Here is a 68,497-nt window from a genome sequence, read left to right as displayed (position 1 = left end):
AGTGCAATTTTCTCCAAAAAAAACAAAAGTGAAAAAAGCTGCATTTCTGCTATTTATGGATTTAAAAACACCAACTATGAAAAACTACCACCAAAATAATCGTAATGGGCCAGATCAGAAGGCTGGCATTTAATAGCGACTCATCTGCAACTATTCCAGAAATTTGGAAGCATGGAGCTGGTTTCTATCATTGAATTTTGGAAAGGAAAAAAAAATGCTCAAAGGATTATGGAAATACATTAGTGAGAGTCCTTAAAACTCTAAAATTTTATCTCCCAATTAAACATGATGGTTTTTTAAAAAAAATTTGGATGTTTTCTAACTTATGGAAATGTGGGTGAAATCAAAAAATTAGAATTACAATTATTAATAAATGGCCATTCATTAAGAAGTCATATATCGTAAGATGAAATTTAAAATTAGCTTTCAAGAGGTAAATGCAAATTGTTTTCAAATTTGGATATTTCGTATAAATTCTCTTTGATTCTTTGCTCATTCCTTTCAGTTGTCCAGTGTTTTGCAGAAAAAGAAGTCAAGCTACATAACACTCCTGCTGGGCTGAAAGTTTTATTTCAATTGCCAAATCACCAATAAGCCAAAGTACCAGTCACAGAGATACTTTGTCAATTAAAAAGTTAAGAAGGAAGTTTTACTAGGTTTTATAACTAGTTTGTGTAACAAAGACTTTATTAAGGTAGACCTAGAAAACAGGAACTAACTCCTTTGTAAGTAAAGCTGTTTTCATAGAGTCCACAGAAAACCACGAGTCTTTTATTCAGGAAGAATATTGTATGATTAGATGTAATTATACCTAATTATAATAAATTAATTTATTATATCATTTTTTTCCTTACCCCTAGTAAAGCTGGCTTGACTTTCAAATTAGATTGCGCACCTGATTAAATATCTTTTATTTTTCTAAGTAATAAACAAATAACACTATTTTATCCAGTCTCCTCTCCTGCATTTTTCACTATCTTTCAAATGAAGAACCACAAGTACAGGAATACTCCTAACACACTACTCCTAACACACATATTACCTGCCTAATCATTTGCAAGATTGCCTTCCAGATCAGAAGCAGAATCCTTCCTTTAGCATTCAGAGTGCTCCACAAAAATTCCCCCAGGATTTTTCCACTACCATCCGGATTTTGATAACTTTGGACTGGACCCTCAACTCCCCTCAAATAATACTTCACTTTTCCCAACACTACACTTTCCTTTTGGGGATAACCTGCTCCATGATGTTACTTTTACTAGACAAAATTGTGAGGCCAATTTTTATTTTATTTTTTTAAATTAGCACAACAAATAGGCATTCTTTTACTCATTCATTCATTCATTGATTTTGGTCACACCTGCAGCAGGTGTTTTCAGGCCAGGGATCAAATTCACACTTGACAACACTAGATCCTTAACCATTAGGCTACCAGGGAATACCCGTGGGACCAAATATTAGACATTTTGTTAGCCCCATGGAATTTCCTGATACCATTTATAAACGGCCAGGAAAAAATACAGTGAGAATGGTAAGTATATTTTACACTGATTCACAATGATTTTTATAAAGCATAAAAGAACATCTGATTCAATTTGGACAATGTAGTTGGCAAAAATTTCAAGTTCACAACTTCCAAAAACTTGGTTAATATATATGATACACTCGTGCAATTCATCTTCATAAAGAAGGATGAAAAATGTCAATTGTGAAAAAAATGATAATTAATTTAATGATATACTTTTGTTTGAAAAAGATACCACCTAACTCATCTCTTTTTCTTTCTTTCCCATCTCACTGTTACAGGAATGACTTCTTATTTTGTTAAAGGGGAATAGGGACTTACACAAGAAGCTAAACATTGGGAGTTCCCATTGTGGCTCAGCAGGGTAAGAACTTGACTAGTATCCATGAGGATGCAAGTTAGATCCCGGGCTTCATTCAGTGGGTTAAGAATTAGGCATTGCCACAAGCTTCAGTGTAGGTCTCAGATCCAGCTCAGATCTGGTGTTGCTGTGGATGTGTGTAGGCTAGAAGCTGTGGCTCTGATTCAACTCCTAGTCTGGGAATTTACATATGCCGCAGGTGTGGCCATAAAAATGAAAAAAAAAAAAGAAGTGAAACATTAAATATTTTCTTCTATATTATTGATTACTAAGAGAACTCCATAGACATACCAATGTAAAATAATCATTTTATCTGTCATATTAAAACTGCTGAATATTAAGACTTTCTGAAATTGCTACTTTGTCAGCATCTATGAGAAAATTGTGTCTTCAATCCTGAGCAAACAATGCATCATAACATGATAGATATTGCATAACACCTTAAAAGCCAACAACATTAAATTTTATACATGGAGACCTTTTTTTCAACATTTAAAAAAATTAAAGTGTAGTTGATTTGCAAAGTTATGCCAATTTCTGCTGTACAGCAAAGTGACTCAGTAACACATACATACATTTTTTAATATTATTTTCCATCATGGTCTATCTCAGAAGATTGGATATAGTTCCCTGTACTATACAGTAGGACCTTGTTTATCTTTTCTAAATGTAATAGTTTTCGTCTAATAACCCCCAACTCCTAGTCTATCCCACTCCCTCCTCAGTCTTCTTCCCTGTGGCAATCACAAGTCTGCTCTCTATGTCTGTGAGTCTGTTTCTGTTCTGTAGATAGGTTCATTTGACATTTTGGATTCTACATATAAGTGATATCATGTGGTATTTGTCTTTCTCTTTCTGATTTCACTTAGTATGATAATCTCTAGTTGCATCCATGTTAGTGCAAATGGCGTTATTTGTTTCTTTTTATGGCGAATAGTATTCCATGGTATATAAATCCCACATCTTCTTAATCCATTAATCTGTCGATGGACATTTAGGCTGCTTCCATGTCTTGGCTATTGGGAATAGTGCTGCTATGAACATAGGGGTGCATGTATCTTTTTAAATTACATTTTTTTTCTGGATAGATGGCCAGGAGTGGGATTACTTGATCATATGGTAGTTCTAGATTTAGTTTTCTGAGGAACCTCACCACTGTTTTCCATCATGGTTGTACCAATTAACATTCCCACCAAGAGAGAAGGAGAGTTCCCTTTTCTCCACACCACTCCAGCATTTGTTATTTGTAGACTTATGATGGCCATTCTGACCAGTGTGACATGGTACCTCATTGTAGCTTTGATCTGCGTTTCTCTAATAATTAGTGATGCTGAGCATCTTTCATGTGCCTACTGGCCATCTGTATGTCTTCTTTGGATAAATGTCTATCTAGGTCTTCTGTCCATTTTTAAATTGGGTTCTTTGTTTTTATGTTGTTGAGTTGTATGAGGTGTTTGTATATTTTGGAGATTAAGCCCTTGTTGGCTGCATCATTTGCAACTATTTTTTCCTGTTTCATAAGTTGTCTTGCTGCTTTATGGTTTTCTTTGCTGTGAAAAATCTTCTAAGTTTCCCATTTGTTTATTGTTTTTATTTCTACTGCCTTGGGAGACCAACCTAATAAAACAGTTGTATGGTTGATGTCAGAGAATGTTTTGCCGATGTTCTCTTCTAGAAGTTTTATGGTGTTGTCTTATGTTTAAGTCTTTAAGCCATTTTGAGTTTATTTTTGTGCATGGTAAGAGGGAGTGTTCTAGTTTCATTGATTTACATGCAGCTGACCAATTTTCCCAACACCACTTGCTGAAGATACTTTCTCCCATTTTATATTCTTAGCTCCTTTGCTGAAGATTAGTTGACAGTAGATGTGTGGGTTTATTTCTGGGCTTTCTATTCTGTTCCAGCAATCTGTATGTCTGTATTTGTACCATAACCCCACTGTTTTGATTACTGTAGCTTTGTAGTGTTGTCTGAAGTCTGGGAGAGCTATGCCTCCTGCATAATCTAGCAGACAAATGGGATTACAATCTCTGGATCCTCAATCACCTTCACCTACTAAGTGGGGAAGGGGTGCATAATTTACCACCTGGCAGAAATGAAATTTCCAGCTCTTAGCTGAATTTGTCTGAGCCTGGCAGGTGGGTTGTGGGCCCTCATTAGAGTATTATGGAAGTGGATATCTAGACACCTCAGGCAACCTACTGGCAGAGATGGGAGTGGGGCCACAATTTTTCTGTGTTGTTTTTTTTTTTTTTTTTTTGGTTGGTGGTGGGGTTTTTTGTTTGTTTGTTTGGGGGTTTGGGTTTTTTTTGTTTGTTTGTCTGTTTGTTTGTTTGTTTTTGTTAGAGTTGAGTGGTTATTATCTAAAAGTCTTCTTCCTAGGTTTATCATTTCCTGTCCTATGACTAGAGAGAGGGGGTTCTTGTTGGAGCTTCTTTTTGTTGTTTGTTTGCACCTGTTGGTGGGTCTGGATTGCCAATTTCTTTATCTCCAAGTCTGGGATATATGAGGCTAAAAGAAAACCCAGAGAATGCACCCCTGTTTTAATACTTGGGTTCCAAGCTTCCAGGCTAGTCTTCTTTCTTAGCTCTACCTTTTAGAATTTGTTTTGTATACAATGGTTGTGGTTTTTAGTTGCTCTTAGAAAGAGAAATAGGCAAAAGTATGTCTATTCTTTTTTCCCAAAAGCAAAGTCTTTTGATGTAATTTTTAAATGATGCTGTCTCAAAGGCATAAGTAGAAAAATTCACATTATCAGTGATTTTACAACATTCCATTACCCCCAAGCTGAAACTACCATTGGAGAGCAATCATGAGGAATAGAAAATACCATTAAAGAGTATTCTTCTGATTAAAGGCATACTAGCATATAGAGTAATCCCATATGTTAGTGCATTTCCAATTACTTCAGATTTACTTGAAGAACAGAACATTGTTGGCAGACTACTCCAAAACGATAATTCTCTCTCATCTTTTTGTTGGGAAAGGGGAAAACCATATAACATAAGAAATGCCTTTGCATCATCGGCCTGAACTGAGTGACTTTTCCCACAATTTGCTCCATTTGTGAATATCATTATCATCTGACTATGTCAACCCGGTTATCAAGGTGAAAGTCATCTAGAAAATTACCCTTGAGGAACAAAGATGCTGAGCAGAGCACTGAGGCTCATAAAGAATGACTTGCATCCCAGATGAGAAAATACTTTTAATCCACATTATTTTCACTTAGGAGGCTATCACACCATAAAAACAATAGATGTGGAAAACTAAATGAGAATTGGCCACAAGAATACAAATGCTCTCAACGGTGAGAAGAGCAGTTCATTGCAGAGGCTCTAGTATTTAGTGTAAGTCTGAAAATGCATAATCTGTCTGAAAGTCATGTTTTGTGTTATATTTACGTGGAGCCAAGATTCTGAATGAAAATAACTATACAATCAATTACGAATTTGTTTCTAATCACTACAATTTTGACTCTAAGCATGGTCTTGAGTTTAACATCAATTTTGGTATGCAATACACCACACATAAAAATACACACTAAAGAGGAAACTAAGAATGGGAAGGTATAATATTAAAAGGGCACAAATATTTTCTAAAAATAGACTTAGAATCTAACATATGATGAATTTTGTATATGCTTTGGAACACATAGTTTCAACTGTTAACAGGGCCTTTCACATGCTTTTTCACCATCTATTTTCAGTCACAAATTCAATTGTAAGAAAAATTCCACTCTTATGACATCTTTGTATTAATTAGTTTTGTGGCCATTTTGTAGTAGTTTCACATTTCAGGGTCACTAAGAGGAGTAATTTAATCAAGATGTAGGTTTCTTTCTTTCTAGATACAAAGAAGTAGTAATGATTATTTTTTTGGTAATGTTGACATCCTACAAATCTATACAAACACGAAGGTCCTCAGTTTACATACTAACACATTTAGAAACTGTCCCGCCTAATAACTTAATTAGCTTAATAATTACCATTACCCAATTTCTTTTACTAATGGCTTATTGTAGACTCTTCCCCCAAATGTGTTGATGCCTTAATAGCATCAAATGCTACCTCCATTCCTGAGCCTATGGTTTCTCCAGGGATAAAAAGAGAGCTCAGGGAACATCCAGACTTCTCAGAGTTGCAGGACACCTCCTGGGAGGCCCACTTGGGATCATGGGGAATCTGCAGGGCTCAGCTACCAGGGATCAGAGAGATGGAGAAGGAGAAGAGGGTGTGACTCATTGCCACCAGTGCTCATATCTTGGGAGGCCTCCTCACTGTTGTGGCTGTGGCTGAACAGAGACCCCAGTCAGTGGCTTTGCCCATCTAGAGAGCTAAGCCATTGACCACATCTAGCTAGGGACCTCAATAAGCAGTTCTGCCTGATTTGGATTCACAGCCTATAGACTGTACCAACCAGGGAGCCCATTCTATGGCCATACTCACTCAGGGAAGCAACCCTGAAGCCCCACAAACCAATTTCAAAAGCATATTAAAAGAATAACATTACATGATCAAATGAATTTCATCTCTGGGATGCAAGGATGGTTTAACCCATGGCTCAATAATTGTGATACCCCATATTAACAGAATGAAAGATAAAAATCATATAATCATCATCTCAATAGATGCAGAAAAAAAGTGTTTGACAAAATTCAACATCCTTTCATAATAAAAACTGTCAACAAATTGGGCTTAAAAGCAATGTACCTCAGGATAATAAAGGCCAAATATGAAAAGTCCACAGCTAAGATCATATTCAATGGCAAAGAGCTGAAAGCTTTTCCTTTAAGTTTAGGAACAAAACAAGATGCCCATTCTCACCACTCCTATTCAACACAGTACTAGAAGTCCTAGTCAGAGCAATCAGGGAAAGAATAAAAGGCATCTAAATATAAAAGGAAGAAGTAAAATTGTCACTGTTTGCACATGACATGACTATTTATATATATATATATATATATATATATATATATATATATATATATATATATCTAATGACCTAAAAAAAAATAAACTGTTAGAAGTAATAAATTCAGTAAATTTTTGCAGGATCCAAAATCGATATACAAAAATCAGTTGTATTTCTACACATTAATAATAAATTAACAAAAAGAGAAATTAAGAAAACAATCCCATGTATAATGCATCAAAAAGAACAGAATACCTAGGAACATGTTAAACCAAGATAGTGAAAGAACTGTATCCTGAAAATTATAAGGACATTGTTGAAAAATGCTGAAGAAGACACACACATGTACCAGCTCTTTTTTTTTTTTTTTTAATATTGAACTCATCTCCTTATAGATCCTAGGACATATTTATATTTACCACCAAGGCTGAATTTCTCAGGCTTCATGATCCCAGAAATCAAGTGTTTTCTTAACTCGTTAGGTTGGGCTCCTTTCTCAAGTTGGCGCTACAACACTTTTCCATTTATAGTCAAAAGTGGGCAAAGAAATGACTATCAAAGATGCCCTAGTAGATGACCTAGGTGTCAAAAACAGTCTTTTTCTGCCCACATGGTCTAACACCAACTTTAACTCCTCTGGGGAAAAAGGGTCTGTTGCCCTAGCCAAGATGGTGATTCCTCTCCTTCCTGCTTATCTCTGGCATGAGAAATCCCCAAATCTCCAAGAAATAGTCATTACATAGTTAAATCCTTGGGCTTATAATTAAGTTTGTTTTTAACTTCTCTTTGGATGCAGGAGGTGAAGTTTCTTTATTGCAGCCAGGAGACCCTCTGACCCTCTGATTTTCACACTTCAGTTTCAAATGCTGATTAATTGAAACAGAAGTGTAAATTGGTTCAGTTTTTCACTTTCTTTCTCCAGTCTGTCCATGATACTCAAGAGAAGCCATTCAATTCCATTGTTCTTATAATCACTACTTGCCGCAATGTTCTACCTATAGTATCTCTGTTATATACTCCAGAGCTTTCCTTTCTATTCATGTCCTGTTACAGTTCACCAGGAATGAAAGTCTCCATAATCACAGTGCTACAATAGCCTGGGGCAATTTGGATTCCACCTAATAACTGGATGGAGTACTCATCGCCTGCAACTAGTTCATGGTGAGTATTGGAGTTCCAAATCTCATCTTAGAATCTGCCCCTTCTACTAGAGTGCTGGAGTTGGCTACACATAGTGCAAGAAACATACATCCCTTCCCACCTCTGCTTTTGGTAGATTTTCCAAAGTGGCTGTATTTACACCATGGAAATTGGCAAGTGCCATAAATCAAGGCATGTTTTTTCCCAAAGAGCCAGTGGTTTAACATTTACCACCACACCACTGGTTTCCTCTTCAGCCTCCTTTTGCCATCAACTGTCTTAGGTTCTTTTTTTGGAACACAGATTTTTATATGAAGATTTGTCTGCAGGAAGTTTACTGTGCTATTAAGAACAATACCTATAAGGAAGTCAAGGAAACAGGACAGACCATAGGGAGAAGTTAAAATACAATACAGTCTTGTAAAAGTTCTCTGACAATCCCATGAGGAGCTCGAGTTGGGATTCCCCAACAGAGTGGCCCAGAATTGAAACAGGGAGCTGGACCTTTGTATGTCTGCATTGATGAGTCAGAGGATGCTGGCTGTCCCCAACACAGTATGTGACCTTAGGGAGCCAGTTCCCTTCAGCTGAAGGCAATTCACAGGGGGAACTCAGGTGGAGCCACCAGTGGCCAAAAAGCATTCCTGAAACATCTGGGGGATTGAGTGTTTTGGTCCTAAAAGTGGATGTTGAACAACTGTGAGCATCCTTCTCTACCAATAAATATTAATTTCACTTTATTTCTAAAGAACATCATTTACTAAGCAAACCCATTTTCACTATTAAAAGATTCTTTAGAGAACTTTCTTACAAATATTTAGATACATTGATATTTATTTTAATAGAAAATTCCTAAGAAATATGGTTTTTGAGTGGATTGTGTTAATTTATGGTTCCATCAGTCAAGAGTGCCCATTTCCTTGCAGTTTCATCAACAGTAGTTATAATTACTTGCAAATAAAACAGCTGAAGAATGCATTTAATTTTTGGTTAAACTGACAATTTTTTATTGCTAATGAAACAGTATATATCATAGTCTTAATTACCATATTATTTCTAAAACTGTAAAATATCTTCTCATGTTCTACTCCCTTTTTCAACTCTTAGTATTTTTTATTAGTGATTTGAAAGGTCTTTTAAAAATATCATTAGGATTCTAGATCTTTTCCAGTGTTACATATGGAGCATTTTCACCAATTGCCTTATTAATTTTTGTTTTGCTATTGGAAGTTGTTTTTATTGCATACATAATCAAAATTTTCAATATTTTTTTCTAATAGGTTTTCATCTTGTTACACTTAAAAATATACCCTCTTTTTTGAGCAGCAAGTATAGTGATAAACAAAGAGGAGACTTTCAACAAATATCACCAGTTGATGGATGTATGGAAAAGGACCATAAGAAAGAGAAGCATACTGAATTACAAAAAATTGGGCATAAAATTAAATCATCATGAAAGCAGAGATAATAAATTGATGGGAAAAAGTCTATAAAACTTCATCCTTAAAATATTTGATTGTTATCTTTATTAAAGATCACCTCTTAAAGCATCACTAATTGGCTCACTAATTAATTTTTTTTTTTGTCTTTTTGCCTTTTTCTGGGGCCACTTCCATGGCATATGGAAGTTCCCAGGCTAGAGGTCTAATCAGAGCTGCAGCCGCTGGCCTACACCAGAGCCACAGCAACACGGGATCTGAGCCACGTCTGCAACCTACACCACAGCTCACGGCAATGCAGTGATCCTCAACCCACCGAGCAAGGCCAGGGATCGAACCCACAACCCCATGGTTCCCAGTCAGATTCGTTAACCACTGAGCCACGATGGGAACTCCTCACTAATTAATTTTAAGTATTAAACATTTCATTGCAATTAACTAGCATATATTCATTTTAAAAGTGTATTATTATCAAATTGAAATGAATAAATGAATGCTGTATTGAAGAATGATTCCTTGAACCTGATGTAATATCAATCTCCTTGGAATTTTCCTAATTAATTTTCTTATCTTTATACTATTGTCATTTATTTACTTGTCTTATCCACTATAAACTCATTGGAGGCAAGAATTAGATCTTATTTAGCTTTCTATATCCACTGAGTTATTTAACCAAGTTATTTATCTTCTTGTCCATTACTATTATTATCACTATCAGTATGGCTAATGTATTGAATAAGGTAGGCAGTATTTCAAATGCTTTCAATTATTAATTCGCATAATCTTTACAATAACCTAGTGAAGCAATGTGCTATTATTCACATTTTATCATACAAAGAAACTGGAAAAGTAAAAGTAATTTGCCAAAGTTCATGCAAATGTGATTGACAAAGCCAATAATTTGACCCAGGTAGTCTAACTCATAAGCCTGCATCCAGAATAAATTATATATGTAAATTATCACTAAAAATCTCACATCAGATGCACCTAATGGGCTAAGCTGCACCACTGCTATATTGCAGTGATTAATGTTAGAATTTAATATAATTGGACTAAAGCTTATTTTCATGATAAAATTATAATGCGAAGGTTTTCAGTTGGAATTTCAGGATATTTTACTTTTCTACTCTAATTTATCTATGTTTTCCAGATATTTTAGAATATTCTTGAATTATTTGGTAATGGAAAAGGAATAAAACAAAATTTGATTTGGAGTGAAAAATGGGAAAATATAGCATTCACCAAGCAACCAGTCTTTAACATCTAAATCAACTCAAATTTTGGACAGTAAAGGAATAAAAAAAGGGTTTTGTTTTGTTTTCCCTAGCCCCGTTGTTGTTTCTTTCTTTACAGAAAAGCTTAAAAGAGCACACGGATTTGTGGCATTTATGAAAAAAAGTATTTCACAAACTCATGTTAATAATAATTCCAATGATGTTACCACTTTAGTTAGACCGACTGAATCCTCAAATAATTTATATTTGTTTTGTGTGTTACCTTGATCACTTCTTAATTATATGATTAAATCACTGAAATTTGGGTGTTAGGAAAGTTTAGTTGAGTTACAATGTGGGGTTCATTTACAAAATGAGCAGGGCATTATTATTGAGAGAAATAACAACTTCAGTGACTGCCAAATCATAGCTCCTTATTTCAGGCCTGAAAGCAACTGAGTCCTGCACGTTCCACATTTCTGAGGAATCTTCTTTTGCCTAATCACGTAATCTTTTGAGTGGGCAGCAGTACAGCTTTTAAATTTTTGCTCATTTCTTTTTCATATGCACTCAAATCTAGTTGTAATGCATGTCACTGAAGAGAAGCAATCATCTTTCAGAAACTTCCATTATCTTTGCAAGACTTATTTGATGATTAGTTGCCCATCCCGTGTCAGGAGGACTCTCTGTGCTTTGTATTGGATGTCACGTTGCCCTCACACTCTTCGGAAGTAACCAGACGTTTCTATTTTTCTGCAGATGACACCATGCCAGGCACATATTCTAAAAGAACATCTCAACAGGCTTTAAGCCTCTTCCACCATTCTCTGAAGTAACTCCATGTGGTGGTTTCTTTAGCCTCAGAACAATTCCAAGGCAGACAATCTCAGGCCTGATGTTGATATTATAAATGACCTTCCCTAGGTTTTCTATGTGACAGTGCCATAGGGGATGATGCAGTGGTCACTTTAGCCATTTGAGAGGGCTTGGAAGATCCCTGGGGAGCTGTTAGAACAATCAGCCCCTCCTTCAGGAAATGAGAGGAAGTGCCAACCCAGTGGAAATTTATGTATTACCTGTTTGAAGGCTGCTGAAATAACAAAACATCCTTAACAAGCAAACCAGGGCTGTACAAAGAAACAGAATAGTCTCACGCGGGGCAGTGAACGTCATTCAGGCCAGTGAGTGGAGTATTTTGTTAAGGGCACTCCCAAAGAAGGAAGACGGCAACGTGGTCATATAAAGTAAATTAAGCATCAATGAAAAAACTTTCCTTGACCCAAGTTGTTGCAGGAAATCTGCCTGAAGCAGACCTTGAGGCCAAACAGGTCAAAAGCTCCTGCGTCAGAGCCAATGTGTTGTCACAATTCCACTGGGCTGGGAAACCCCTACACTTGGGTTCAAGGAGTTAAAGCCACACCTGCCCCAAGACCAGATATGTCCCACATCTGGAGCGATGGCTTCATTTCTCAAGATTGCAGTGACCCTCGGGATTGAACATCTACATCATTCCCTCTCCTCTCACAAAGCAGAGCTCTGCATTCTAGAGCCCCTTCGTGTGCAAGCCTGGGACAGAAAAAGGCCAGCCCTTACTTACACTATGCTTTCAGAGCCAGGTCAAGTGGCGGCCCTTGTCTCTTTGATCTTTCTGAGTTACACTGTGGGTGATTCCTCTGAATCATAAACCTCTTTCAGTCCCTGAAAAAGAGGTTCTTTTTCCCCCAACTTACTCTACCTACACTTTCTTGTATTCATGTGCATTCTTCGTCCTCTTTTGGAAGTCTGCTTCCTTTTCAGTATATGGAAGTAAAATTATACATGAACAAACAGGAAGAAGAAATTCAACCTCAAAGAGTATAACACAGAAATCCTGCCTGAGTTGCCATCCTGCCTGGCCTGCCCCACAGATTTCAGACTCAAGGTTATAAAACCAACTCTTACCTAAATTTCCAGCCTGTCCACCTGCCCTATGGACTTCAGACTTACCAGCCCTCACAATCCTCCTTGATCCCACACCATGGGCTGAGGGTTCCCTGTAAGGTTGTAACAAACCTTGGGCTCTGCAGGCCCCTCCCAGCAGCTCTGCTGGTCCAGGTACTTTTCCACCTCGGACTCTGCGTGTACACCCTGCCATCTGGCTGCTGGAATGCCCTGGAAGAGGACCATCCTCGCCTGGCTGTGGAACCTCCTCTCCAGCTGGGCAGACCATATCCTTTCCTGGGAGGCCTTTCCTGGCAGCAGAAGGCAATTCAGTGTGACCAGGAAACACCCCCAGTGCAGGCTCGCAACTAGAGATGCTAGTAAGCTGTGTTCCTTTCAGAGGAGAAAGTGGAGAGGGTGACCCCTGTTCTACCACTCGGAGGCCTTTCTCTGACCCAGAAGAGAACACAGGAGGACAGAGTCCTAGGAGAAGAGACTGGGCAGAGAGTCCCAGGTGGTGTGCAAGGGGGTTCTGGGTCTGAATCTGGGATTCCAAGAAATGAAAGTTGGCAAATTTAGGCCAAAGAAGGACCCACTCTCTCTGCAGAGGCACAATGAGATAACTCAGTGGACTGAGACCACCCCCAGGGCCACCATGGGAGGAAGGCACGTGCTAAAGACAGCGGAGCCACAGGAAGGAGGGGGCCTGAGTCCTTGAGTCATCCCCAGCAGGTGTCACCCCAACCAGGAACATTGGTATCAAAGGGGACAGACCAGCTCCACAGAAAATCCGAAATGTTAAGACCTCGCCAGAGTGAACTGATTTCACCTGAATTCTTATGGTGTACTCCAAGATTCTTAGCCTAATGACACCCTTCAGTCCTCTGACCTTGCCTGCCTGAGTGACCTACACAAAGGAAAGCAGGTTCCTTCAGGGAAGGGAGAGTCCGGTGACCTTTGCAGGTAGAAGGAGGCCCCCCCACTTCAGGAAGAAACTTTAAATCATTAGAGGGACTGAGATTTGTCCAGGGACCTGGAATCCTGAGTCCTCAGAGCAGCCGCTCCATTTTGCCCAGACCTGCCAGTCTGCAGGAAGCCAACTGGCACCACTCTGCTTTCATCCCCCAGGTTTGCTGCAGGGCCCAGGGGCAGGGGTGGGGCAGAGTGGCCCAGGTTCCAGGCAGGTCCCTGGCTGCAATCAGACCTTTCCACATCCTTAATGCACATCAATACCATTCTCTTTGTGAGCACCCAGCAGCAAAATGACAGCACTGTTTTGTAGAACCTGGCTGCCTCCCCTCCGCCAGCTCAAGCAATGATCCATGATCCATCCTGCTGGCCAGGCACTTGTTTTCTTGAGAGACAGAACATTCTCCAGGGCTCTGCACAGACAGCTGTGCCCCACAGGATGCTGGCTGGCAGAGAACCATGGTCCCCTCTGGAGCCAAGAAAGGCCTGTTGACCTCAAAACACACTTCCCCAGCCAGTCCCAGAGCAGATGGGTGGTGGGTGGGAGCAGCGGGGGGAGGGGGCTCTGCAGTACTGTCCAAGTGTTTGAGACAAGGCAAGCTCTCTTTGGGGTCCCCAGGAGATCCTGGTTGTGTATTGTCTTGTAACACCACGGTTGTTATCACAGTAAAAAGCCAAGATGCTTTACAGAGGGGGAAAGAACCAGCCAGAAGAATATCACAGAGCTGATGACAGCCCCAGAAATGCTCAGGTTGCCAGGGGTGAAAGCCAGTCCTCTCCAGTGACACATTTGGTATCTGGCAGCACGTAATAAAAACCTGGACTGGGTCTTCACCTGAAGACACAGTGCCTGCTCTCAAAAGAGAATGGAAAAGGGAACTCTCCACCTCCTCCCAGCAGATGCAGTCACCACCTCCACAGGCCACCATAAACCTCCCCGGGCCATAACCTGGGCTTCTGCCCAGAGAGTTTGAGTGATGTAAACATGTCCCATGTGACACCACCTGGCAGTTGCAAGGAAAAGATGCTGTCCACCCTGACCGACTGGGGCCCGCTGCAGCCACCCCCGTGGCCTTGGACTCAGACCTGAAGAATTGCCCCAAGCAGGCCCAGGTGACAGAGGTCCCATGTATTCCAAGTCTCTGGCTGCCCCACCCCCAATCCAGGACTTGCTGCCTCCAAAGCCAAGGGGCTGGTGCGAGCGGGGACCAGGTGAGCCCAGTGAAGAGGGAAGTCAGGTACCCCTTGTCCAAAAAGTCCCTGGTTCTCTAAGACGGCCACTCAAGGCACATCTAGGTAGGTGGGTGCCCCATTCAGGTCTACTTGGCCCCAGCCTCCCTGCCTGCAGAGGGCAGATGAGTTCTTGGGGCAATTGCGTGTGCTCTGCTGTCTTGAATGCAAGAAGCAGGCATGCGGGCAGTGCTAAACACTGCTGGCCAGCAAGCAGCATGGGACCACAACCACCAGGGTACCCCGATCCCCACCTTCTATCTGGAGGGGGAGGCAATGTGCATGCTACTAGCAGACACATGGCTGGCAGGGGATGCTGGGCATCAGATGCTGGACAGAGACAGCCCATGTCCATGCTGGGCAGGGCCTTCCCAGGGGCCTTCCAAACCCTATACCCCTACCTCGCCCCAGAATCTGCCACTGTCCTAAGATTCACTTGTATCAGAATTAAGCCAGATACTCTGCTTGGTCAAAAAAAAAAAAAAAAAAAAAAAGAAGAAGAAAGAATTTATGGGCTGATTGGAGTTCCCATTGTGGTGCAGTGGTTAACGAATCCGACTAGGAACCATGAGGTTGTGGGTTCAATCCCTGCCCTTGCTCAGTGGGTTAAGGATCTGGCATTGCCGTGAGCTGTGGTGTAGGTCACAGACGTGGCTCGGATCCCGCGTTGCTCTGGCTCTGGTGTAGGCCAGCGGTTACAGCTCCAATTAGACCCCTAGCCTGGGAACCTCCATATGCCGCAGGATCGGCTCAAGAAAAGGGAAAAAGCCAAAAAAAAAAAAAAAAAAAAAAGAATTTATGGGCTGATGATGTCACCCTTAGGAATAGACAGCAACTCCAAGAGTTATCAACACTCTTCTAATCCCCAGTGATTAATGCAAAAACCGGCTTAGCATCTCAGAAGGATGCAGAATAACTTCAGAAGGACATAATGAATGATTTGAATGAAAACACTCCTCTTCAGGAACATCTAACACTGCCTGCCTAAGAAACTGCAGCATAAAAGCAAAGAGTACCTGCAAGCTAAAGCACATACGCTTGAAAACTCACACACACACAAATGCAACAGGTGGTAAAGGAGAAAGCCGCAAGTTAAAATCTCCAACTGAAACTGTCCTGAAGGTTGTAAACTTGCCTGATCTCTTTAGAGAAGCATCCAGGGATGACAGCATCCTGGAATTAGAGAGAAAAAGTGAATTAGACAAGGGAAGTCAACTAGTCTGCCTATCTGAAGTTGATTGGAAAAAACTCATTGATGCTGTTAATGTAAGATGTTTCTTTCAAAATGTTTGAAAGAGAAAAATAAGAAATATTCAAAAAATTATTTGAGGACAAGACAATCAAATGAATGAAGAATTTATAGGACAAGTAAAAAAATCTTCAAATGGCGTGAGCATTTTTGCAGACTGAAAATTGAGAGCTTGGAAGAGATTCAGAAGCTTCAGCTGAAACTTCAAATACTGCCTAAATTATGTCAAGAACATGTAATACAACTTCATAGAACATCACCAGAGGAAATGTGCTGCTTAGAAACAGAGAATATGCTTCCCAACATATATAGAACCATAAACCAAGCATATGAGAACTCACACTCCAGAGTTCCCGTCGTGGCTCAGTGGAAATGAATCTGACTAGCATCCATGAGGATGCAGGTTTGATCCCTGGCCTTGCTCAGTGAGTTAAGGATCCAGAGTTGTCATGAGCTGTGGTGTAGGTCTCAGATGTAGCTTGGATTTAGCATTGCTGTGGCTGTGGTGTAGGCCGGCAGTTATAGCTCCAATTCGAACCCTAGCCTGAGATGCGGCCCTAAAAAGACAAAAAACTATAACGAACACAACAAAAACTCACACTCTGCAGGGAAAAGGTAAAGATGTAGACAAAGAATTGGAAAAAACCACTTTTTTCTATCAAAACCAGATTCTCCTCTATGGGAAAGAGCTTATGAAAACTGAATGGCAGCTCTGTCAAAGTAGAGAAAGCCCTACAAGCTAAGAAACAACAGCAACAACAACAAAAAAATAGTGGCTAAAATCCAGTTCAAATTCCAGCTTTCCCTGCAGGATCTCTTTGGTTCCTGCTGTTCCACCTGTGGCCACAAAGGCCTGAAAGTTTCAGGGGGTCCCCCTGGATCATAAGATCCCGAGAGAAGGAGGAGGCTTAGGCTGGGAGGGCTCAGAAATTCAGAGTCACATGCAGGCTTGATTCCGCTTTCACAGGAGCAAACTGCTGAAGATATACAACCACTGCACAATAGCTGCCAGGGTTTTCTCTTTAAAAGTAATTTTAACTGATCTCTTTTTAGTTCAACTATTGTTATTGAACTGATGCTACAACTGCTTCTATTGAAGTTTGTCAGTGTCATAACTTTTAGGATAGTATTGTTCAAATATGAATTTATTTACCTTAATTCTTGAGTATATGTTTCCACTTCATTGGATCCTTTAAGAATATGCATAATATATTGTACTTTGATTTTTAATTAAAAGCCCCTATTACTTAAATCATCTTTGAAGTTTGATATGAATAGAGATATTTGAAACTATGAAGAAAATTTCTGTGTGCTAAAAAATATAGTATGCATTTTACACAAAATGTGGTTGAAATCTCAGCACATCTCTTCTACTTCTACCTTCAAAAATATTCTAAACTTCTGAGCTTTTAGTCCACAACACTTAACTGAATTTTATTTTTAGAAAAGGAGAGGAATTATTAGAGTTTTTTTCTGCTGAAAGAGAGATTCAAATGAAGAAGGAAAAAGAAGAAAGCTCTTTTTATTCTGAAGCAGGTAGTAATTGTTGTTAACCTGTCCACTTGTTCCACATACACTGGCTGGACATCTCTGGGCCATCAAGACACTCTCTGCCTAGTAACAAACTTACCTCACAAGGCAAAAGACCTGTACTCTGAAAACTATAAGATACTGATGAAAGAAATCAAAGATGACACAAACAGAAAGATATATCATGATCTTAGACTGGAAGAATCAATATTGTCAAAATGATATACTACCCAAGGTACTCTACAAATTAAATGGCGTTTAATTATCAATTATCAAATCATCGATGGTTTTTTTCACATAACTAGAATAAAACGTTTTTAAATTTGTATGGAAACACAAAAGACCCCAAATAACAAAAGCAATCCTGAGAAAGAAAAACAGCTGGAGGAATCAGGCCCCCTGACTTCAGACTCTACTACAAAGCTATAATAATCAGGCTGGCTGCTCTTCAGAATGCAAGCCTAGCATTAAAAACTGGCAGCAAGCAGACCAGTCAAGAGGTTGCTTTCTGACCTACCAGGTAGGGAAAGATGGATAACTTTGGGACACATCTAAAAGGTGGAACATAGGATGCAGACTATACAGGAGGGAGAGGGAGATGTAGTAATAGAAGAGTGTAAAGTTGTTTTGTATGGTTTTGTTTTGTTAAGATTTTTCAAAGAGGGATGGCTTTAACTTTGTAAGATACACAAAGATAGAGACAAGTGGGTCAGGAAAAACAAATTACCTTTCTAGAATTCAAGTTTGAACAACATATTCAAAGAATTTCTTACCCTCTGCTTTTTTTTCACATTTCTCTGGAAACTGGGACTTTTCCTCTCTCTCCTAACAGAGTATCTAGTACTCAGCTCCTTCACTCATTCAACATACATGCTGAGTCAGAATTATGAGCCATGTATTCTACTAGAGCCCAGAGATATAATGCTAAAAAAATAGAAAATTACTCTTAAGAATTTTGCATCATGGTACATTACAAAGATTGCAACAAGGTGGTGGCCTTTGTCTCTAATCCATTCTGGGCAGCATGTGAGTGAAAATATCCTCTGGAAGAAATGAAATTACAATTACGTGAAGGTGAGGTTTGAATGGGGACCAGCAGTGACCCAGAGACAATGCATTTCTTGTTGATGCTTCTCTTTCTCCTGCCACCACCCTCATCCTGGACACAACAGCCCCACACCCACCCCCTACCCCCACTGACCACTGCACTACCCAGTGGGCCTTCCCACTTCCATCCTGCCCAGATTAATCAGTTCTTTTCTCAGTAGCCTGGAACATTTTTTAAAAACATGACTTGAGTCATGTTAATCCACCATTTAAAATCCTTTCACAACTCCATGTTTATCTAGAGTTAATTCTCCTCACTATGGTCCCCAGACCCCCTCCCAACCTCCCCACTACCTTCTTTGTGGCTTCACTTCCTGCTGGTTCTATTGAGTCTACAATGACTCAGCTAGAACCCTTCCTTTCAATTTCCCCAGCATGGTGACAACCCTATTCTGGGTTTTCATGAGGCTCTCTGTCTGGAATTCCCCTCCTCTTTTTTTTTTTATGACTAAAACTTCCTCATCTCTCAGAGCTCAGCTTAGCTGACATCTTCCTCAGAAGATGTCTTCCTTGGAAGAACAGAACTTCTAAAAATCATAAATTTGGTTTGCTTTATTCTGTATTATTTCTCTCCCCTACCAGACCATAATCTCCTCAAGATTATGCTAAGAATGGTAAGAACCATTTTTCCTCTTATATACTAGAGTATTAGCATAATGCCTGGTAGGTATATAATAGACCCGAACTGCATCTTTGCTGAATAAAGCTATGTATGGTGTTAGACAGGGTTTTTTGGTCTTTTTTTTTTTTTTGGTCAAATTATATCTTTGTTAGAAAGATTAATTCCATAGGCAAGAAACAAATTAATTGGAAAAAATTAAATAATACTAAATGAAAACTCTGTTCAGTTCTACATTATATTATTCATGGCTCTCCAGAGAAATAGACTCAATTTGTGTGTGTGTGTGTGTATTGGCTCATGCAGTTATGCATGCAGTTATCCAAGGTCTTCAAGTTGAGTCGGCAAGCTGGAGACCCAAGAGAGCTGATGGTTTAGTCCTAATTCAAGTCCAAAGGCCATGACCCTGGAGGGTCAATGGTATAGCTCCAGTCTGAAGATCAGCAGACCCCAAGCCCCAGGAAGAGCCAATGCTTCAGTTTGAGTTCAAAAGAAAGAAAAACTCAATGTTCCAGTTTCAAGGTAGTCAGGCAGAAGGAATTCCCCCTTAGAGTCCTTTATGTTCTATTCAAGCCTTCAACTGATTGGGATAAGGTCCACTCACCTTAGGGTGGGCAATCTGCTTTACTCAATCTACTGAGTCAAAATTTTTATCTCGCCCAGAAACACTCACAGACACATCCAGAATAATCAGTGGTCAAATGTCTGAGATCCCCATGGCCCAGTCAACCTAACACATAAAATTAGAAAATAAGCCATCACAATTTCCCATTAACATCACAATTGTATTTCCTCAGCATATTGTTGACCTTCAAGGTAGTCAATGGAGCTCAAGTTCATGTGCAGGGGGCTCCAGGACATACTATGTTGATTCTGAGACAGAGGACCTAATGACTCCTGTCTGCTGCTAGGCCAGTTGTCCTTCTTATGCTAGAATTCTATACTACAAATGAGTACCAGTAGATGTAACCAGAGGCGAAACAAAACCCCCAAACTGCAAAATCATCATTACCATTAAGTGACAGAAGAAGAGAAATAGAATTCATACTGCTTATTTATAATAAAAAAGAATACTCGTCACTATTACTAAGCACCATTTACTTAACACATGCCAAATACTGTATAAGCACTTTACATAGAATAACAGTTAATCATCATAACAGCCCTAGTTATTACTATTACTCCTTTGATACAGGAAAGGAAACTGTAGCACAGAGAAGTTAGGTCACTTGTCTAAGGACAGATATAATAAGAGGCAGACCCAGGATACACATCCAGGCATTTCTGCTCTAGAATCTACACTCTTAGCTAGTGCACTTGACTGCCCCTCAGAGACATAACTGTGCAGGTAGGTGTTTACTTGTTACCTCTTTAACCCTAACATTAACTCTGCAAGTTAAAATTATTACATGAGGGAAATGGGAAAACAAAGACTGATGTTCAGTAAAGAAACTGAGGCTAATTGATGAAGTGACAGGCCCCCAAACTGCAATACAAGTTAGTGGAAGAAACAATTTTTCAGGCTGTATCTGTTTGACCCTCAAACCAAGTCTCTTTCCAATATTCTTCAGCCCCCTCCTCTCTATGGGTTGAATCCAAGTGAGACCATTCATCTCCATAGCAAAGTTTTCATTCACACATGAAACAATCTCTTATTTGGAGCATAATCATGATCGTGGAACTTTAGTCAGGTCACATTTTTCTCTATGAAAATTGCACACATGCAATGAAGCTGAGTTAAGTATCACTTTTATGTAAAAATCATTTTATATTTGACTTCCCTTTGCTTTGATTATTTTTGATGGCAAAAATTCATCAGTTGGAACAACTAACGCCTGCCACTTAATTCTAGTTCAGAACACTTACATGGTGATTTGGTAAATACGAAATACACCTAACCCAATTATATAGGGTAGCAAACAGTGAAAGAGGACCTAGCCACAGATTGAGATTCCAGCTTTAATGTGGTAAAGACTGAGGAGTCACCTAGGCTGCTTGACAAGATTTGTCATTAGCTAAAATTCATTCCACTGTTCTCTGTACTTCCAGAGATTTGCTTTTTGTTGTTGTTGTTGTTGTTGTTATTGTTGTTTGTCTTTTTGTCTTTTTAGGGCCACACCTGCAACATATGGAGGTTCCCAGGCTAGGAATCTAACCAGAGCTGTTGCGGCTGGCCTACACCAGAGCCACAGCAATGCCAGATCCAAGCCACATTTGTGACCTACACCACAGCTCATGGCAATGCCAGATCCTCAACCCACTGAGTGAAGCCAGGGATCAAACCCATAACCTCATGGTTCCTCGTCAGATTCATCTCTGCTGCACCATAACGGAAACTCCAGAAATTTGCTTTTCATGAGCCTGGATAAGCAATCAGGAATTCTGAGTCCACCCATACATGTCCTTAAGGCCACTTGATTAACACAGCCCCTGCTGTCTCAAGTACTGTGGGAACCTGGGCTTGACCCATTTGGATTAGCAAAATGAAGCAGGTGCCAATATTCCTTTCAGCCAAGCCACATGTTTTGAGCAGAACACCTACAAACACTGTCCCTATCCATATGCGCCTACCATTTTCATTGTGTATAAAGCCTCCTAGAATTAACTCATATTCTGTAGGTTGCTTAAATAATAATTCTAAATATCCCAACCCACTGTTCAAATGTTCATGGGTATATATTCACTCCATTGTTTTTAAATAATTACTGAGAATAACTGTTTACTTTAAAAATATTTCTACCATAATTACATATAATTATGATTCTGGGCTTCTGTTCAGGCATTATCTGTTCAAATAATATTCAATACATTAAAAACAACATTACAAATAATCCATATTAACTAAATGGACAGGTGTGAAGTGTATTCCTCAGAAGACATTTTGTAAGAGCCTAGAATCCCATCTTCCCAGCATGGTTGCCTAGAAGCTGCCTAGATGACTAGACGTAATACGACAAAAAACAACTTTTTCCCCTTAAGCATATTTATTCTGTTTTAAATACACATAAACAGTATACTATGATAAACTGATGTTCTCAATTTTTTGCTTTCTTGAACAGAGTAAAAGTTGAGCCAGCTATGGCAAGTAAAAGCAATGCTGATTTTCTAAAATGTGAGCTTTCACTTAAAGACCTCAGATAAGTTGAGGTTTGGTCTGCAAATATCTGAGGCACTATCTCTGGAGAGGCTCCCGTTATCTCCCTGCTGATGACACATAGACTAAAACTCTGTATAACCAATTTAGAAGTAACCAGCCCACATCCTAGGATGAGCCATAGAGTCTGACAGTGACACTAGATGCACATTGGAAATATCCTTGAGGGACAAGTCTTGACTGCTGGCACAACCCATAGTCCATTAGCCACCAAAAGAAAAGGTCAGGCAGTGTTTTTTACATCCACAATTCACTGTTGTGTTCGTGTGGGATGCTAATATGAGTTGACTGACCAGTACTATGAGATCTTTCTACTAAGATCTACTTTCATCTTCAGTCCCACCATATTTTTTTCAATGGCTCTATAAAAAGATACAACACAGTATGCCAAAGAACATAGCTCAATGACTATAACACCAGAAGGCATTTGCTCCATTTCCCTATGGAATGTTCTGCAGATCTTTCCCTCCCTTAAGAAACTGATGGAGCTGTACCTTTCAAGAGCAACATGCTGCTAGGCTTGGCATTTCCCCAAGTTGTGCTAGTAAGACCTTGAACTTGACTTTGTTATCTTAGCTTGAAATATTTCAACCCCACTGTGAAAGGAGTCAGACCAGCCAAAGGAGTAGGGAGAGGAATATATATATATATATGTTTTGGAAGAGGAAATGGTGTCTTATCTTCTGCAATGTATCACTGGCTAAGCTTTTTAACTTAAATGTACAAGTTCAAGTTCACACCAGACTTAACTTCTTAAAATTATGACTTACCGAGGTATAGAAAATGCAGATAGCTTATAAAAATAAAATTTCTTTTTTTAGCTATCCCATGGGTCTTATAGTTAGATATATCATGTTTCCAAATTCCCCCATCCCATGTGTTATTAAACTATGCCTACATCTGTTCCCAAATCATTAAAAGAAGTATATTATAAAAATGAGGAGTTCCCGTTGTGGCGCAGTGGTTAACGAATCCGACTAGCAACCATGAGGTTGCGGGTTGGATCCCTGGCCTTGCTCAGTGGGTTAAGGATCCGGTGTTGCCGTGAGCTGTGGTGTAGGTTGCAGACGCGGCTCAGATCCCACTTTGCTGTGGCTCTGGTGTAGGCCGGCGGCTACAGCTCCGATTGGACCCCTAGCCTGGGAACCTCCATATGCTGTGGGAGCGGCCCAAGAAATGGCAAAAAGACAAAAAAAAAAAAAAAATGAAAGTCAACTCCCTCATTACACAATAAAGGCATGTTTTCAATGTTTTCTCAACTTAATTCTGAATGTAGGAGTTGTATTTATAGGAAAATACTTATCTCAAATGACTGCTGAAAGAGTTGCTTCCCACTGCGTGGAAGAGTTCATGATAGTTACCTGTTCCTGGAGCGCCATTTAAAGGTGTATTCATTGTAAGCAAAATCACAACTACATACCAATTTCTAACACACTTTAATTGGCAGAACCTCAGCTGAGAGCATTGGGGAGCGAAGGCACAGCAAGCTGAAAATTAACAAAGTGAAATTCACTTAAATTCTGTGAGCCAACTGACACTTGGTAGGTCAGCAAATATTAAAATATAATAGTATGAATGAAGGATTAAAATAGATAGTTTGGGGAAGTTCTGAAGGGCGTTTAGCACAGGATGAATTAAAATCAAGAAGTACAAGCAATGATTAGGTTTAGAACATCAAGACAACTCCATGAAAGTTATTTCAAATCTAAGTGTCATTGTATATTCAAATTTATTTTAAACTTAGATTTTCAAATGGCAAATTATCTTCATGCTTTGCAGCAAACTGAACTTTGATACTAATTAGAGTCTGGTTGGGTAGTTTTCAGTCACCATCTGTTCCTCCTTCCTTAAATAAATTTGGATTCCACATGGCACTTACATAAGAGATTTTGTTCTCTGTCAAGTAATGTATGGACTTTCTGGATATTTTACAGCATGCCTAAATTTTATATTTTGGCAATAAAATACATAGATGCATATAGGTATACACACATTATCCCCTTAAAATATATACTTAAAAATTAAAGCTGTTTTGTTATTTTAAAGTATTGAGGTCTTATGAAACTACATTCACAAAGTAGTATCATTCACATTTGAAAAGTATCATTCACATTTTACACCATTTTTCACTCCCAAGTTACTGTTTCTAGCATTGGAGCATTCTAGCATTGGAAAAAGGTCTGCCACCATTGTTTTGGATGAATGTTGCTCAGAATCAGCTTTACCATCGTGTCCCTTCACATCTTATAGAAACTAAAAACAACAGAAGACACTGGGTTGTTAGTCATCTTCAAAATAGCCATACAATGGCCACACACAATGGCCAGACAGAGGAAGATGGCTTTCTGATGATGGGCACCTGCTTCCTCATGCTTCACTGCTACTCAAGTTAAGCAGGGTCTGGATAATGCTTTTTCTGTGCCCTCATTCTCAGCACCCTCACAAATAAAGGGTGGTACTCTGAAGGGAGGAGCTTGAGGCTGCTGTCAGGACAATGGATGTAATAAGACATCAACCCCTAAACCCACAAAGATGACAGGGAATAAGGCAAATTGAGGAAGTTGGGGTGAGTCAGGCCAAAACCTATATCATCTTTGAATTCAGGTCAAGTTGACTTCTAATTCATACATGGGTATTGCACTATCCCCAGCTTTTTATGTTCTCACACCATGCTTCTTTCTACCCCTTTCTTCTTCTCTACATAAAACCTCTGTAGGTACCAATTTAATTGAATTGCCAATACAAGATTTGATCACTCTGAATAAACTGCTCATTCTTGGAGTCTACTGAAGAACCGAAATGTGTACTGAGCTAATGCTCTTTTAGTGCATCATGTGCCCATATGGTGAGCTGTTGTAGTCACTCTTCATAACAACACAGTGAGACATGGCCCATGACCCGATTTTCCCAATAATTAAATAGAAGATAAGAAAGATTAAGCACCAGGCCCAAAGAGAACCATCAACTCCCAAAGAGTGTGGCTCTAAATCTCATTCTTTCTTCTCCTCTTTTCATTGTGGAACTTCAGAAAGAATGCCGAGGGAAACTTAATCTCATCTGAATTTCTGTTTGCATTTACTGGTGTCAAATTTGTCATTCCTCAAGTCTGCTAAGATCACAGAATGACAATGTGTGAATTCTGTGGTATATACACATATGGGAAGTAGTCACAATAACTAAAACTAGAGAAAAAACACATCAAAATATTAATTGCTGGCTCCTCTTGAAAAAACCCCATACCCACTCATAGCCTATAAGTTAAGCCCCTATTGGAAATCTACATATCTGAGGACAGACTCCATATAACAGTAGGTTGTGAATATGGAATCAAACTACTTAAAAATATGGAGTTGCCCAAAGGAGAAATATACTAACTAAACAAATGCTCCCAGTTTTCCTTGCCCATTGCTACATTTTTCACCATGTGTCCACTATAAACAGGGAACACAAATCTGATTATTCACTGAATGTGAGTCAAACTGAAGTGGGCTATGATGTACTTCATCTTCACCTGACAGTTACAACCTGAACTGTCAGGTGTTGCTAAGCATTTGTGCTTAGGACACTCTTTAGAGGCTCTGTGTAACAGCTTTCATTACTTCTTCTGACCTGGCAAGAAAATCCACCCGAGTCTCAAAGGTCTTTTCTACCCAAGATCTATGAGCAAAGATCTCTGCTTTTTACTGAGACAAAATGCCCACTGAGCACTCCCCCACTCAGCAGAAGCTTTGAAATAGAATTCCCTGGTTCCCCAAACATCGAAATGCTAGAATTACTTGATGATTAAGAACCTCATCTCTGTGTCAAAGGGAGGTTCATTTCCCATAGGTAAACTCTTGGTGGGCAGGAGGGTATTCATTTATAATCCTATATTTAAACACAAAAAATCGAATAGCTGTTTTGCGAGTTTCTGTTTAACTAAAAATAAAGATGTTTCCTTTAATCTGATAAGTGTTAGGAGTTTTCTATAAACCCTGCCTCTGATTCCTCCTCCTTTCCCTTGTTTATTTCTGTCTTATATGTTTCACATCCTGAACCTCTGCCTTTCCTCAAGAAACTTTCCCATTACATTTCACAAAGTTCACGCTTCCTTCAATAGGATGTTCTCTTCTGGTGCCCAGATATCATTATTTGTCCTCTTCCATTTGGTTATCAGAAGCAGCATTCTGTCCCATGTAAGAGCACTGGGTCTGACACAAGCAGAGCTGGGATCATTTACTCTTAGATGCATGAATGGGATATACAGCTGTAATATATCTGAGATTCCTGAATCTGTAAAATGGGAATAGCACTTAGCTCAGGTGTTTCTTGTGAAAATCAAATGAGACAACACATAGAAACCACATACCATGGTGCCTGGCAACTGGCGCTCAGTAAATTTTCTTTGTAGAACTATTTCTTTGTTGACTTCTCTGATTTGAGTTGTTGAGGAAAAAGATAAAAACTATGTTTGCTACTTGTCTTACACCAAAAATGTTCTCTTTCCCCACCTGTACACAATAATGTTAAAAACACACTTCAAGAAAAAGCACAAATTTTGGAACATGGTATTTAGCCTTGTGAAATGTTTCTGCCTTTTTCCCCAACCTGTAAATGATTTTAAAAGTAAGACTGAAATTGAGGCTTACCTTGAAGACTTTAAGAATTCAAATTAAATAAAATATTTTATGGACTAACATTTATTTGATTTTTTTTCAGTTTATTAATAAAGCCTATGAAAGTCCATATTTGAGAAAATATCTAAAAAAGAAAAAAGAAGTTAACATTACATGCTCTATGAATAACCGAACCAAATGAGAAGAAAATGACTTATAAACAACCCTCTGAGGATCATAATTTCCAGAAGTGGAAGGTAAAGGTGAAGAGGTTAAGTAACATGCCTGAGGCTATGCAATTCGCAGTCTGTCAAACAAAGTAAGCAGTTGAGGCAGCTTTCGAATCCACTTCTGTCTGGCTCATAGGTAAGCTAATGTTCTTTCTATTATACCATATTGTTCAGTATTTCCCACTGGATTTTCAAGGCCCTCTTCTTCAACATCACGAAGCTGAAATTTGAAGCAAATGCACAAATACAGTTATTCTTAGTACACTGCAAATACTTTCAGACATATATATATATTTTTAAATATCAATATTCTAGGGCAGTGGTTCTCAACTAAAGACAATTTTGCTCCAAGGAGATACTTGACAATGTCTGGAGACATTTTGTTTCTCATGACTAAAGATAGGGGGAGTGTTGCTTCTGACATCTAGCAGAATAAAACACAGGACAGTGCCCTCCAGAAAAGAAATATCCACCACACAATGCCAAAAGAACTGAGACTGAAAAGCTTTGGTCGGGGGGCTTCTGTTCAAAATAAGTGAAATAGCTTGACTCAACCTCTGACTGGGGACAAATTTTATGAATCAATGGTTAATATTTTTTAAAACACTGAAAAGAGAGTGAAGAATTATGAGATCAAAACCTGAACAAAGGTCATTATCTGGAGAGATAAGTCTAGCACACAAAATGGGTTTTGCCCTGATGGCCCTGACTCATCAGAAGAAACAGCTACCAAGCCCAGCTCTGGTTTGGGTGGATTTTTAGGAAGAAAAGAACAAATTCCAAGGTCCATTCACCATGGAGACTCAATTTGCATCTTCTTCCAATAGAATCTGGGAATCAAGGGCTACACACACCAAGGGTTGCTCTAAACTTCTTAGCCTTTATACAGACTTGCAGCCTCAATTTTCATCTTCTTAAGCTTTAATTTTTATTTACTACTAGACAGGTAGTGCCCAGAGATGCTTGGCAGAGCTAACGAAAATTCTCTTTGTGGTATGGTACATTTGTATTAGTCCTCAGAGTTTCTCAGAAATAATATTCCAACTATAATGACCATCACACGGTCAAAAATAACCTGGTAGCTAAGTAAAGAAATCCCATTAGAGCAAGCTCTCAGAATAACAGAGAAGAGACACTCAGCATGTTAGGATAACTAGAGGGAGACTATAAAATAACTTTGCTCATTGTGGGTGGTGGGCATTTCTACAGCTCATCAGTATCTGGCTCTGCCCTGCTTCCAGCACATAAGAGGGGTTACACTTTCTCAACTTTTGAAGCTAAGAATGACCCCGGGGCCATTCTGTCACATCTCTTGATGATGTAATTTTCGCTGTAGTTGTCGCCAAAAAATAACAGGCTTAATTCCATTTCATCTCAAAAACTACTATAGCTGCCTGAAATAATTCTACTTCTACATTAATGTGCAACAGACACGGGGTGACCAGATCGTAAAGCAGATTGATTCTACAGATATGAAGGACTCTTGTTCTCAGACTGCCAGAATGTCTACTTCCTGGAAAGAACTCTTAGCCTCAGACTAGTTTATCTTCATGCACACAGTCCTCTTCCTCGCTGGCTTTCTAAACAAGCCTGATGGCAGCAGAATCACCAGAAAGGGTGGAGTCCAGATACCAGGTAAATATGCCAATTGGATATTTATGTTTGTTTCTTATCTCCCCAAACAGCCTGTAACTCCTTGACGGTGGAATTTACCGCTGGTCCAGGCAGTATCTTATAATTCTTGACCTGGGCCACATCACATAGTAGGCAATATACATTAAGGATGAGGTTTAGGGATGAGGGAATAAACTACAAATGAAGGTATCACACAATGTTCCCAGCAGTGAGAGTAATTTGCCCTTTGGATAAATATTTATAAGGTGTTCCCTTATAACTGAAACCAAAAATACAGGTTTAGGACCTCAAATATGCACAGGTGAGAGGTTAAGGAATGCATACTTATGTAAGCTCAGATAATTTTGGTCCTCTGTTGTTTAGTAGAAGGTCTTTTCCACTAAAGACATAATGTAGATGGTACTGTTCTCGAAGAAGTAGCTTAACCCAGGCCTGGCTTAGTTCCCTATAGAAAAGAGAATTCCATAAACAGAGCTGGAAACGATCTCTGCTTTGTGTGAGCAGATGTGTTCAGGGACATAGTTACTCTGTATAGTGGGAAGAGACTACAGCACCGTTTAGGGAGAGAAAACAAATGTTATTCCTTGAAATCCTTCATTGTGATTGTCCACTTCAGAAATGTTAGCTCAGTTGTGAATCTTTCCTTTTAAAATATACATTATTTTATTAAGACTTTGTATCTGATCTCTTTAGTGGGGACATCATTTTTCTTATTTAATGATGATTTATTAGCACCTGAATTCACTAAATGCATTAATTAGATGAGATTTAATTGAAGGCCACTATGCTTGAGTAATTGATGCTTCCCAGCAAATATTATGGGATTATCTCATATTGTATGTAATTAATGTCTAGAAACACAGATATTGTTAAGTAGAGGAAATGTTTGACTCATTTTTTCCTTTAACAAACAGGAAAATGCCTCACCATTTGCAGGAAGGAGATCTTTCTTTCAGGATGTATGTGAGGATGAAGCTTAAATCTGGCTCCAGGGAAGAAGAGCTCCTTGCTGAGAGCAGCCTCAAGGGCCACCTGCTCCCAAATCTGCCTGTACAGAGAGCAGCTGGGCAAGGCAGTGTATCATCATGTTACCTGCTCTCTTGCTTCCTCTTTTCCAGGAGGAATATATTTCTGGAATGATGTAAAAGTCCAAGCCATACTTGGATTCCTAAGGTCCTGGAACAATGGAGGTTTGGGAAAGGTCAATAGTGTCTCTATTTTACTTAAATTCACCTAAAACACACTTATATTCACTTCCTCTGACTTCTATAACACAGCACCACAAACTGGGAGGCTTAAAACAATAAAAAATAAATTATTTTCCCACTGTTCTGGAGATGCAAAGGCCAAAGTCAAGGTGCTGGGCCTCTCCATCTGATGTCTGCAAGGGAATCCTTCTTTGTCTCTGCCTGGCCTCTGGTGGACCCTGTGCTCCTGGACTGACGGTGTCCTCATTCCAGCCTGTGCCTTCTTTTCATGTGGAATTCTCTCTTTGTCCTGGTCAAAGTTTCATTCTTCGTATAAGAGCACCAGTCAAACTGAATTAAGTACCTAATTTAACTAACTACATCATCTGCAAAGATTCATTCATATATAGACTCACATTCTACAGGACCACAGGTTAGGATTTCAGCATATCTTCCAGTGACCTGATTCAACCCTTAACAATGCCCCATTAGGAACAGGGCAGGCTCAGGCTGAACCACTTGGGATCTTGCTCTTGTTCTTTGCATTAGCTGGACATCAAGGAGGCCCTCTTTGGTTTTCTCATAGAACTGGCTCATGCCCAGCTACCACCAGAAAAGGATGTACAATTCAGTGGAAGCACCCATGCCAACAGGAGAGTTCTGTCCTCTTTTAACTTCAGTGGGGAGGTTTTCTGCAGAGGACAGCTGCCTGAAAGAAAAACAGGAGAGAGAAACCCCACAGATGATGGCAGCTCCATTTTGAGAGACCATACACAGATGGAGCTCTACCATGCAAGCAAGGCCATTTCCTCTCAGTCCTGAGTGTTCCACAAGAAAACTCACACCTCCACACACCTTTCTTGATGCCCAGGACCCAGATCTAGATCATCTGGTGCTTCCTCTGGGATTACAGGGCTAGAAGCTGCTCAAAGGCTCAGCATTAATAGGGTTGCCTATGCATAACATGGAAGGAAAGAGGAGATGCAGTGATGGTAGAACTGGTGGAGGTGATCTTCCAGAAAAAAGCTAAGCAAGGATCAGAGAGATTAAAAGGGAAGTGCCTTCACCAAGGCTAAATTCCCAGGTTACATTCCATCATCTAATCCTCTCAGTAAGGATGTTTGCTTTCAGGTTATATAGTCTGAGTCATGGAACGGCCCTGGGACATACTGCAACATCCAGAACTATTATCCACATATTTGTGACCATTCTTTCTCCACTGAAGCACAGTGGAGGGTGAGTGCCATAGAAGGCGTATTGCACTCAATAACCCTGCTTCATTAAAAAGGATCTAGGACACTGGTTCCAGAGATGTCCCAAAGCCGAGAGAAAAATCCTTTGCTACTTGGACCAGAGAGGTGGAAAATGTGTGATTACTTTCTTTTAGCATTCACACAGGTAATGTGCAAACTTTTATGGCTCTTTTTTCAAATGAGCTTTCTGTAGTTCTTTTAAACTTCATTTGTAGCTTTCTCTCGATCTATTTCTCTCCCTCCCTCTCTTTTTTTTTTTTTTTTGAAAATGCTGTTGCCTTTTCTTTACTGGAGAATCATTTCAAATCCTATCCTCTAACTCCATTTTTGACAATTTATGTGGAATTTTCCTCCTCAAAGCCATGTACAAAGTATGTTTGTGCTATTCGAGTTCTGAAGAGAAAATGCATCTACTGTCTTTTTCTAGAATAAAAAAGCATAGGAAAAAATGAGCAAGTGCAGTAAAGTGTATTTTAACTTATCATGAATGAGAAATGTTGCAAATACTTTTAAGTTAAAGAGCACGGAGTGAACATGTTACTTGCCAGGTCACATTTAAACAGTTAGTTCATACCTGGGGGATTATCCAAGTTCTCACTGACCTTGGCAATGAAGCAAGAGCAACATTTTTTAAAGGATAAATTGTTCTCAAAAAACATCCCAGAGGAATCTGATGTGGCCTAGTTTTGCTTTCATCACTATCCATGTTTCTCGGCCTATTTCTCTTCCTTAGCCAAGAAAAGAGGGAGTCTTTGAAAATAAAGGTAGGAAAAATGTCATTTCTGACTCTGATTCTATGTCTTGGAATACTGCTGGTACTTAATAGAGTCATCATGGAAATAATCTTCTGAGACCGTGCAAAGATTTTACTTCTCTCAAGGCTGAATGGCAGCAAAAAACCATAAATTGAGAACAGAGCAAGCCACAACATTCTGAGCGGAATCCACTGGGAGCAATTTGTCTTGTTTATTTATGTTTGTTTATTGTAATGTCAGTAATCCCACAGACAAGTTCTTGTTCACAAGAAAGGATTTCATGGAATGAAGTGAATGAGTGAAGGGTTGAATCCATTAATCAATGAATAAGTAAATAAGAGTATATAAAATAAAAATGTTTGTAATGCTATAATTTTTCCCTTGTGTGTATATCATGTCCTAAGTTTTAGGGGTTGAAATGTAATTTTTTTTTTTTTTTTTTTTTTTTTTTTTGGTCTTTTTGCCGTTTCTTGGGCCGCTCCTTCGGCATATGGAGGTTCCCAGGCTAGAGGTCCAATCAGAGCCATAGCCGCCGGCCTACGCCAGGGCCACAGCAATGCGGGATCTGAGCCGCGTTTGCAACCTACACTACAGCTCATGGCAATGCCAGATCCTTAACCCACTGAGCAAGGCCAGGGATCTAACCCGCAACTTCATGGTTCCCAGTCGGATTTGTTAACCACTGAGCCACGATGGGAACTCCTGAAATGTAATATTTTAAATGAATTCATGGCAAGCTTAGATGGTAGTAGCATCCTAAAATACTATTTCCTAGCAAAAATAAAAATGTAGACATTTTATGGTCCCCATAGATTTTTTAAGGTGAAAATACATTTTTGAAATTTAGAAAATCACATAACTCTCATCAGTGAATCAATTTCTCTGTAACTTTGCTGAAATAGCCACTTTCATTAAAAATTTTTTACAAAATTTCCCTCATGCTTTGCTTGAGCAAGAGGTTTTGTAGCTAATAAAAAAGCAGACTGATACCACCAAATTGGTAGCTGCCTTAAGATCCAGTCAGTTATTCAAAATAAATAATTTCCAAAAAGGTGCTTACTTGATTAAATGAAGCCAGTAGATTGAAAGGAAAAGGACTTTGGTTAATAATAATGCATCAAAAAATAATTTAAATTGCTTTAAGATCAATAACATATTTTAAAAAATTGTCAAAAAAAGAGAATGAAATGGAGTTATCTGTGTTATTGAGAGACCCCTAGGATCATAATAAAATGAGAGAATTTACCTCATTATTGCCATTGAGGAATGGTGAGTGAAAAAGGGAATAGCTTATGAAAATCAATTTTGAGTTTTTTTCAATAAACAAGGACAAAATCTTTAGGTTAAATGCATCTTCTAAGTGTCTCAGAATAATTTTGTTACAAAAATTTATTCAATGACTATTTATTGAGTTCTTATTATGTGTAAGGTAGGCGGTACAAGGAGCTAAGGATCAGGAGTGAACAGGGAGTGATTTTATGCAGCTTATACTCTAGTGAGTAGAAACAGCCTAGCGTCTCACCTAGCCTAGTGAAATTGCAGCATGCCACAGATAAAGATCCTAGAAGATTCCAAAGAGAACACAAATTTTACAAAAGAGCAATGCTCACATAGGCTTCCAAAGTCCAACAACCTAGAGTATTTGAAGCTATTGGAGAAAAGGTTTCAACTTCTGAGGAAAAATATTTGGAACTGAGAGTTCTGTACCCTTACTAAAAGAGCGACAATTAAGCTTTGCATTGCAGAAGACAAAATACTCTTCTTTCCTGCTGCCTTTCACATTCAACCTGAAGGCTTTCCTGGGCTTGCCCAACAAAGTGATTGAAAGAGATACTATTGTTCTTTACTGCCTTTAACATATAAAAGAACAGCCTCCTTTTTAGGTATTGAAACTTTCCTGTCTCATAGTCTTGTTTCAAACCTAGAGCCATTTCTCTTCCACATCTTACTCCCTCGGGGCCCTTTCCTGATGACACACACACAGTTCAGGTCTGACTCAGGTGTGCAGTTGGGAAGCAGGTTGGGGGACAATGTCCTTTGTTCCTCTCTCTTCATTCTTCCTCTGGCCTCAGACTCTTCTGCTCTTTCTGAAAACTCCACATTGGGTAAAGGCAACCTAAATAGGGTATATTGCCTGGTAAGAATAGATGTTGCTGCCTGTACCTGTAAACTGTTCTCTGTTCACATTAGTTAACATAACCACGTTCATAAGTGCTTTTATGAAGAGAACCTAAAAATTAATTTTGTTTGGTGAACTTAACTCATTTACCCCCGAAACAGGTCAGAACATCACCAAATTCTGGTGTTCGGTTTGCGGTTTAAAAGGACCTTTACATTTGGACCCTAATTTGGACCTCACACCCCTGTGAAGAGAGCGGACTGGATATTTTTATTTTTACGTTACAGAATAGACACAAGAGTTTTCAGTTGGCTCTGTGACTAGTCCAAGGCCATAGGTAAACAGTACCTGAAATTTAGCTCTGCACTTTGGGGCTACAAATCGTTCTTTCCATTTCCCCAAATTCTGTCTTTTCATCTCACAGACTCAGTATCATTTCAGTATTTCCTTCACATGCATGGATTAGTGAATCTCTAAGGGTGTTACTGGTTACATTCAAATCCAAGAGAAGATGAAGCATCAATATCTGCTCTCTCCCTTCTTTCCTGGTTTGAAGAAATTCCTGAGAAGGTCTTACAGATGCATTGGAACTTGGCATGTTCATCTAAGCACCAGATCTGCTTTTTGTGGCATGTAAACCGTCCCCAGACTGTAATTGATCTTTCACCCAAATGTTAGCAGTAGGAATTACATGTCTTTACTTTCTTATTCAGAGTATTTGGGGATAATAATGTTTATTATATGCACAAAGCACGGAGTACTTTACCTGACTGACTCACTTAATCGTCACAATAACCCCATGGGGTACTATAATCACTCTCACTGGATAGATACAGGAATGAAGGTGGATAGAAGTGTAACTTTCCCCAGGTCACACAGTTGGTATATGACAGAGCCATCACCTCACTGGAACCAGGTAGCCTCGCCCAATAGCCTGCAGTCTATTCCATGTAGTCAGTGCTCAGCTTATGACTTGCTAAGACTGTGTCCACATACTATCTTGGACAGTTATGAGAATTATCTCATTCATCTGAGTTGCTGAAGGATTATTAAGGGACCTTGTGAAATCACCCAGTGAAGTTGGTCTTTGGAATGTCCTTAGATCACCAGCCTCCTCACATCACTGCCACTTTTTCCTATTTGTAACGAATTCCAAAAAGGCACAGAAAGTCCCTATGAGTCAAAAAGAATCCAAGACCTTATTCAGCCCAACATCATTGTACCATAGGGATTTTTTTTTTTTACATTAAAAAAAAAAAATGTTATTAACATATAGCTGAAGGAGGTCCTGTTGTGGCGCAGTGGAAATGAATCCGACTAGTATCCATGAGGATGTGGGTTTGATCCCTGGCCTCGCTTAGTGGGTTAAGAATCCAGTGTGGCCGTGAGCTGTGGTATGGGTTGCAGACACGGCTCAAACCCCACATTGCTGTGGTTGTGGCATAGGCCAGCAGCTATAGCTCTGATTTGATCCCTAGCCTGGGAACTTCCATATGCCATGGGTACAGCCCTAAAAAGCAAAATAAATAAATAAACAAAGTATAGTTGATTTGTAGCAACATGGATGCAACTAGAGATTACCACAGTGAAATAAGTCAGAAAGAGAAAGACAAATACCATATGATATCACTTATATGTGAAATCTAAAATACAGCACAGATGAACCTATCTATAGAACATTGTAGGAATCCTTATCACATACTTCCTGTAACAATTGGCAGTTTCTGTAGGAGTCTGGAAGCCAGAGGGATCCATCAGTGTAGAGGTGGCTCACTTCATGGCTAGAGCACACTCATTACTGAAAAAAATGTCCTTATAATGAGTCGCAATTTTCTTCTAGGTAACTTCCACTTTTCTTCCTAGTTCTAGACTCTGAAAACGTGAAAATAAATGTACTCTTTCCTTTTTTTCCCAAACTACCAGTTCTACAGATGGAAACATAGGATGGCCTGGCTACCAGATCAGTTTGATTTCCTTTCAATGTACCCAGTGTGATCTTCACGCCTAGACCACAATGATTGAGGGCTGCAATGGGTACATTCAAAGGAAATTGAATAACTCTGGAATCCATATTAAGTTGAATTACTTATTTTGGTGGCTACAATCCACCACTGACTACTGTTGATCTCCAAGGGTGGTTTTGAGGATGAAATGACTTAATGACTTCTAAGGAACTATCACAGTGCCTAACAAACAGGAAGTAATCAATAACAAATAATTGATTTTTTTATGACCTAATTTTCCTAACTTGGAATTTCACCATGCCAGTCCTTCACCCTGCTGATCCTGCAGCATACTCATTCTTCCTTAAACTGTCACTCTCAAAGGTTATAAGTATACCTTATCCATATAAGAAGATAATGACATCTGAAGAGACAATGACGATGTTGACTATATCAGGGCCGATAACAAAGCGTGAAGGCCTGTTTTCTGGGAAGATTCTCATAGCCTCACACATATTTTGTTTTTGTTTTTGTTTTTAAGAAAAACTTTGTTAGGCCCTATTTGTCTTTTTATCTGTCTAAATGAGAGAGAAACAGCATCCTGTAAAAAGAGAGACTCAGATGCCATGGCAGTAGGGCTCAGCTTGGTGGGGGCTTTCCAGGGGTGCTTACTCTCTCCACACTTCTCTGTTCCTAATGAGGCACTAATGACTGATTGGAATCACTGATGATAGCCATGGCTTCAGGGACATGCAGGGCAGACTGGGTCATGTCTATGCAGCACCAGAGCCAGCTGTGACAGGGGCTGATCTCAAGTACGCCACCAGGATAGTCAGCCTCACTGTATTTTCTAACTCCCACATTTTGGGCCAGACAACTGCAGCTAACAATATAACCTCAGGGAAAAGAACAATGGCTGGGGAAGAGGAAACTAGAGATTCCCTGAGGAACAGAATATTACCTGAAAAGGCACGAATGGAAGAAGTTAAGGCTTAGATTTCAAGGCCCAGACTCTTTGCCCCAAGGGTACCTCCAATCCCCATTCCTAACTCAAAGGTACAAGCAAAAGGGGATTCTTATATTTACTCCTTTGCCCAGCAGCTTCGCTAGTAATTCCCAAAGGAACTGAGTTTATAGCAAACAAAATGTAACTACTGAGGTCTAAAGCATAAAAGAAAGTCAACAAATCAAAATACCTCTTCTGGAAGAAGTCATTTTCATACTCCTGAAAAACAAGACATTTAAATACGTATAATAAATATTCTCATACTTACGAGAAGCTATTAGAACTATGGCACAAGAATCTGAGAAAAAAATCAGTGGAAAATATCAGGTATGGAAAATATAATTGCAGAAATGAGATTCAAGGCATGGGTTCAAGTGCAGACTATGCAGAGATAAACAAAGGGAGAATCAAATACAGGACCTCAGAACAGAATGTTTCACGGAATGTTGAAAAGACAGTTGATTTGGGGAAATTCTGGAAAGTTTTTGCGTTACCTTTGACATCAGAATTTCAACAGCTACATGAGAGAAGGCAGTGAAGTAAACTTTTCAAAGTGTTGAGGGAAAAAATTTGAACACAAAATTTTAGATTCAGCAAAAAAATGGCATTTCAATATGAAAGTGATTAAAAATATTATTAGGCATGAATTACTACAGAATTTCAGCATGAGAAAATGGACTTTAATATAAGACTTCAATGACAGTACACCAGTAAGGAGAGGCCAGAAAGGAGCAACAAGATACAAGAGGTATGAATCAGTAAACAAGTAAAATGTACTGTCTTCCACATAACAATGAAACCTTCCCTACAGAGCAAATCCCTGGAAATCTGAAAGTAAATGTAATAAGGTGGTGGAGAGAACAGATTAGGAGGAAAGTACACTGAATTACTCACTTTGCCTGGAGAGAAGACAGAGGTATTTACAAGCCCTAAAACACATATAAACATAAATCTTAGGTAGAGTAATCTCTGGAAGAATAAAGATAGAAATCATAACGTTCAAAGCAACAACAATAACAAATTAAACCTAGATGAGAGAAGGTAGAGAAGGATGAAAAAGTCATGATTAAAAGAAAACGCAAAAGACAAAATGGCAGAATGACATCTGAATACAATGATAAATGTGAGGGATGTATAAAATCATCCACCTAAAGACAAGACTCTCAGTTTGAGTTTTTAAATTATTTTTGAGCCATGTATGGCCTTTAAAAGACATATTTAAAATGAAAGAATACATAAAGTAAAAAAATAAAGGGCTGAAAGACATATGCCAGGTAAATTTAAATACTGCCACTTTTAAAAAGTACATGGGGATTTAAATAATGAAAAAAGACAAATTAAAACCCATGAAAAGAACTGAGGAGAAAAATTACATGCTAGTGAAAAAGAACTAAATAACTATATACCAAGCAGATACAGCTAAGTAAATACAAATACATCAATTTTAAATCAAATTATATAAAGAAATAATTATAAAAGTTCAAGAATAATTAAGTTAAAGTTAGAGATATTAAATATTCTTCCAAAGAATTCCTCTCGTGGTTCAGCAGTAACCCGACTAGTATCCATGAGGATATGGATTTGATCCCTGGCCTTGCTCAGTGGGTTAAGGATCTAGCGTTGCTGCAAGCTGTGGTATAGGTTGCAGATGTAGCTCAGATCCATGTTGACGTGGCTGGATGTGGGCTAGCCACTTTAGCTCCAATTTGACCCCTAGCCTGAGAACTTTGATATGCTGCAGGTACAGCCCTAAAAAGACAAAAAAAAAAAAAAAAAAAATTCTTCCAAAATCTAAAGATTAAAATATTAAAATGGGCAAAGCTATGAAGGATTTGACAAATACAATAAATAAACTAATATTCCTATACACAGCTTTATAACTTTATATTTAACAAAGATATGATATACACTCTTTGGAGCTATAAAAGGCAAATTTATACCAGGTCACAAAGGAAGCCTCTGTGAAAATTCCAAAGAATCAACATAATACAACCTATGATGCTAAGCATAATGCTACAAAATTAGAAATCAATGATGAAAGGATCACTAAAATAGTCCCATATGTTTTCAATGTAAAAAGCAGACTAGTATATTACCCTGGGTTAAAAAGGCACTTGCAATATAAATTATAAGAAACACAAAGTTGAATGACAATAAGACCACCACATATTAAATTTTATATAAAAAAACTAAAGTAACACTTAAGGAAAATTTAAGGCTTTGAATATGTGGGTTGCATGTGTGTATGTATTCACATATCAGAAAGAAAAATATTGAAAACAAATAAGCAAAAGTTCATTTCAAGAAGTTAGACTATGAGCACAGAATAAACAAAAAGAAAAAAGGAAACAGTAAAGAGAAAGAAAGCAATGAAATTAAGTAAGAAAAATTATAAAACTGAATCTTGGTTTTCTGGAAATAACATACTAAATCTAAAAAAAAATAGATTAAGAGATAACTGCAAAATTCAAAAAATAGTAGATAAAGACAAGGATATAGGGAGTTCCTGTCGTGGCGCAGTGGTTAACGAATCCAACTAGGAACCATGAGGTTGCGGGTTCGATCCCTGGCCTTGCTCAGTGGGTTAAGGATCCGGCGTTGCCATGAGCTGTGGTGTAGGTTGCAGACGCGGCTCAGATCCCACTTTGCTGAGGCTGTGGCGTAGGTCAGCAGCTACAGCTCCGATTTGACCCCTAGCCTGGGGACCTCCATATGCCCCGGGAGTGACCTTAGAAAAAAGACAAAAGACAAAAAAAAGACAAGGATATAACTAAAGATAAAACAAATATTGAAATAATACTATGCACAATTATACTCTAATAAATAGAATATATAAGGTAAACTTTTAGTGCAATTGACAAAATTAATTGGCAAAGCTGGCTAATAAAAAAATAGAAAATTTTGGTAGACAATAACTTTTAAAGAATCAAAAAGAGTAATTAATATTTCCCCTAAACAGTCGCAAGGGCAGATGACTTAAAATATAACTTCTAACAAACTTCAAAGAAACAGGTTATTTTCCAAGAGAAAAAATTTTTTTGTCTTTTTTTTAGGGCTGCACTCACAACATATGGAAGTTCCCAGGCTAGGGGTCAAATTGGAGCTGTAGCTGCCGGCCTACACCACAGCCACTGCAATACCAAATCAGAACTACATCTGCAACCTATACCACAGCTCACAGCAATGCTGGATCACTTAACCCACTGAGCGAGGCCAGGGATTGAACCTACATCCTCATGGATACTAGTCAGGTTTATTACTGCTGAGCTATGAAGAGAACGCTCCAGAAAAAAAAAAATTTTAATGTAGAAAACTTGTGAAAGTAATTATTTATGTCTGTATATATGTATTTATCTTTTAATTCAACACCTGGTAAGACTATAAAATAAGAAATTTTTAATTTTGCCTCCAAATCAAAATGTTGTTTTATATTGTTAAAAAATTGGATATTATTTAATATTATATGAACCTCAATTAAAACATTGGCTAATTTAATTCAACTATGTATTAGAAATATAATACATCATGATCAACTAAGATTTATCTTAGTTACAAAATTATTTTACCTAAGAAAATAAATCATCATAGGTCTTAAAGAAAATTTTTTTTCTTTTTTTGATCTTTTGTCTTTTTAGGGCCGCATCCACGGCATATGGAGGTTCCCAGGCTGGGGGTCGAATCGGAGCTGTAGCTGCCAGCCTACACCACAGCCAGAGCAACTCGGGTTCCACCTACACCACAGCGCATGGCAACACCGGATCCTTAACCAACTGAGCAAGGTCCAGATTGAACCCATGTATTCATGGATACTAGTCAGGTTCGTTAACCACTAAGCCATGACGGGAACTCCTGGAAAATTATTGATCATTTCATTAGATGCAGAAAATTACTTTCAAGTAAAATCTCTTCCAGAGCTTAAAAAAACAAGCAGGTCTTTACATAGCCTATGTAATAAAACATTCACCACCATTATACTCAGTGATAAACATTTAATGTATTCCTTTTTAGTTCTGGGCCAGAGTAATATGCCTACAATCTTTTGATCCATAGTCAAATGCATTATTCATTGCACCCGTCTCCACAAATAAGTCCAATGGCAGGTATGTAAAATATAAATATGACTAGTAAGCACATATATTTCCAATAGACTACTGGAAATTCTGGCTAATAGAGTAAGAAGAGAAAGTAGTGAAAATCATGTGCATTAACTAAAAGAAAAAAATAGTCATTATTTGTTAAGTAATCATTCTGTGAGAATCAGCACCTATAGAATTAATGAGACTTTAGACATTTGCAAAGTACATGATCAAAATAGAAGTCCCTCCTTCTGGGTCTCTTTTGACAATTCCTCCTTTTCTCCTGGATATTGGAGCATGTTAAGAATAAATTCTTGTTTCTTTCTTCTCTAAACACTCTGGGAATCTCATATAGTCTCATGGTTGAAGATACTATCTCTGTGTTGATATTTTCCAAATTGAACTCCACCCATCCCTATCTCTCAAAGACCAGATTTGTATTTCCAACTACCAACTCTACATTTCCACTTTATGTTTATGAGTTATCCCAAACTTAAGATATCCAAAACTTAATTCTGCCCTAAATCTGCCAAGCCAGCAACTTTCCCCATCTTGGTTAGTGGCAATGGCATCCCTGAAGTTGCCCAGGTAAAAGTCATTGTCACTGTCTCCTCTTTCTCTCACACCCTACATTCAATATCCTATTATTTCATCTTTAAATGTATCTTTAAAATAAATTCAGAATCTGATCACATTGAGCCACCTCCACCACCAAGATCCCGACCCTGGTAACACCATATTTCCCTGGAATTAATGAAATAGCTTCCAAACAGTCTTTCCTCTTATCAATTCACAGTGTATTCTCAACATGACATCAGTGATAATTTATCCTTATAAACTGCAGGTCAGATCATGTTACTCATTCACTCAAAACCCTGTACTGCTTTCCCTTGTACTTGGAAGAAAAGTCAAAGTTATTACAGGGGTCTACAGGCCTTATGTGATGGGGACCCAAAACCCCTTTTTTTCCTACTGATCTTTGTCCCCACCACTCCAGTCCATTCCTACTGGTCTTTTTGCTGGCTCTGTGTACACTCCTGCACTGAGGTCCTTGCTTGAGCTGTTCCCTTGGCTGCCAGTGCTCTTTTCTTCCAGACACCAGTTTTCTTCCTCAAGTCTCTATTTGAGCCTCACTGCTTTGGTGAGGTTTATCATGACCACCCCTATTTAATTCTGCAAATTCTCCCCTCCCAGCATCCCTGACTCCTCCTACTATACTCTACTTTTTCTTTTGTCCATAGACTTTATCATTACATACAAAATTAAACTGGTGTGCAAACTACAGCAGGATTTTTAGAAGGAATTTAACAAATTCTAAAGAGGATATTGAAGAATAATATCTAAAAAGACCTAAGGAGTTCCCATCGTGGCTCAGTGGTTAACGAACCTGACCAGTATCTATGGGGATGCAGATTCGATCCCTGGCCTCACTCAGTGCTGTGGCTGTGGTGCAGGCCAGAGGCTACAGCTCCAATTTAACCCCTAGCCTGGGAACTTCCATATGCTGCAGGTGTAGTGCTAAAAAGACAACAGACTAAATAAATAAATAAATAAAATGAAAATAAAAATAAAACAGCCCTAAAAAGACAAAAGACAAAATAAATAAAATTAAAATTAAAATTAAAAGACCTAAGAAATTATCAGATTGTAAGAACAAAGTAACCAAAGTGGGTATAGAGAGAACATACCTTAACATAATAAAAGCCATTTATGACAAACCCACAGCAAATATAATACTCAATGGAGAAATGCTGAAAGCCTTCTCACTAAAATCTGGAGCAACACAAGGATGCCCACTCTCACCACTTTTATTCAACATAGTATTGGAAGTCCTAGCCACAGTCATCAGACAAACAAAAGAAATAAAGGGTATCCAAATTGAAAGAGAAGCGTTAAAATTGTCACTGTATGCAGATGACATGATACTGTACATAGAAAACCCTAAGGACTCCACACAAAAACCTCGAATCAAATACCTGGGAATAAACCTGACCAAGGAGGTAAAAGACATATGCTAAGAACTATAAAGCATTAATTAAGGAAATTAAAGAGGATTCAAAGAAATGGAAAGATACTCCATGCTCCTGGGTTAGAAAAATCAATATTGTAAAAACATCCATACTACCCAAAGCAATCTACAGATTCAATGCAATCTCTATCAAATTATCCATGACATTTTTCACAAAACTGGAACAAACAATCCAAAAATTTATATGGCGCCATAAAAGACCCAGAATTGCCAAAGCAATCCTAAGGAACAAAAACCAAGCAGGATACCTAACTCTCCCAGACTTCAGGCAATATTACAGAACCACAGTCATCAAGACAATGTGGTACTGGTACTAAAACAGACATACAGACCAATGGAACAGAATAGAAAACCTGGAAATAAACCCAGACATCTACAGTCAATTAATCTTCGATAATGGAGGCAGGAATATAAAGTGGGAAAAAGACAATCTTTTCAGTAAGTGGTGCTGGGAAAACTGGACATCTGCCTATAAATCAGTGAAACTAGAACACACCCTCACACCATGCACCAAAATAAACTCAAAATGGCTTAAAGACTTAAACATAAGACAAGACACCATCAAACTCCTGGAAGAGAACATAGGCAAAACATTCTCTGACATCAACCTTTCAAATGTTTTCTTAGGTCAGTCTCCCCAGCAACAAAAATAAAAGCAAAAGTAAACCAATAGGACCTATTCAAACTGACAAGCTATTGAACAGCAAAGGAAACCATTAAAAAAAAAAAAAAAAAAAAACCTACAGAATGGGAGAAAATAGTTTTAAATGATGCAACTGACAAGGGCTTAATCTCTAAAATATACAAACAACTTAAACAACTCAACAGTGAAAAAGCCAACAACCCAATGGCAAAATAGGCAAAAGACCTGAATAGACATTTCTCCAAAGAAGATATACAGATTGCCAACAAGCACACACACACAAAAATGCTCAACGTCACTGATTATTAGAGAAATGCCCTAAATACTTTCTCAAATTCCCTAGGTCGTTGATTTCTCTCTCTCTCTTTTTTTTTTTTTTTTTTTTTTTGTCTTTTGAGGGCCAACCTGTGGCATATGGAGGTTCCCAGGCTAGGGATCTAATTGGAGCTGTTGCTGCCAGCCTATGCCAGAGCCACAGCAATGGCAGATCCGATCCGTGTCTGCAATCTGCACCACAGCTCATGGCAACGCCATATCCTCAACCCACTGAGCGAGGCCAGGGATCAAACCTACAACCTCATGGTTCCTGGTCGGATTCATTTCTGCTGCGCCATGATGGGAACTCCTTTTTTTTTTTTTTTTTTTTTTATTTCTCTTATTTTGAAGCCTGGAAATCCAAGATCAAGGTGCAGCCCAGTGGTGCTCCTGGTGAGAGCTCTCTCCCTTGCCTACATAACGGCAAAGGACTGCTTTTGTACCATGTCCTGAGTTGGTGGAAGGAGCTCTCTGGTCTTTTTCTATAAAGGTACTCATCCCATCCTGAGAACCTCACCCTTGTGACCTCATCCAAATCTAATTACCTCCAAAACCCTCTCTCTCCAAAATCCATCACATTGGGACTTTAAAGCTTAACATTTGAAGTTCATAGCACCTCCCATGGTTATTGAAATTCAGGAACTTATCCTAACCATGAGGTTTCTTATCAATACCCACACCACTGAAAAAGTTACTATGAAGAATTTTCCCCAAATACTAACTCTGCCTTTACTAGCATGTTTCTCAAGGCTTTGATGAATGGAAAATCTTCCTCTTTTAAGGGGACATATTTAAGGATCAGGTAGGGTGTTCATACATACTAAATCCACTTTAACATGCATATATCCCAAAGTATAATGACTCTTACATTGACTAGATAACTCTGGTATCTCAACTTTATTTACAATGTGGACCAACTCTGGAGTCCAGATTTCTGTCAGCCAGCTGAGTAAACAACTATAAAGAGATCCAGCTGCCCAGCACACAGAATCCAGAACTAATGAGTTCACCCCTATGGATAAATGTAGCCTGACTCTCCTTCCTTGGCTAAATATCCTAAGAACCCAAAACCACATAATGGCTCCAGATTTGTGTTGATATAAATGAACAAAGTCCTGTAATTGTTTCATACATACAGCTTAACTTCCAAGGGTGTGTTGCATTCTGGCTGTAGTCATAATCTGGAAACAAAGAGGGCCCACAGCAAATAGTCTCAGGCTTCTAGAGTGGCATCTAGCACTCTTTATGATGTCCCACAGTGTATCTTCCCAATGGACTGACTCCTTGCAGCCTGTAGGTCCCCAGCCTCTCTCTCCTCTGATCATTCTGTGGTCTTCATGTCCCTGTGGCTTGAATAATCCTGTTTTCTGTAATAAAATGCCTTGTCCTTGCTCTTCCTCCCCCTTCTGCTCTGCAATACCCATCTGAAATTATCCTGTAACCTTGGCCCTGGGTTCATCACCTCTCACTATCTTTTTTTGAAGTTGTTGACTAAGATTCCACCATGAGTCTGCATTTCCAGCACAGCATTGCAACATGTGACATTCTGTGACTATCCCTGAAGTTCTGTGGTTGGTGAGAAAGTGAAAGAAGCATTCCCAAGATTTCAAAACAGTCAAATTTTTATGACAATATTTGCTGTAACCTTGCACCTTCATTTGCTATGGGACAACCTTTCAGCAAATGGGTAGAGAAGAAAGCCCTTTTTAATGGAGATCACACACAGTTCTTTCTTTGGGAATTTTAACCTAACAACTCTTACACAAAGTGAGGAATAAACTCCATTAGGAACACTGGTATTTAAGCCTAGATTTGTCTTCATCTAAGGAAAAGGTTTAATAATATGCCTTGCTTGCCTCCACATGGAATTTCTTTGAGGAAATATTTAGCTTATATACAAAAGGCTTTTTTATTACATATGGATACCATAAGGCATTAATTCAAACATAAGAGTAATTATATTTAATATCTACAAAAATCAGATACATGCTCATAAGGTTTTTAAGAAACTATTCAAACATTTCCAAATCAATCATAAATCCTAAAATCAATCATTGATTCTAAAATCAATCCATAAGGATACCTGTGCCATATGCATAATGAGGATTTTTAGGAGGTAATAAGTACTTTCAATCTGTAATTTCAAAAAAAAAATGTAAATGCAACTAACCTGGAAACAGTAGTTGATTAATTTCATGTTGACTTGTAAATGTAGATCCTTCCAGAGGACATGTATTAATATAGAAAGACAGAAGTGGGAGATGTTAGGGTATTTGATACAGGTAGAGAATACCACATGGAAGGGGTACTAGGAGAAAGTATACTTCTATGCACAGAACTTCGACTGTAGATATAGTAAGTGGTTTTATCCACAGTGGTATAAGCTCTAGGTGATCAGAAAAAAAAAGATTCTCTTGTATTCCAGACCAGACCACATCACTTCTACATGGTAAGGTGAGACTTCGTCAGTAAGCATTGCCTTCCTTGTTCAGAGACTGACTGTGTTCACAACTTTTCATATATTACTTTGGAATTCTGTCACTGGTGACATCCACACAGTTCCAGGATCACTAAGCTGAATTCCAAGAGAAGAACTAATTTATTTTATTTTTTTAAGATTTTTGTTTTTTCTATTATAGTTGATTTATAATGTTCTGTCAATTTCTGCTGTACAGCAAAGCTACCCAATCATAGAAGAACTAATTTTAACAAGTATCCTCCATGAAAGGAAAAGAATCTAATCTTTTAAGTCCTTCATTATATTACATAATATTCACCATGAATTACATCCTGATTCACCTATGACTCAGCTACTCCCACCTTAAACAGCACATTGGTTTTTTTTTTTCCTCAAAGTTCCAATGCCAGAACTCTTAGTAAGTTTCCCAGAGTGTCTTCTTTGCCCAAAAAAGGGTGCACCTAACATTAAAATGTAGTGCTTATATGATAACTCATGGTACACAAGGAAAATCTAACTTTGTCGCTTTAGGATTTAATTTGAACATTAAGACTTCCACAGAGAGTTAAAGTAAGTGTTTTATGGTTGAATATGGGCCACTCCATTTCTGCAGTTGTTTGATCAACATTTTTTTTGGAAGCACTAAGGCACTTTGCAACTCAGAGGGCATCAAATTATTAAATTGGCTGAAGTTTCAAACCAGTCAAGGTCTGCCATAGATCTATTGGTAGACTCAATGTTCAAAATACCTTTTTTTTCCTCTTTCTGCATTGTAGCTATTTACCGTCATTACCTTATGTTGAATAAGGAAAGCAAAGAAAACCTGACCTCGATAAAATGTCTTCTGAAAATTCCACTATATAAGGCTGATCAATCTGTACTTAATTTAAATATTAATGTAAGAGTTCCAGTCCTCCAGGGATAAAGTCTGTGCAGGTGCTCTTCTTACTACTATCCTGTGAATCTGTCCATGTTGTCTGTCAAATATATTGTTTAGGGTTTTATGGAGTTTAAACCACTCCTTCATATCCTACTTTGATGTATTAGCACAATTGACTTGTAACTGGCATTTCAAATATTCAAGAACCTCTATGGTGTTTTGTTAATTGTATACAAACTTTTAAATGATCAAGTAGCTTGTTTCTCTCCCCTCTTGGGGATAATTCTAAAACCTGTACAGTTTACTTATTTTCCTAAACTTCAAAAATAATTCCAAGGAACTATAGTCTGATATCTATCTGTTAAGTAACACTTATATAGTCTAAATTGAGAAGTTCAAATTGATGTTATAACTTTGAAGTAAGAAGTACAAAAGAACAAAGAATCAACAGAGTGTTCTTTTTTCTGTCTTTATAGGAGAACAAAAGAAACAGTTTTAGGGGGTTCTCATTGTGGCCCAGCGGTAACAAACCTGACTAGTATTCCTGAGGATGTGGGTTCCTTCCCTGGCCTCGCTCAGTGGGTTAAGGATCCAGCGTTGCTGTGGCTGTGGTATAGGCTGGCAGCCCGATTTGAAACCTAGCTTGGGAATTTCCATATGCCACAGATGTGGCAATTAAAATCAAAAACAAACAAACAACAACAACAAAAAAAAAAACAGAAACTGTTTTACAAGAACTGACACAAATGCATAATTTTTGTAAAGAAACACTTTGACACAAAATGCTGAAAATTAGTTCATGATGAATGTTAACATCTGTCTACCCTTCTTTGCACACATCTCCAAATTCCAGTTCCAGGGGCCACACAATCTCGACCCAATATTTCCACCATAACCCGAAGGATTCAAAATCCTTTGCCTTCAGTTGCAACATAATATGAAGAAGGCACTTTCATGACTATTGAGTAGTCTTGTTCTTCAAAGATTTTCTCTGTTGAACTCTGTTATCTGGTCACCTTAACAGATGATTATAATGCCTAATCACTCAGGATGGCTGACTCATGATAGACTTAGTCAATGGCTGTGTAAGAGAGTAACTCTTGACTACCTAAGAAGTTGAGGCATGAGGATTACCCAAACTCAACAGAGAAACATGACTCTAGGGCTCCAGTGGGCTTCCCCACTAACTCCCTGAGTGATCTCTGATAAAACACTTAAATTCTTGAGACCTCATTGTAGAACAAGAGGTTAAGCCTAATCAATGACTCGATTATCACGTGTATTACTCATGGAGCTCTTAAATATGTTCATATCCAAAAGATAAACAAACACGTCAATGGAATAAATAGAAGTACTTGAGCAGACCCAAACAACTGCATGCATTTATTTTTATGGAAAAAGTAGCCTCACATAACAATGTTAACAAAGTTGTATTTAATAAATTATGTTTTTATGGCTATTGACACTCTCTTAAAAAATAACATAATTGCATCCCTAGCTTACTTACTATGCCAAAATAAATTTCCAGATTGCCCACAAATGTAAATATATTTTTAAAAAACCATAGAAGTTTAGAAGAAATCAGAGAATGGTTTACCATAAACCTACAGGAAAACATTTTCTAAGTATGTCACAAAACTTCTATGGAAGGACATACTGATGTATTTGATACATTCTAATTTAAAAATTCCTGAAGAAAACCAAATATTAAGTCAGAAAGCAAACAGAAAACTGAATTAAATATCTGTGATACTTAGCTCATGTGGTTAATTTCTTTAATATGTAAAGATATCTGACAAATCAATCAATAAAAGATAAATATTTCTAAATAGCTAAATATGAAAATATAGTATGCAGAAAAATCCTATTCAAGTGGCTTTTAAAATATGAACTATACAGCCTCATGCAAATGTTCAGATATCATGTTTGGAGTTAAGGATTGAAATAATGTCATTTGATTTTTCAAAAAACAATTTTTCATTGACTGACTCTAAGGTGGAAACCACAAAACTAGATATTGCCCTAGACCCACTAACCTTAAAGTTATCTATGGTTACCTTGTCTTTGTCCATGATCCAACCTTTTCACTGTGCCATCTTCCCTACCAGCCCCACAAACATCTAACACTGTGGCAGTCTTACAATTTGCCTTCTTCATTTCTTTAACCGGGGGTCATGGGACGGGGTGGGTGTAGATGTGGCAAGGGGAAAAACAGTCATATAATGGAACGAGGGCTTGTTCAAATTCATGCTTGTGGCCTCGATGACATTCTTCAAGACTTAAAATTGGGGACTTTCCCTCTCACATTCACTTCAGCTTTATTATCCTAATGATTTCCACTTCCTTACTCCTCTTACTCAACTTGATGCTATTCATTTTTACCAGATGACTTCATCTCCTTAACTCACATAGGAAATATGTCATCCCTTACTTTCCTGACACTGTTCCATCCCCAAATGCAAATTTCCTAGCATCCCTTTCCTCTTTTTCTCCTTCATTTTGGCATCCTTCTGTACAAAGGAAGTACTTTTATCTAAGTTCTGAATCCCAGAGGCTCCCTCAGTGCATTCTGCGTTATTTTTTCTCTTCTCTCTTATGAGAGAAGTTGCTTCCACTGCCTTCTCTTCTAGCCCAGTGGTTCTCATCCAGGAATAATTTTGCCTCCCTCCCCACGGTATCTGGCAATGTCTGGAGACATCTTTGATTATCACAGTGGGGTGCTACTATATTGGCATCTGGTCAGGGTGCTACTGGCATCCAGCCCACAGAGGTCATGCATGCTGCTAAACATCCTACAAAGCATAAGACCCTCTACTATACCCCAATATGCCCACACACAGTGTATTACCTGGCCTGGAATACTGTCAAGGCTGACACATCCTGTTATCTATAAACATGTTTGGTCTTTTATCCCTCCCTTTCTTCCTTCCTTCTCACTTTCTACTTCACACCTGACCCCACACCCCCCACACACAACTATATTTGAAACACATGTTTTCCTTTGACCCTTCATTCCTCTCTAGCTATTCTTATCTTTCTCTTCCCTTTTCTTAGCCAAACATTTTGGAAAAAACAAATGACCAAAACCCATTGTTTCTGCTTGTATATAACAACCTGAGGCAATCTGGCTTCATTGAAATCATTGTAACAAATGTCACTAATGACTATGTTGCCAAATACTAAAACAAGTCTGTCTTATCATAGAAAACATCTCTGAGGCATTTGGTCTTCTGCTTCTTTTTTTGACAACTCCCACTTTAAAATTCTCTTATTCTATGTCTTTACACCTTACACCTAGATATTAGAATAAAAACTTTCTCATTCTCCTTTCAATGATTCTACAGCTTTGTATTTGGCACAATGATATTACTTATTCCATACTATCATTTAGTCTTCTTTCTAAGGCTATATTTTCTATTTCAGGGTTATTACATCCACTACCTAAAGCCTGATGACACGCAAATATATAGCTTTAAATAAAGCAGATCTGTGGGATTCAAGGCAAATAGAACCAATCATCTGTTAGGGTCTCATACTTTATGTTCACTTAAAATTTTAAATATGAAAAATGAACTTACATTTTTACACTTGAAAATAATGTCCATTTCCTGTATTTTGTATCTCATTCCAAACATTACTATCCACCCAATCTCCCAAACGGGAAGCCGTATGGGAGATCTTTCCATTCCCTATCACTCCACACAACTTAATTGTTCAAAAGTACTATTAAATCTACATCAACAATACCTCAAATACAGTCCATCCAAATATGCTACTGCTCATGCCTTCGTTTAGGGACTCATCACCACTCACTTGGATAACTGTAATCCCCACCTCTAGCCTCTGTACACTGCTTCAAAGGTCAGCTTTTAAGGCTTTGCTTCATCATGATCCCCCCTTCCTAAAAATTCTTTTAGCTTTTCATTACTTGGATCAGACTTTGAGAAATTTTAGAGCTCAGAAGGCTCAGCACTCTCACCTTGCCCAGCTCTTAAGCTGTACATCTTCTGCTTTCTTATTCCTACTTCACCTTCCAATAATACCAACTACCTTATACTTTCCCAGTCTCATCAAATTGTTTCCCATCTCCTTGCCTTTGACATTTTTAATCTTGGCACTAGAATCAGCTGACATATCCCACTGAGAAAACTTCTATTCTGCTTTCAAGACTCAGGTAGACATCTCTCTGGAAAACATTCCTTTACATTCTCTCAGAATTAATTGTGCTCTCTCCTCCTTGTTGCCTTTTTGCTTTATACTTGCTTTAAATGTTACATCTGTCACCACATATTCTAATTTTAAAACACATTCTTGCTTCCCCAACTAAATTATGGTTTGTTGAGGAGGGATTTGTGCCTCAAGGGTCAGTGATGTAGCAAGAGAGCTTGGAAAAATACTCAGGATGAGCACTCAATGAATATTTGCTGAAGAAAGGAAGAGAATAGGTAAGGAATAAGGCAAACATAAAATCTTTACTAGTAAGCTATGAAACTTTTTAACTTCACCATCCAAAGCATTTATGACATGTCTACATACCCTTAGTGGTATACTGAGCTCCACGCAAGGCAAACTCATTGAACTGGTGAGGTGGCTTTAGGTAAATATAAAACTAATAAAGAATCCTTAATATTGCTCCAGTTTTTTTGCAATTCCATCCTCATAGTAGCACAATTAGTGAAGTATCACAGTCATAAAATTTCCCTGTCATTAGTGTCTCAGTGGATATTTGTCTCAGTTAAGTCTGATTTCTTAAAAACAAGGACCAAATTTCTTCAAGTGTGTTCAAAGGAACCTAGTTCTATGAGACTTACTCAAATAAAAGGGTCCCATGGTCAATCACACATGTGCAACATACATGTGCTATCTCTCTCTTGGAGAATGTACATTAGCATCTTAAAGGCTCTGAGAAAGTTATACAATAAGGAAATGTGTTTACATTTGCTGAGTGTAATGTTTCATGAACTCATTTAATCATGGAATTTCTTTCATGCCTTATCTACAAAATCTCATGAAACTAGTGTTCTATGAAACAAGCTCTTGGACAGTGGTCAGAAGGGTAGTTTGAAAAACATCAAAACTTCACCTCCTTCTCTCCTCAATCCTTCCTTGCTCTGCTGGCCCAAGTGGGGGATGGGCTCTGAGTGACTGCCAGGGGCATGCTTATTCATGGCCCGAATCCTTTTACCTAAGTTTGTTTAATTAAACTGGAAACAGTCCTGTAGTTTAAAAAAAAAATCTGTTTTTTTTTCATAATGTATCATAGAACCAATACAACAGGGTTATTTTGCTATATGAATTAGTAGGCAAGGAGACATGCCTTAAAGTCACTTTAAAAGGTCTTCCATCAAGCCAATTATGTGAAAATAAAGTGAATTAAAAGCTGAACACTCCTATTCATAAATAGGTAGTATGACATCAGGTTTTTCTATTTCATTAGAAAAGTGTATGGTAGTTACATAGAGTTATACAGCTGAAAGAATTTAGAGATCACTTAATTTGGCCCCTTATTTTTACCTATAAGGATTCTCAGGCCCTGAGAAGATAAAAGGACTTATCAAATATTATTATGTACTTGGAGGAGTTGACAACATAGAGTCTGTGATTCCCTTTCAATGCTTTTCCAACATTTCAATTCCTCCTAATGAATTTAAGTCAAGGAATAGGGTTCAAGGTTGGAATCAAATAAAATGTACATCAACCTGATACATATTCAGCTTCATGTTGCTTATAAAATGCTGTCATGGTCATCATTCATTATTTCCTTGTGCCCTGCAAGGTGAGTCAGGCCGTCCTTGCTTCTTCTTAGCTAGAATTACAATCCAGCCCTGAGTGAAAATATCCCCAATACTGTGAGATGGTACCTTATTAAAATGTACCAAAACTTAGTTATGCTTCCCAGGGATACACCCAGGAGTAATTTAAATAAGCCAAAGATGAGATGCACACTTTTCAGTGGAAACTGTGGTTCTGAGAAAATCATGGTAAACTGGAGGTCTTATTAGTCTGTTTTCTGCTGTTGCACAGTGCAGGCAACATTCCAAAATTCAAAAATAAAAAGTGTTTAATTCAAATCAAATCTAAGAAAGGACAAGCAGTCTGGTACACGGCAGGCTCTTCTAAAACCACTCTCTCAAGGACAAAAGCAAACAAGATTGGTACTGAAGTGGAGCCGTTCTCTAAACAGCTCCCATCAACTGGAACAGAGGCCTCACTAAATGCAAACGATTAGAGCTTCATAGAAGATTAGGAAACATTCTATTACAAACAGCACTCCCAGATCCACAGAACCAGGTCACTGTTATGTAAACACTTTGCACCACTTCGTAAACAGATAAAAATATCAAGTCAGTTCGGAGTAAACAGGTCAACAGCAGGAGAAGTCAGCATCCTTCTCTGTGGACAGGGAGAAGCTCAGCATTGGTTGATGTAGAATTGCATTTGACTGTTCTCATTTACATGATTACTTTTCTGAAATCTGGCCATTTGTTGAGAAGCTAGTGGCAGAAGAACAAGAAATTCAGGGTGGCCCAGAGGAAGTTCCAGATACTACTTTGTAACTTCTAGCTCTGCCCCATACCACTTCTGAGACAAACAACTCTTTTCACGCTATAATTTAAAATAGGGGCTGAAAAGTGTGGATGGGAAAATAACAAATCACTGAGAGCTCCTGGGCAGACTTTGGGGATCCAGAGACAGGAAGTCCAGGGGAGCAAAACAATGACTGAATGTGAGTAACACCACCCAAGATTTATGGTGTGCAGCATATCTGGAGGAGTATTTAACTCTCTCCTACTCCACCACAAAGCCCTATGCACCCATGGTACCATCCACCTCTCCTTTCTGCCTTCACATTTATCAGGAGGAAAAGGAAAGTAGAAAATGAACAAAGAAGGGGTTTACCCCTCAACCTGTATGGTATGGCAAGGAGCAATTGAGCTGGATTCACCTTACTTTTTTGTTTGACTTTATTTTTTAAATTGAAGTATAGTTTATGTGTAATACTACATAAATGACAGGTGTAGAATAAAGTGTCACAACTTTTAAAAGTTATCCTCCACTTATAGTTATTATAAAATATTCACTATATTTTATAATACGCTGTAAAAATATATTGCACAATATATCCTTGTAGCTTATTTTAATTTTTTGCTTTTTAGGGCTGCACCAGTGGCATATGAAAGTTCCCGGCTAGTGGTCAAATTGAAGCTACAGCTGCAGGCCTACACCACAGCCACAGTCATTTCAGATCCATGCCACGTCCGCAACAGCTCATGTCAATGCTGGGTCCTTAACCCACTGAGTGAGGCCAGAGATTGAACCTGCAACCTCCTGGATATTAGTCAGGTTCGTTTCTGCTGAGCCACAATCGGAACTCCCCTTGGGGCTAATTTTAGACCTAATAGTTTGTACCTCTTAATCTCCCGCCCCTATATTGCCCCTCCTCCCTTCTCTCTCCCAACTGGTAACTACTAGTTGGTTCTCTACTCTAATTGCACCCCAAGGTTCAAAGCAGCATCATTCACAAGAGCCAAGATACAGAAGCAACCAAAGTGTTCAGCAACAGATGAATGGCTAAAGATGTGGTCTATATATACAATGGAAGACTACTCAGCCATAAGAAGAAATTTTGCCATTTGCAACAACATGCATGGACTAGGAGGGCATTGTGCTAATAAGTGAGGTAAGTCCAAGAAAGACAAATATGGTATGATATCACTGATATGTGTGTAGAATCTAAAAAATACAACAAACTAGTGAATACAACAAAATAGAAGTGAATTCACCTTACATTTTTCCCCCTTTTTAAGTGTTATTGAAGCAAATCTGAGCTACAGCCTTGTGATAATTTATGCTGCACAAATTCACCTTGCTTTTAAGTGTCTTTGAAGATCTTTTCATTTACACCCATAGTTAAATATTTACCAGTTCCTTTGACTGCCTGCCCCTTTACTGAGTATGTTAGGAGTAAAATAGATTAAGTGAGGTTCCCACTCTCAAGGAGTGCACTTTATATACTCAAATATATCTTTAACTCGTGGACTATTTAAAAATATCTGCCCATTTAGAGTCCTTTCATCCTATAATGGCAGGTGGTAGAAGAAAGGCAGACCTCATATATATTAAACATATATAATACAACACTCACCTTCACCCACAAATATGTGACTTGTGTGACAGTCTTCAAGAATTAAGGGTCTGGCACCCCTTGTGTCCAAATTCTAGTGCCTCACATTTAGCTATAGCGGTGGTGACAAGGTCTGCATGAGCTGCTACTGTCTCAGCACAGGTGGAACCAGGACATGCCTTGTCTCAGGCACTTTCTCCTTCTCTCCAGCCTCCTTTCCTCTCTTCTCCCACCAAACAGCAGAGGAAGCCTTCAGGGACTATTGGATCACCCCCAAAATGCAGAAGAGTCAACGACCTGTGGGAAAATCCTTGAAAGGGAAGTAAAACTGACAGAAGAGTACTTTTTTCTTTCATTCTTCAGATTGGTGTTCTGATATGCATTCATACAGGTTCTCAGAAGGTCATGGTAAAATTGCACATCTGTCATGTGCAGTAGTAACAACTTGATAACACATCTTATATTAACATTCCCTCCCTCCTGGTTGTGTGTGCCCCACCAGGCCCTCACTTCTGCCTCCCTGGGAGCATCCTGCCAAACTTATCTCAAGTCTTCTCTGGGGGAGACCAGATTAAAACAATTTGAACAGTCCCCCTTGCTTGAGTTGTTTAATAAAGTTCAATGCAACTAAAATTGTTTGCATTTTCTTCATCAATCTCTCCCTTAGACACATAACTGTAGGAATCTAGCAAAGATTTCACCCAGAGATTAATCATTATGTTTTACAAAGTTTCTCCTTTAATTGATACCTTCATTGTTTTCATAGAGCTGGGTCTAAACACTGTGAAAGTGAGAGAGAGGGGGAGAGAGAGGGAAGAATGGGAAGGAAGACAGAGAGGAAGGGAGGGAAGGAGAAAGAAAGAATCAAAACATATTTGTGAACTCCCTGACTGAATCTGAGAATCCATGGCATTTTTGAGACACATTTCCTATGATTAAGCTTTTGCAACAGTGAAGAATTCCAAGATGTTATCTAAAGCTATGCTTTGTTTTCATTTATTCTTTTGTTTTCTCTTTTTCAAATCTCAAACTCTTCTTTCTGGTCAATTGTGTGGTGAGACATAGACAATCCAGGATGGTACAGTAGGAAGAACATGGGGTCAGAGTCCTTTTCGGAGATGACCCAGGCATACTGTGTTCCACAGGAACAGAGATTATATTAGAGGCACCATTAGAGCTAAAACAAGAATTGTTTGGTGTTCATAAATGGAACATACAGTATAGCCTGCAAATTCATTCTTTCACTTGCTATGCATAGAAACTTTAAATATCTACTTTGTCCTCTTAAAAAGCAGCATAAATATCCCATAATGTAATGATGCTACATTTTACTTAGTCATTTTTCCTACTGAGGGATATTTCAGCCTCTTTGGGTTTTGTTTGTTTGTTTGTTTGTTTTTGGTCTTTTTAGGGCTGCACCCACAGCATGTGGAGGTTCCCAGGCTAGGGGTCTAATAGGAGCTATAGCTGCCAGCCGACACCATAGCCACAGCAACGTCATATCCAAGCCATGTCTGCAAACTGCACCACAGCTAACGGCAATGTCAGATTCTTAACCCACTGAGCAAGGCCGGGGATCGAACCCACAACCTCATGGTTCCTAGTCAGATTTGTTTACGCTGAGCCACAATGGGAACTCTGTTTTGTTTTTTTGTTTTTTTTTCCCCCTGTTGTTGTAATTTCAGGCTCTTTGGATACACATCAAATGGACAGTTATTTCTGGGAAAGGGACTAGGATTGGCTTGGTAATCAAAGAAGGATTAACCTACATCTATAAATTTTAATGTCTTTTCATGAAGTTGCTCAACATTACTAATCATCAGAGAAATGATAATAAAAACCACAGTGAGCTATCACCTCATACCTGTCAGAATGGTCATCATCAAAAAGACAACAAATAAGTGTTGGTGAGAATATGGAGAAAAGGGAACTCACATGCACTGTTGGTTGGAATATAAATTGGTGCAGCCATTATGGAAAACACTACGTAGGTTACCCAAAAGGTAAAAATAGAGCTACCATATGATCCAGCAATTACACTTCTGGGCATTTAGTGAAGAAAATAAAAGCACTAATTCTGTGCACATTCACACACACACACACACCCCTACGTTCACTGCAGCATTAATCACAAAAGCAAAGATATGGAAGGAACCTAAATGCCCATCAATGGATGAATGAATAACACATCTATAAAATGGAATGTTACTAATCATAAAAAAGAATAAAATCTTGCCATTTTTGACCACACAGATGGACCTAGAGAATATTATGCTAAATGAAATAATCAAACAGAGAAAGACAAATACCCTATGACCTCACCTATATGTGGAACCTAAAATAAAAGAACAAACAAAACAAAACAGAAACAGACTCAGATACAGAGAGTAAAATGCTGGTCACCAGAGGAGGGGGGTCTGGGCAAAATAGCTGAAGGGGATTAAGAGATACAAACTTAATGCGGTTTTGTTTCACTTGCCAGTTATAAAATGAGTAAGTCACAGCATAGGGAATATAGTCAATAATACTGGAATGATTTTGTATGGTGATGTTTACTGGACTTGTTGGGGTGAACACTTCATAATGTATTTGATTGTCTGTTCACTATGTTGTACACCTGAAACTAACATAATATTGAATGTCAACTATACTGCAATAAAAAATTTAATGTCTTGGAAGGAGAGTATATTCATGTACTACTTGAGAAATGTAAAGTAATCATTTTAAAAAGATCTACTGTCTTAGTTTCTCATGAAAAGGCATGCCAACAGGCTATAGAGGAAAATGTCTTTCCTACCTTTTACACATTTCATAGCTCACTTGCTGTGCTTTGTGACAACCCTGCCTTTTTGTACTTCCTTTTATACCCAAAGTGTGTATCTTTAACAATAATCTAATATGTGTTTGGAGTTCCCGTCATGGCTCAGTCGTTAACAAATCTGACTAGGAACCATAAGGTTGTGGGTTCTATCCCTGGCCTCACTTAGTGGGTTCAGGATCCGGTGCTGCCATGAGCTGTGGTGTAGGTCACAGACGCAGCTCGGATCTGGTATTGCTGTGGCTCCGGTGTAGGCCAGTGGCTACAGCTCCAACTAGACCTCTAGCCTGGGAATCTCCATATGCCACAGGAGTGGCCCTAGAAAAGGCAAAAAGACAAATCATCATCATCATCATCTACTGTGTGTAGAACGTTAACCAAGCAAAGCACCATTGACTCTGCCAGGTACTGGTATTGTCTATTCATCGGTTGTCTCTGTTCCATCCCTCCCCTCCCCAGGCTCGGAAAGCTGGAGGAACTGAGAAGCTTCCTGCTCTGGTTCCCACTGCAATGGACGCTGCCAGCAGCTGCTGGTTGCTGTGTGGGCAGCAGGGACGGCCTGCCCGCAGCCTCTGAGTGGGGCCTGTGGCTCTGGAAGTGACTGAAGCTCCAGAAATGCACGTATGGGTTCTGGGGGCACTGCTGGGCATGCTGGTGGGATTTTAATCTCTGCACATCACGCCTTTCTTTTTACTCCCTTGGCCTCTCCTTGCTTCTCCCTTTTGCTCTTCCAGCCCTTACAAGTCCTTTGTATCCAACTCCTTCCACTAGAAATACTTAATGCGGTTTTGTTTCACTTGCCAGACACTTACTGACACGTTATTTTTAGTCCTAACAACATCCAAGGTCATTTTCCGGTATGGAAGTATTTAGCTGAACTACATTAATTTGTCTTTTATACCCCATTTTAAGCCTTGATGTAGGCAAAGAGCAATACATTAAACACATTGATGCTATCCATGAAACTGATTGGAAACTTAGACAGAATAATCTGGACCTCAAAGCAGAGAATCCTATTTTAGAAATGGAGGAAGTGAGCGTGACAGCAAAATACAAAACCATCAGGATGTCTGTCAAAGCTCAGGTCTGTTATCCAGGTGTTTTATGTCCACAAAGCAAAGCATCCAAGTGTGTGGAAAGAGCTAGATGATTGGCTGAATCTTCCCAGGTAGCTTGACATTATGGGTCCTAGCTTTGGACCATTATAGCTCAATGGTCTTAGCAGTTGTGTTTTTAGCATCTTAGAGCAAAGTGCCTAAAATACAGGCTCATATTCTTATTGTGTAGATCTCTCTGGCAATCAGCCCATTATAAGACTTTTAGGGAGGACATGGATGAATCCTTGGTGGTTTCAGGGCGAGAGGTCAGCAGCTTATGCTGCAGAATCACATGACACCAATGGTAGACAGACAGAGAGGGCTTGGAATACATATATTTATGTGCCACAGCTAATATTTCTCCACAGTTTGTTTTCTCAGCAGTATTCTGCTATCTAGGGACCCCAAAAATGTGTTTTGCCTTACCAGTGAGACATGATTGATGCTTTACTAGGAGAGTTTTCATAACAGAACAGATGTCTTCTGACAAGAAAGTTATTGGTACAAGGGAACTACATTATTGCAGTAATGCTAAGGTTCAGACTTAAGCAAAAGATAGGAAGAGAGTGTCGGGGAGGGCAGTGCAGGGAGAGGGAGCAAATCTGAGTGAGAGAGGGAGATACAGTTTGGGCTGAGTCCACATCCGTGCCTTACCACATTGACATACTCTGGGCTATATCAAGGAAGCTCACACATGCCAGCTTAAAAAGGCCAATCTCTGCAATATTCATGTATCAACATCTTAACAGCATGCAAATCTATTTTTCTAAAATCTCTTGAGTATATTGAGATGCTTATATGAAAATTAAAGGCGGTATTTCTCTCATTCCATAATTGCAGATTCATAGAATCATGCACTGCACAGGAGATTGAATCATTTAGAATTTTATTCTAGTGTTAATTTAACTCTGATTTTTTTTCAATATTATCAATTTGTACAGAATATAAGTCTAGGGGCGTTAAGAGGACAAGTCTTAAAACTAGCAGACCTTCCAAAGAAAGGTGAAGAAGGAGTCTATAGCTAAATATCTCCATAGGTAATGGAGACTTACACATGAAAAAAAAGAGTTTAGGATGTAAGCTAAAGTAACAGATCCAAATGAAATTTACTTCACAAATTTGATTAAACAGTTTCACAAAAATATGCTTTCGTTTATCTCAGCAAATACAATTATTAATTAGATCCTTAATAAATAGCAACAAATCCTATTTAATTATGTTGCCATGTATATGTATGGTTCCAGGAGAAAAAATACAGGGTGTTTTCCATTATATACAAAGTAATATATACTTGGGGCTGTAAACTGTTCTCAGAATAGTGTTCAACTATTCAACATTGCTTGCATCTTTATTTTAGATACAGGTTGATTGTTACATGCTATTGTTCCTTCCTAGGAATTCTCTCCCTTTCAATATTAGTGAGGTTTTATTTTAGAAAAGCTTGAAGGCATTTCCTCTCCCTACCCTCCTTGCAATCATCCCATTTCTTAGCACACAGCAGTGTTTCCCTAAAACCTCCTGCTCACTGTCCCCTTCAGGTGTCCTGCCAGGCCAAGAAGCACATGAAAAGGATGGTTTCAGTGATGCTTGCATGCAACCCTAGAATATAATCATTTATACCAAACCAAATAAAAATACTCCCAGAAATATTTTAATTGGGATTCTGGTCAACTAAAGCTATGCAGTCACTTAGCTTAAACATGTTTACTATCAATAGACCTCTAGTTGTCCAAGAAATCGATGCCAATAACTCAAGCACCCAATAAGACATTTGAAATACATAGTATGTCTTTCTACTTCCTAATTTATATATATAAAAAAAGATTTTAATGGACTTTGATGATGAATTTGGGTCCAGTTTCTCTTGTGACAAACCAGTCTTGTGACTGCTTTCTCTAGTTAAGTTGGTTTTTGAAATTTTGTTATCTTCTTGGACAGGGACTATTAATATATGAGCAGTTATGAAAACTTCCCAAAGAATTTTGATTAGAGTCATAGTGTACAGAATCTTAAGCATTTTTTCAGCGGAATGTAAACACGCTATATACTGAATTATAGATAGAATGAAGAATAGTGTTGTTTCTTACAGATGTCCTCCTGTGGATGGAAGGTTGGAGTTTTTTGCGAATGTGGAAAAAAAAAAACACCCTAAAATAACAACAACAAAACCCTGTACATTTAAAACTTGGACACGTCAACAGAGTATGCTGAATTAATCAAGTCCCACAGCCAAACATTGTTCTTGTAATTCATATGATAACAAGGTTTAGCTTAGGGTATAGTAGTAACCCTCACCATAAGGAGCAAACATTTCAGAAAAAAAAAAAATGTAAAAAACAGATATTTCCCTGAACCATTGCTACCACGAGGGATGTTAAACTGTGTAAAATAAAAAGCATCTAAATATGCTTGGATTTATTCTTTACAATTGCTCTTCAAGCCAAGAAGGAACTCTTCTCGTGAGAAAATGTGAACTGTAACCTTCCTTTTTGCTGCAGTGAAGCAGGCAGTTCCAAGGAACTGAGAATGAAGCTCAGGAAGGCAGAGACCTTGGAACACATTCATTCCCATGATAACATTCCCAACTCAACAACCAGCGCTCTCCAGGGCACTTCAAACATGTATAAAAAATGAGTAATAAGCATTTAGTATTTGAGGCAAACTTAGCAGTTGCATTAGCAGAAATTGAGACTCTGAGAGTAGTTTTAAGGACACTGGATACCAGTTCGATCCATCGTTCATGGAGCGTAGACAAGATTTAGGACAGGAGAGGCAACAGGCCTGCATAGGATTCTTCTCTCCATCAGGACCACAGAGTGTCAGCATGACTCCCAGTGAAGAGGAAGTGGAAATGGAATCTCCTATTGAAAGGCCAGTAGAAGGAAAATCCCCCTCATCCGGACTCGGAAGAGGCAACACCCCAAATCACTCACGAGAAGCGGTCTTGATGCAAACAGCAAGAGGATTTTTATTCCAAGCGCGCTGGGGCCCACAGTCGTACGCCCCACAGGAGCAGAGGACTGCTGCGGCAAGTGCGGAATGGGGACAGCTTTTATGGGGTTCACAACAAAGCCTGCGCTTCGCAAACCAATCATTTTAAAACATCGAGAGCCCGCGCTCCGTGGACCAATCATTTTAAAACATCGAGAGCCCGCGCTCCATGGACCAATCATTTTAAAACATCGAGAGCCCGCGCTCCGTGGACCAATCATTTTTTCTACAGTTCCGGAGGTCCGCATTTGCGCGGGCTCCTGGGCAGAGTGACAGATTGCAGTTGAGATAGGTCACTAGGGCTTTTAATGTGTAATCAATTCTTCTATGGCGCCAGTCAGTTTTACAGAATCCAGATAAGTGATTAGTCAACTCATTTCCTGTTATCTTACTTAGGCCAGGATAGCAGGCCCTGGAACAGCAAGAAGTGTGACCTTCTACCTATTTACTGGCAGCGAGCAGGGTCTGGAATTCAGGGCATCTAGGGCTTTTTAGGAAGCTGGAGTTAGGGCTCTTTACTACCTTCTTGGGGTCTTGGAGGGTTAGGCTGCATTTTCATCCTTTCACTATCAGGATTATTTGCTGTCTCCATTGGGTTCTCTTTCTAGGGTGTAGAGACAGGCATTTTCAATCTTTTTGGATACTTTTCTATAGTCCTTTGAATCAGGTACCTAGAAGTACCTGCCCAGATAGATTCTGCATGTCATTTGAGTATCATTTATCTTCTTGAAAGCATCTGCAGGGACTAGGAGAGATTTTAACTTGATTTGTAAAATTAAAAGTTGATTTATTAAAATCACATTTGAAAGTCTGTATTTTCCTAAATCCTTAAAGTTCAACTAACAAATCACTTTATTCTATTCTGTAATCTGATAAGTTTTACCAAGTATTCAGTGAGATATTTGAGTAAATATGTTTAATTTTAATTTGATTTTTGTTTGAAATACTTCAAATGCTTCTTGTAAAGAAAATCTTTTAAGGACTTAAGCATTCTTATAATTTAACTGACAAATATAGCAAGTCCCAAGTTGTTCTAAACTTTTAACATTGTTTATGAACAATCCAATTTTCTCATTGTTATATTAATGCTACGATTAACTTTTAAATAATAAGTTATTTGATTAAATAAAATTTATTTATTTATTAATCATAAGTTATAAATTGGAACTAAAGTCAAATCTATCACATTCTCTAACATGACAAATTCTACTACAAATGTTTAAATACAACCTATACCAAGATAATTCCCAAATAACACAAAATTATTAATGCTCTGAATTTATTTTATTATCTCTATATGTATATCTGATTGGAGTTAAACCAATGTCCAATGTCCACTGTATTAACTAGGGAATAAACAGAGTTTTTCAACTGGAATTTACTGATGCAGAAAAAATTGTTATTTACACCTGGCATCTATATTCACCATATTAACAACTGGCTCTCATGAACCTATGTGAGTAGGTTTCAGTACAACCCTGGTTGCTCCTCATGCTTTATCAATTTTTAAATATTTCAAATTATCACTTCTGGGTATAGGCTCAGTGGGTAACAAATAGATTGGAAAACACACTTACCTTATATAAATACATGGGGTCATGTACATATGGGATCATGTATATATATATATATATACACACATATGGGATCAAAGGGGTTATTTAATTCACAATCCCAAAAAGGCAGCAAATTATGAGTGTAAGATCAAATGCTCTAATCAATCAGGCTCTGGCTTTCTTATTTCATAGGTTATAAATACTGGAAAGGAAATGAACAAATGTCTAAAATACTGACTGCATATGCTTACAGAAAAAGTAATCGTAAAAATTCTAACATTGAGTAAAATCCATATTGCGGCCTGTATTTTCCTGATGTGCTATATTCTTTACATCTGCAAAAAATAAAATTATAACTGAAAAGAAATGAATTATGTAAAGGAAAATTGGGGCAGCATCAGTAGACCCAGCCCTGAACTTGAAGTCAAGAGCTGGAGCTTTGATGTAATTATCTAAAAAGTGACCATGTGGCTCTGGGGAAAAGAATAGAACTCGCATATATGGGATGAAGCCTGAGCGGGATATTGTGTATATGCTGTACCATTTAATCATCTTAAAACCTCTTTGAGGCACATAAAATACTCCTATTTTATAGCTTGGAAAAGTTCACATGCTATTATCTATGTTGGAAAAGATCAATGAATGGATTTCTCAAGTATAAGTAAGCAGAAAAGATTTCTGCTCTGGATTCTATTATATGACATGCTCAATATTGTCATTTTAAGATAATTTCCAATACCTCGATGCCCATCTTGATAAAAATATTCACTAAAAAGCCTAAAAGTCAAATGCATTTGTTTTTTGGGTTGAAGCAAAAATTTAAGATGAGAATTCTAGGTCCCTCAGAGAATGGTTTGAAATCCATTGATTTAGTTAAGTGAGTGATTCTGTTTGTCAGAAAAAAAAAAAACTGATTAAATGCTTTAAAATGAGAAAATATGTAAATATCACCTAGGCCATACACAAGGAAAGCTGTCATTAATATTACATATCATTTCTTTTCCAGGCATTTCTTTTCTAAATGTTCTCAATTAGTTCAAATGTTTATTTTGGACAGCTTAGTCAAAGAGTAAGCATTGGTGTGTCAGAGAAGGCTGTCTTCAGACCTGAGAGTAAAAGTACAATCATATCTCAGTTATATAAACTGTCTTTTAAGATGTGACACCTTGGTCACTATGAGAAAGAATAACTTCTTAGATGAGATCACTCATTTTTAACGGCCTTTTTTGGGTCACAGTTTGTATATGGGTCACGGATGGCACGTTCAAAACAGGTGATTGCAGGGAGTTTAATAACAGGATAGTGAAACATCACCCCTTAGGCTTGAAGGGGCAAAGGAAGGGAGTGGTTACCAGATACTTCTCAAAGTTGTGGCTTTAAGGAGAAATACGCAGTTTGGCCAACCCATGGCTTGGCTTAGAGGGAGAATAAATACCTCTCCTTTTCTTTTCTTTTCCCTTCATATTTCTTGTTGTGTTTCCCTTGGCCATTCCAACTGGAAGCCAGAGGGAAAGAATCAATAGAGGTCAGTGTCTTAGGGTCCAGAGCAGAGTGGTGAAGAATGGAGAGCAAGCAGATATCCAGAGCAAATGCTTTCCTCATAGCAATTCATTTAGTCATTTTTTTTAATTCCTTCACTGCACTGCACTTGCGAACAGCAGATACATTCAAGACGTAGCACCTTACGTAAAGGTTGACATAGGAAGGGGAAGCAGAAAAAATTGCATAAGAAATTGTTCATATTCTCAAGAAGTTTTACAAGATAGTAGGAAAAGAATACAAATAACAGAAAGCAGAGTATGATATGCATAAGAGAAGTATAAGGAGGAGTTACAGAAATTCATAGTAAAGAAAGTATAACTGGGCAATCAGGAATGGCTTCATGGACGACGTAGTATTTGAACCTGGTCTTGTAGAATAATCAAGACATTGTGAAAAAGAGGTGATGAAGTTATCACTCGAGGAGGGAAAAATGAGGAGGACAAGGGGGTGGGAAGATGTAAGCATGTTCAGGGAAATCTCACTGGAATAACATGTGCCTCGAAGGAAGACATGGGTGATAAAATCAGATAAAACCAGAATAGCTGCCCCATCCCAAAGACACACACATATGTTCATGTACACACACCCAAATGTTTATTAAAGCAAAGCTGTGCTGGTCATTTCTGAGTAAAGGACAAATGCTGTGAAAGTGAACTGTTTAACCTGTTACAGTGTATCTTCTGCTGTTAGACAAAATCCAATATGCGTCCTGGACATTTTTCCTTTTATCCCAGCTTTATTCTAACTAGCACTGATTCCAGTGTGTGACTGCTGTTAGGATAACAGCACCATCTAGTGTGTTCTAGTCTTATGTTAAGTCCAGGACTTCTCATTTGTTTCTAACATTATTCGAATAATTACAAAGGTACCAAAACAAACAAACAAACAAAACCTCCCATCCATTTTTGGCTTCAAAACTCGAAGTTTAGTAGATGGAAATTTGTTCGGATTTAGAGCATTTTGAAAGAATCTCCTTTGAAAGAAAACTGCCTTCTCTCAATGGTAACTGAGATGAGGAAAGTTTAAAAGGTAGTTTCCCATCATTTTCCAGTGTGCCCATTTGGGAACTAAAATATATATAACAATGCTAATTCATATTCAGGGGAGAATAAATGACTATTTTTTTCTAAGCACAATTTTTAACATGTAAATTAAACAATTCACTATGCATTAAACCAGTGATCACCATTTAATTATATAATGCAAAACTTAACATAAAACCTATAAAGACTATTTTAGCAACTATTTGAACAGAAAGATGAACTTGGAGCCAGGCATTAAAAACTAACTGGGAAATAATCAGATCATCAAATAGGAAAAGCAACACTCAAGAGCATCTTAATTCTGTTTGCCCTGCTGTCTCCTGTATTAACAAAAGACAAGGAGAATGATGTGAGGAAAGTATACAAACCACAGGAGAAAAACAAAGCAAAGAAGGAAAAGCAGAGAAAAATGTCAGGAATTTGGGGAGAAAAGAGTGAAAGTTGCATATTTTATCTCCCTGTGTCATATTCTTTAGAAGTTTCAGTTTCAGCATCAGAATTGCAATCCCCCAATGTTTATTTATTTATTTATTTTCTTTTTACAGCTCCACCTGTGTCATATGGAAGTTCCTGGCCTAGGGGTTGAATCAGAGCTGCAACTGTGGCCTGAGTCACAGCAACACCAGATCCAAGCCATATCTGTAGCATCCCTGGATCCTTAACCCACTGAGTGAGGCCAGGGCTCAAACCTATGTCCTCACAAAGAAAAAATCAGGTCCTTAACCCACTGAGCCACAAAGGGAACTCCCCTGCCCAATGGTTTTTAACTAAGCCAATAATTTCATTATTTACTGTCATTAAAAATATAACAATATAACCAAAAAGAATATGTCTAAGCAAATAATATTCAAGGGAGACAATGCCTGCCCCTCTGCTTAAGTATTCCACCATGTATCCAGCGCACTGAAAGAGAGAATGCAGCTTGCTCTTTGGTGCCATAGAAATTAAGTCACTCTTTTAACTATTAAATTTTTAGTTGATAGTCTGAAAAGAGCTGCTGTGAGCTCAAAGAAGAGCCAATCCAGCATTTCCTGATGGGAATACTTCCTGTAGAGAATATGTAGATTGCATGTTAACAAAGGGTGATTATGTTGAGGCTGCATTTCCTGTGGCTTTACAATCACTGCCTTGGATGGCAGCTTGCCCTTCCATTAGCGTAAGATGCCACTTACTCTTTGCAATGGCTTGACTTGATTATGGTCTTCCACGGCCATGTCTTGTTATCAGCTGAATTCGCTGGGGAAAAAACTCTTTTCATTAATCAAATTTATTTTAAGCACATAAATATGACTTAAAGTTCACAAAAACTAGTATTTAACACACTTTCACTATAGGGGTCCAGTTATCCCTTCTGTGGATAGATGATCACTGGAGGAGCTGAATAGACATGCACAGTCCAGAGCCTCCTCTTCAGACCCATTGAGTCAGAAACTCCTCCACAGGGTCAGGGATGTGGTATTTCCAGCAAACATGCCAGGTGATTGTGAGGTGGGCTATGGAACATATGCTTTTATGAAAGCAATGTGAATCTCATGGATTTATTTTTTTCTTCATCAATAGAAGATTTACTTCACATAATCATTGTTGCTTTCTCTTTGAATAAGACTCCACTTACATTGACAGATTAATATTGCATAATTTTTATAAGAATCATAAATAAGATTTTAATAAAGATATAAAATATTATATCCAGGATCTACTATAGATTCCCACAAGATACACTCCTTTGATTTCCTCTTATTAGAACCTCACTTTACTCCCATCACCAAAACAACCACCAGCCACTGTTCTCAACATCTTCTTCTACTCCTCTGTGTCTATTTTGTTTCT

At 38.5% G+C, this 68,497-nt stretch overlaps 1 long non-coding RNA gene across 2 annotated transcripts; it reads right to left on the bottom strand.

Annotated features, from left to right (window-relative positions):
- Positions 1–26,092: 26,092 nt before the first annotated feature.
- Positions 26,093–45,553, bottom strand: LOC146395851 (uncharacterized). 2 transcript variants are annotated; one of them, XR_014829784.1, is made up of 4 exons: positions 45,294–45,553; positions 30,435–30,727; positions 29,759–30,007; positions 26,093–27,416 (listed from the first exon to the last, which is right to left on the bottom strand). It is a non-coding gene; the product is annotated as an uncharacterized LOC146395851 (long non-coding RNA). The 2 variants fall into 2 exon arrangements; XR_014829785.1 differs by lacking the exon at positions 30,435–30,727.
- Positions 45,554–68,497: the final 22,944 nt, after the last annotated feature.

This window comes from Sus scrofa, chromosome 15 (assembly GCF_054392235.1).
Source record: "Sus scrofa isolate SSC_HxYL_T2T_F1_AM1 chromosome 15, Sscrofa_HxYL_maternal_Yorkshire_Landrace_v2.0, whole genome shotgun sequence".
NCBI classification, from domain to species: domain Eukaryota; kingdom Metazoa; phylum Chordata; class Mammalia; order Artiodactyla; family Suidae; genus Sus; species Sus scrofa.
The sequence above is the reverse complement of the archived record's forward strand: the minus strand, read 5'-3'. Positions and strand labels throughout refer to the sequence as shown.